At 35.4% G+C, this 72,089-nt stretch overlaps 1 protein-coding gene across 1 annotated transcript; it reads right to left on the minus strand.

Moving 5' to 3' along the window:
* Window positions 1-5,573: 5,573 nt before the first annotated feature.
* LOC149535068 (uncharacterized) lies at window positions 5,574-54,566 on the minus strand. The gene is made up of 8 exons (XM_089803833.1): window positions 53,851-54,566; window positions 9,808-9,925; window positions 9,326-9,675; window positions 9,109-9,207; window positions 8,807-8,926; window positions 8,521-8,640; window positions 8,204-8,323; window positions 5,574-8,013 (listed from the first exon to the last, which is right to left on the minus strand). The coding sequence occupies exons 1-8, from the start codon at window positions 54,372-54,374 to the stop codon at window positions 6,657-6,659; spliced, it is 2,808 nt and encodes a 935-aa protein (XP_089659959.1). The 5' UTR covers window positions 54,375-54,566; the 3' UTR covers window positions 5,574-6,656.
* Between the last annotated feature and the right edge of the window lie 17,523 nt (window positions 54,567-72,089).

Genomic DNA, 72,089 nt, shown 5'->3' on the forward strand with positions numbered 1-72,089 from the left:
TGTTACCTATTTGAACTTGAACTAAATGAAAGAATCATAATCCTTTCTGATGTTGATTAAACGACAAGATCAATTTGTTCTCCTGTATGGAGTAAACACACTTGCATAATTGGAACTATCAATGCTTGTTTACAGATGTAAACTTTGATGAGATGGGCATGGAAGCTTGAATCACAGAAATGGAAAAGATGAATTTCCAAGTATTTACAAAAGAATGATGGGAATCTTATAAATTGTTTCAGATGCTTATGATCTTGATTTGATGATCTTGCATAGTATATCATGTTTTTACCCTTGACTCACTGCTATACATGTATAATACACATGCAATGTTGACTCTACATATTGAGTTGTTGTATATTGTTTTGGAGATATCCTATCATGAAATGATTATTCTAATGAAATATTGGGCTTGAAGGCCAAGGTTACAATGGAAAAACATGGATTCACTAACTTATTACAGGTAATCTAAAAGTTTGCAAGGATGATTTATCCATTAATGAGGACCATATGCCAGATGGTATGTATGAGTGATTTAAATTATGATCAAGTTATGATCTAGAACTTGCTAGTTGAAGAATTTCAATTTTTGAATACTTATCTTACTTTCAGTAACTGAACTTCAAAAATACTCTTAAACGAAACATATCAATATGGAATTGAACTAATGATATGATGAGTGTCTACATGAGTATGACAGGAACATGAAATAGAATCAACTCAAATGATGCTAAGAAAACCCCAAGTAAGGTAAAGAGAACTCAGGTGGGTACGTGTTTAATTTCATGCTACCATGCAAGTATTTTTCTGGAAACTTTAAAGTAAAAATGGACCTTGAGATTCGATTATGATTTTCATTCTGACCCAATTGAGAAAAGAAATGATATCACAATGTTTTATATATATATATAGTATTTGGAATATTCTTTTAGTATCTAATTTGCAAAGATCATCAAGGATGATGAACCACAAGGGGAATGGTACGTTACATTCCAATTTTAAAAATACTCCTTTATAATGTTCGTTACAATTTCAAGTTCATCGAGGATGATGAATCAAAGGGGAATGGTATGTTACATCCCAATTTTTGACCTAGCTTGAAATATAGCTGTTGAGGTTCGCATGAAGTCAGTTGGCAGTTTAATTTGATATAATTTTGTGAAATGGTAAGATAGTTAGTCATTATGATTTCTAGTGAATATGACATGTTAGTTGATCGTTAATCGCGAATTCATGGAATTAAGATGAAAGGTTAACTGTTATGATTATTTATGATTTAATTACGTAGAAATTCTTTGCAAGGAGCTTGTCGAAGGGGTGGAAGCACTGTCAGAAAAGAATTAGGCAAGGCATCGCCATCATTGGGCAGACGGGTAAAGGATCTAGCGATTTGAAATAGAATATATCTGCAAGACTTGCATGAGTTATTTAATAATTTAATTAAATAAATTAAGTTTAAATATAAAACGTATTTTAAAAGATTTTAATTTATCTTTCATCATATTATTTTAATAATAATTTATATGTGTGCATTTAATAAATAACATGATTTTTTGGCACCATATAATTTAATAATTAATAAGTAATGTTACAAATAAGATAAATATGAATAATATGAATTATTTAAAAACTCTTCATCTTCTTTCCTTTTTAATTTATCCCTCCTCTTTATTTTCTTTTTAGCCAATTGATTAAAGAATCCGAATATGATCTTGTAACCGATGGAAGCTGTAAGGACTAGCTCACATCTATAATATGAGAACTTCAAACGTAACTTGGCACCTTCTTCCTGGATTTTGGCATCCATTTTGGTCTCGATTTCCAAGCCATTTAATATTCGAGACATTTCAACTAGCGTAAAACAAATGAAGAAGCAACAGCAAGTAATAACTATGCATACGGTTGAGAGTCTTGCCGCAGGTTGGGAACTCATTCAATACTGAGCTACATATTCACAGAGCAGAGTCACGTAAGGGCATGTAATTCATTTCATAGAAACATTTTTCATTCCTTCCAATTTTGGTATTAATATGCAAATGTCTCTGTAGCAAACGTGTATGATTTCCTCATCATTCTTGACAAGTATTTAGTTTCCTTTTGTGTCATCGATCTAAGATAGAGTCAAACGATATTTATTTTCAGTCTACCTTTTCTTATAGGGATATGAATGTAGTTGTCTATAACATTTATCAAATCATTATAATCTGCTAGAGATTGGTCGATTGTCATATCAATGATTTTACTCAAGTCTGTTATTGTTATAATATGCAACTTTCTAAATTTCATCTTAAAACTTTGTCTTCTCGAAAAAAAAAATTATCATGCAGTTTAGATATAAGTTTAATAACTGAGATGAGATCATTTGAAGGCACCAAGAAATTCACCAGGCTAAAAGCCAAAACAGGGTGAAGAAGGTGCGGAGTATACTTGTAAAGCTAATTTGAAGGCACCAAGGAATCACCAGCTTGATGACCTAATAATGGTGAGGAGGTGTAGATGAACCTATAAAAGAAAATACAAGAATTTGTTATCATGCTACTTGTTTACTATCAATAATTTTGTGAATGTCTTTGTTATACAGAGGATGTAAAATAGTATTAAGATCCATGAATCAAAGAACCTGTCTATCATACTATATTTCTTTCCATGCATTTAATAAAAGTGTAAAAGATGTCATAATGTTCAAACACCAAGGAACTCACCGGCAAGGATGCCATTAAAGGTGAAGAGGAATAAATTAAGGGAAAATAGTGTATGCATTACATAGGCTTTATGAGACTTTGGCCTGATGAAACATATATGCAGATAAGTATCTTTGAACTAGTGATAAATTTGAGTAGAGAAATGAATAGAAATGATATCTGAGGTGTTTTATGAATCCAATCATTGAAATGATCCTGATCCTACACCAATTATACAGTCCATTGAAACTGAGATAATCTTGAACGAATCCATATGATTGCAAAGCTTTAACATATTACCAGGCAAAAAATTAGAATATATTGACACCGAGGAATTTCACCTCACAAATAGGCCAAAGAATGGTGAAGAGATGAAGATTTAACCTGTAAACAAAATCAAGAAATTAGATTTGTTAATAATATTAGCACATGTTTGATCCTAATATTGTATTCTCCTACTGCCAAGTCATATGGTGAGTTAAATACTAGGATGCCTAGTGGATGGCAAGATGACCCCTGTCTATTTCGGGTAGGGAGGGCCTTTCTCGTTAGAGATCATGTGGGGATAAGATTTGGTCCGAGGTTAGGTGGTAAAGCCCTTGACAATATTTCACCTCTCTCAAGATGTTGGATTTGCATCAAACAGATATAAGCTATGCATTCAATTGTTTATCGAAAACAGGTATTATCATTTTTAGTTATGTCGAGGCAAGATTAAATTGAGTTAATTTATTGTTATCGTTATAGAATCGTGGATTGTTTTTCATATCAAATATAAGTATTTTTCTAACCTTGAGTTATTGTCACAGTTAAGCAATCAAAAGGAAAGGAATCTACAACCCTATGTGATTCGTTGTCGCGGAAGCCCTAAATTGAATCTGTGGTCACGAAAGCCCTAAATTGAATTCGTGGTCGCAGAAGCCCAAATTTGAATCCATGGCCGTGAAAGTCCTAAATTGAATTCGTGGTAGCGAAAGCCCTAAGTGAGATAGCAGTATTAGAAGCCCTAAATGAACCAAAGGTAAAAGTTTCCCTAATTGACATAGTGGTATGCGATGCCCTAATTTAAAATATAGTGGTATTTAATTGTAATTATTATTTGATTTTAAGATAGCAATTTGTAGATGATAGTCATCATCTGAAATTTTTATAGTGTATTTGTGGACTAACACGAGTGGTTGCAAAAGCATCCCTAATTTGAATTCGATCTTAGTTTTTCTAAGATATGTAGTTTTCAATTTCTGTAATAAATTCATTTGATGATATTTCAAGTTTTTAAGTTAAGAAATTTTGTCTTATTGATTTTAGCAATAAATCTTATTTACATGAACCTGAATGATATAACTATCTTCCTATGAAATGAAGTAATAACTATATTCTTTAATTATGATAGATGTTAATTAAGACCCAGAAAAACTAGATGTTACATAACTCCAAAGCAAACAATAAATAATCTCACCATGTCTCTGAGCCAAAGCAAATTTGTAAAATTCAGAGGGCAACTTGGTGTAGTTGATAGATTAACCATTAAGGGATGGTATTAGATAAATATCTTCACAATTTCTTTATTATTCCTTATTTAATGGTCAATATTCAGATTATGTATCTTCTACAATTGTTTCATAGTAGAAACATTGTACAACTATAAATGAACACTCATTTATTCCATTAATGCATTCATTTTTTTACCAACTTCTTTTTTAATTTTCATGTTCAAGGCAATTCATGAGAAAGTCATTCTATATGATTTGGGTTGAATGTTTTGCAAAATATCCATTTTTTGTTTGTCACTATATTAACTTGATCAAAGGTTTGATATGATTATTGTTGAGTTCTACAAAAAAAAAAACAAAAAAAATCTTATTAGTCCCTACCTTATATAAGGCAAGGAACTAATATTCCCGCTGGCCCCAATGAGCATTAGTTAGATTTTAAAAACGAATGCTGTATTCTAATGTTCCTAAAGTTAGATTTAAAATATCTATTATGCTATGTTAATTCTGATTTTTTAATTGGTCCTGTGGGAATTTCTTGGGGGTTATTTATATTTTTGCAATTGAAAAATTAAGGAAAAACAAAGGCAGCATTGCTTGTAAGGCCGTGTTGCTGTTGCTGTCATTTCTCTCCAACCATTTGACAAATAATTTACCAATTGCTATCTTGTCTTCGAATTTAATCTGTCGAGGTTGTTGCTTTTATATGGGAGAACTATTTTTAAATAAATTAATAATATCTATGATTTGAAATATTTTTATTATCCTAGTTCATTTCTATTATTAATTTTTGTTATTATTAATTGATTAAAAGTTATTATTGATTTTTATTAATTAACATGAATAGTTTTTATAGTTTATTAATATTTATATAAACAAATTTAATTTTTTAATCAAATAATTGACATTCAAATTTATATATTAAAAAGAAAATTAGAAAGAACAAAATACAAATATACTAAGTCATATATATATATATATATATATATATATATATATATATATATATATATATATATATATATATAGTGTATATCTTGATGATAGTCATTATAATATTTTTCTCATAAACATGATTTAACATAAATAAGATCCATAAAAAAATTAACTCACATATTATTAACAAACCAACATGACTTTTCAACTCCAAGGAAGAGAGATAACTACAATTTTGTGATCTTTGAGACTCATTTAACTAACTTCATATAAGATTGTGAGTTCTATCATTATTTCTCATAGAAAACACTAATAACCATAACAAAGGTATGAAGATTGTGAGTTCTATCATTATTTCTCATAGAAAACACTAATAACCATAACAAAGGTATGAACAACCAATGAGAAAAAATGGAAAAATGATATAGAAATGATTCACATGCACCCTCCTCTTAGATGAGGCTTGATTAAATAACCTTTGTTTTGATAGCATTTAGTCTAACATAGATATTTGACACTTAGAATTATTTTATTCTTTTTTATACTTTTCCCTATTCATAAGTAGGGTTTAACCATCCAACCAAAAGGCAGGGACTTGTTATTAAAATTTACCCCGATCATCAAACAAGCTGCAGCTACAATTACTTGCCACCATCTACAGCTCAAACCATTATACATCACTTTTGAGTCGTGAATTGTCTTGTTGGAAGGAAAGGGCAAAAAGATGCTTAAACTACACATCCTCATATTCTTTTTCTTCCTAAATTTAAAGCCCTAAAGAGTTTCTTGTCTCTGTATCCAGCTTTCCGTTAATAGGTGTAATTGTGAAACCCACTTGCAATTTACTCCTCCAATTGCCAAAAGCACACAACAGAAGTCAGTGCCATTATGTTGGAATCACTGGCTATTCTGGTTTTTCCTAAATTTATGTCAATTAAGGCACAAAATTAGGTGGCCTAGAACTTTATAGCTTTCAGCTTCTTAGAATTCCAAAATCATGGACACTTGAAGCAATATGCACTCCACTTGAAATTGCTCACTAACAGAACTGATATAATGCCTCCAATATGCTCAGAATATCAAGAATGGCACAAAATTGCCGATCACACCAAAGCTTAAGTAGCTAGTTCCCACTAGGATGCACATCCATTAGTGGGCAAAATGTTCTTTAGGCATTTCTGTGATTCAAGGATACTTAACAAAAATGCTACTTTATTCAATGTAAATAACAACTTTGGAATGGAACCGTTCTGATTTGCAGAAGACAGACCTGAGACAGATACCCGTCTTATTATTTATAACATTACTAATTTCGTGACTAGCTCAAAGGCATTTCCAAATCTTATCCAGGAACATTATTGTTAAAATAATCTGATTATATTATTAGCAATCCTGTCCCTGTTTGCTTCCACTTTACCTGCTTCGGACATTCTATAGTTTTCACCCCTCATCACTGTCAGCAAGATTGAGATCATCTAAGCCATAATCATTATCAACCCTACATCTTTCTCAAAAGTGGATGGCTGCCTTCCTTTTCTGTCATCTATTACCCTCCAAAGAATTTTCTGTTTCCTTTCTGCTTAGTTCTTGACACTAGAGGTTGTTCATCCTCAGATTCACTAAGATCGTCATCATCATCAAAATCACCAAAATTATAAGAACTCTTTTCCACAAATTTTGACTTTAAAGATAAGGATCTTTTGTCTCCTTTCTGCGTAATTCTTGACACTTGAGGTTGTTCATCCTCAGATTCACAAAGGTCGTCATCATCATCCTCGTCAAAATCCCCAAAATTTTCAAAACTCTTTTTCACTGATTTTGACTTTGAGGATAAGGATCTCTCTGGTGGCCCTAATCTCTTTCCTTGATCACTGTCAACCAAGCCATCTTCAAAACTCTTTTTCACTGATTTTGACTTTGAGGATAAGGATCTCTCTGGTGGCCCTAGTCTCTTTCCTTGATCACTGTCAACCAAGGCGCCTTCATCATCAGTATCATCATAACCCATTCCTTTTCCTTTTAAACTGGTAGACAATCTACCATATCTAACAGATCCACTCCCAGATGACCTTCTACCATCTGCCCCCTTCCATTTATAGTTGTCGTCATTGCCCTCTGAATCCAGGTCAGAAAAGTCATTTGGATCGTGCCCAAACACTGATGAATTATCCCCTCTGTGATTCTGTTCACTAAAAGTTTTGTTCCCATTCCTTTCTAACTTTCTTAAGCCAGCAGTTCTACTACTTCCACGCACAGGAAAGTCATCAAAAGCTAAATTCTTACCAGCATGACCACCTGCTCTAGCACTTGTAGGAGGTTTTCTACTGTCGGTCCTCTTCTGTTTATCATTCTCAGTGTCATCATCATCCTCGTCAAATAAATCCAAGTCTGACAAGTCATTTGAATTACCCCCAACTGATGATGACCTGTTGATTCCGGAACCAAACTGACTGATATTTTTATTTCCATGTTCTCCTGTCATACTTCTAGAACTTCTAGAGTATGATCTTCCACTGTTAGTCCTCTTCTGTTTAAAATCAACATCACTGTCATTGTCACTGTCATCGTCATCCTCATCTAATAAATCAAATTCTAAAACGTCATTTGAATTACCCACAACTGATGACGACCTGTTGATTCCTGAACCAAACTCACTGATATTTTTATTTCCATGTTCTCGTGACAGCCTGCCATGTGCAATTTCACTTTTCCCTCCACGCACAGGAAAGTCATCAAAATTATAATGATCACCACCAAGGCCTGCACTATTTCTTCTCCTGGGACTGTTTAACATGTCATCATTAGTTTTAGCACGAAAATTATATTCTTTATCTTCATCCTTCAGATGCCTAAAGTCGCACTTAAGACATCTCATATTTCTTCCAAAATTCATGAAGTTGCACCTGTACAAGAATTTTCATTTGTTTCTTGTCAGGTGAAGCTCCTTAACCTAAAAAATAATTCAACTGCTATCCATCATGAATCCAAGTGAAATAGATAATTGAAGGAACAAGAACATATATTTTACAGCAATATAGCCTTTTAAAAATATAATTCTCATATACCAGCATCATCCTGAAGGAGAGTACTTACTCAGGGCATTTCCAGTCCCCTGGATTTAGCTCCCTTGCATTCTCTGTATGGTAATCCCCTGGATGCTTGCAATCACACTTAATGCATGTCATATTTCTTTTAAAATTCAAGAAGTTGCACCTGCAGATCAAAGTTCAGTTTGTTCTCATCAGAGGAAGCTTTCCAACATAAACATCAAATTCAATGACTAATAGATCTCATTAGGAAAAAGATTGGGAAAAAAAAAAGGAAAAAGGAAAAATGCATTTTCCCAAGCAGTATGCCCTAATGAAATACAATCTAAGCTATAGACATTGACCCTGAATAAAAGAACCTACTTTGGGCATTTCCAGTCCGCTGGATTTAACTGCTTCGCAATTTCTGTCTGGTCATTCTTTGGATGCTTATAATCACACTCAAGGCATGTCATATTTCTTCTAAAATTCAGGAAGTTGCATCTGCAAATTGATATTCAGTCTGTTCCTCATCAAAATAAGCTTTAAAATTCTATTCATAGTGGATCCCATTACAGGAAAAAAAAATTATCGACCAATATGAACTAATGAAATATATATATATATATATATATATATATATATAGCGCCCATGAATGAAACAACCTACTTTGGGCATTTCCAATCTCCTGGATTTAGCTCCTTTGCGTCTTCTGTTTGACCATCCTTTGGACGATTGCAATCACACTTGAAACATTTCATATTTCTTTGAAAATTGAAGAAGCTACAACTGCACAGAAATTTCAATTACATTCTTGTCACTACAGCATTTTAACTTGCACCATTAAGCCAATTGCTATTGCATAATGGAAACCAGATAGAGAATATGTTGAGGAATTTATTTTCACAAACAATATGACATAATGAAAAATAATCCAAGGCATTGTGTCATCCCTGATTGATAGAACTTACTCCGGGCATTCCCAATCGCCTGATTGTAGGGTACTTTTTGGGCGCCTCTCATTACACTGTATGCATATTGCATTCCTAGCAAAGTTTACAAGATTGCACCTGTCAAGCATACCAAAAACGTTAGGACACTTTTCTAAATATCCAAGTAAATTTATTGTAAAGCTTCAATGGCAAATTCAAACACTAGCGAGCAGGAACATGTATAAGGTGAACTTACCCTGGACAACGCCAATCCCCTGCCTTCATTTCAATATCAACGAAACCTATCCGCTTTCTTGGTGGAGGTGGTGCTTCTCTTACCATTTGTCCAGTTTTCGTGGGTATTGGCCGTGGTAGGGTTGGATCAAGTGGAGTTGCAGCCAACTCAACCACATCTTTCAGCAGCTTACGTATAGATGCTTTAACTGTTTTCTTCATTTGTAATTTAGTTTCAGTTGAACTTATTACTGGATCTATGCCATAAGTCAGTAAAATCCTCATCAAATCCACTGTGCGCGCACATTCCTCATTGGAGATATTTATGTATGCTCTATCGCAGGAACCCCTTAAATTGCATTTGCTGCACACCTGTAAAAATTTTAACTCAATATATTATTCTGTCACTATAGAGGAAACAAATATATTTCACAAAGGTAATGAAGAACTGTTCAAGGTCTAATAGAGGGACAAAGCCATCTATTCTTCTGAAAATTGACTTACTTCTCCTTCCTCTATATTCACATATGATCTCAAACGCTTCCCTGAGTTTACCACCTTTCTATCTAAACTCGGACAACCATGTTCCACAATTGCCTGGATATCTTCCTTGGACAAGGATCTGCACAAAACAATCTTCAGTGACAATAATGAAACTAGCTATGCAATTAAGGAACTCCTGACGCAATTATAAACTACGTATCAAAAATAAAATAAGAATTGAATAAGAAACCCGTTATAAGTTAATTCTTGGAACTGAGGCGACAAGGAAAGAGGATGTGAACTTTATATCCCAAACTAAGAATTCTTTTAAATTGTTTGTCAAGTTCAATATATTGGATTGCAAGCCTGCCTGGACTCTCTCAATGAACTGTGAAGCTTTCTCCTGAATGTATCTAATAAGCCAAGCCAGACCTGATACTCCATTTGCAATTAATTTAATTTCCATGTATATATAAGAATCTAAGGATACTCATTGGCAAGCATAAAGGTGGGTTCCCAAATATATCATACAGAGGAATCACATGAGATTCAGACTAGCCAGACCTGATATTCCATTTGCAATCAGTTTAGTTTCCATGTTTATGCAAGAATCTAAATTATGGTTATTGGCAGGCAGAAAGGTGGGTTCCCAGATATATCAAATGGATTCCATTTGCAGTGATAGCAAGTTGGTGAGAAAGCTTCTGACTGGACAAGAGAAATTGATACTTGGAGATCTACATCAGGATATACTTTTCATTTGGGACCTGGACCAGTTAAGCACCTTGAAAAATGCAGTAAGTGATTCTCTTATACCATATGAGCAGAGTCTCAAGACTGCTTCAATTCGCCAGCTTCTAAATGAGGTTGTTAGATGATGATATCTTCCATGTGTTATATGCAACCTCCGAGACAAGAATTAGCAGGGTTGTTACAACATGAAATCCTGCTTGCCAAGCCTAATTTTAATGACATGTCACATCAGGATAAGCAATATAATCTTTTAAAATTTCAAACTTTGCATATACAGGTTGGCCCTAGGAGAAGTAGACGATTTCTTACTTCCTAAGATCCCTATTAAGCAAGGCATCTTTGCCTTCTAACTTATACAACCAAATGAGGTTCTTTGATTCTAGAACTTCATGTAGACAGGTTGGCCCTAGGAAAAGTAAGATGATTATTTCCTTCCCAAGGACCCTATTTAAGCAAGGCATCTTTTCCTTCTTACTTATACATTCAAATGAGGTTCTTTAATTCTAGTTTTATTTGCTGTCTTCAAATACCGTCCAAGTATTTATTTGTTGCTCTTTGGATGGTGCCTCGCTTCCTTGCAAATGTTGAGTGATTTGAATAAACAACATTCAGATCCCTAGCATCCTGAACATTTCTTCTGTAGGAAGGTGAATTAAAAATACTACCATTGGTATGGCACTGCATTGCTGTTTGTAATCTTCTGGGGCTGGGATTAGGGTTTTGGCTCCTGGTAACAAGGTGAAGTTTGGTCTTCCTTTGTGTGGCGGTCATCCCAACTCATGCACATTGAATCAAGGGTTTGGTAACACGGGCCTTATGATTTCGAATTGTGACATTGACAGTCTGGAGGGGCAGATGCGGCACATGAAAAGATTTTCAAGGGTTTGTGGAAGGTTGATAGTCCCTCTGCACAGGTAAGTTTCCAGGACAGTGAAGCCAATTTAAGCATGCAACTGCAGAAGAAAGGCCCAACAGTGGAGGACTCAATGCAGGCTAGCATAGGGTTTATCAACAAACAGTAATAAAACACAGAATGGTGAGGGCTGCTGCTTCAGAATGCTGCCCATGTTGGTGGAGCTTGACGAGGTAGGAGGGTTTAAAACTATGTTCAAGGTCGTGGATACTGCCCCCTGCATATAACCAAGCAACCACAAGGGTTACAGCACAAGCAGGATGGTGTATTAGGGATTTCATTACTCCCATCATCCAAGACCATTTTGTGTACTTAAATGTGGAGGATGAAGAGGAAGTTACAATGTTTCAGTATTTTTTGAGCTGGACATGGATGTTTCAGGGGCCTTCGGCCAAGTTCACATGATTTGCATTCTTGGATATCTGATAATTGGGAGCCCATTCTTGACAGTCCTGTACAGATTTACCCTGCAGCAAGGGGGTTTTTAATTGTTGTTTTTTTAAAACACTTCAGACATAAACAAGGTTTTGTGTGAGCATTTTAATTTTTTGGAGTTGGAAGGAGAGGTTTACTCACATGTTGAGGTCTTGACATCTTGATTTTTCTCCAATTACTGATGGTGCATGATGATAAAGCTTGAAAAGAGAATCATGAACCAAAACACTGATGATAAAAATTGTTGACACAGTTAAATCCAGAAGATCAGGACACATTATCATGGACTTAAGATGTAATTATTTAACACTGAATATTATGATCGTAGAATGCATTTGGACCCATTTGACAGTTATTCCCTGTAAAGTTTCTGCAAATTCTGCTATAAATCAGACTGAGATAATACCTCATATTGCTTGCTAAAGATGATCTTCTATGATTCAGACTTGAATGAAGCGTTACCAATAGTATTAAATGCTATTCTGAAAATTGTTTAATCTCTGCAATAATTCGTATAGGGCAGAATTGCTAAAGGAGCAGACCCTTTGTTATTTGTGTGTCCTTTATCCACAAACATACCCTATATAAATATGCAACCAAAGGGCATGTCCCTCCCTAGGTCGCCTCTAATTAACTCCTTGAATCAGCGGCTATTGGAGAGGACTTTAGTTAGTGAACAACTAACTAAAATGATAAAGATCAACCTCTAACAATAATGCCTCTAGGAGATGCCAATCACCACTAGGATAATTACAATTATATATAAGCCTCCATTTCATGCAAGAACAGGTCCATACGATCTGTAATCAGATCAGTATTATCTATCAGAGTTACGAAATTAGCACTCACTCTTAACTTGATAATCATACTAAGAGATAGCATATCTAGCATCATCAATTAAGATGAATAAGCAGACATTGATACTTTATGTCTATCTGAATCTTCTAAGCATGTGGTATCATTGAACACATGATACAATGTCATATTACCACACCTGTGATATCACTCATACTAGTGATAATGATATTGCATGGAATGCAATGTACAGGATAAAATCTGGAAAATTCTTCCTTTTATCCAAGTTGTGACTCATAGGTACTGGCAAGCCTATATCACAATATGATCCTGAGTTAAGATCTACCAATTCACAAGATGAAATCCGAAGAATGATTAAATTCTTTTTTTTATCGAAGTTGTGACTTATAGGCATAGAAATGTCTATATCACAATGTGATCTTGAACTCATCCAGATCTAACAGTAGTTCTCTACTGTTCAACACATTATCTAAGAGATTGTCATCTCTCATTATGTCTTTTATACAAGTGTTCATTATCTCAAAGATCGTCACCTCTTAGATAATGAATACAAATGGTGAAGCCCATAACAGTCAATAGCCTGACAATAATAATTTTAATTCAAAATTATTAATAATTAAAGAATACAAATGTATTACAATTCAACCATACCAAGTATTTTCTTGAAGTGATCTATCTTCACTGAAAAGAGAGGTTTGGTAAGAATATATGTTGTCTGATCTGCAATGCAAATGTATTCTAATTTTACAGTATTCCTGTCTACCATATCTCTTACATAATAGTAAGGAATTTCAATATGCTTGAATCTTTCATGAATAATTGGATTCACAAAAAGCTTGACAGAACTATGATTATCACAATGAATAATAGTAGGAGTCATGGGTTGACCAAATAATCCCACAAGTTACTTTCTGAGCCAAATTGCCTCCTGAGAGGTCATTGCTATGGTAATGCATTCAACTTCTATGGAATTATGTGCTACTGATGCTTGCTTTTTGCATATCCAAGAGATCATCGCTGAGCCTAAACTGAAATAGCATCCTAAAGTGCTTTTCCTATCAGCAACACTTCCAACCCAATCTAAGTTTGTGTACCTGTGTAGATCCAAGTCAACTTTCTCATACTTGAGCCCAAGGTTGAGTGTCTTGTAAGTATCTCATGATGTGTTTGACTGCAACTAGGTGAATCTACTTTGGCTCACACATAAACTGACTTAAAACATTAACAGCATAGCAAATATCAGTTCTTGTATTTACCAAGTACATTAGAAACCCAATCATCTGTCTATAAAGAGTAGAATCTATGGAGGGTGATTTTGTTGCTGCTTCCTTAAGTTTATGTAGATTAGTCTCCATTGGAGAAGACATAGGCTTGCAGTTCCACATTCCAAATCTCTTCAAGATGTCTAATGTATACTTTCCTTGATTAAGTATGATGCTGTTAGAATTTTGCCATACTTCTAGTCCTAGGAAGTAATGAAGGAGTCCTAAATCTTTCGTCTCAAATTCTCTTATTAGATCTTTCTTGCATTGATCTATGACACGATCATCACCTGTTATTAGTAAATCATCAACATACAATATCAAAATTACCATATCATCTTTATCCCATTTATAATATAGATTTGGATCAGCTTCATTCTTGGAGAATCCTAAGCCGGTGAGATTCTTATCAATTCTTTCATGCCAAGCCCTTGGAGCCTATTTAAGCCCATAGAGAGCTTTCTTGAGCCTGCAAACAAAAACTTTAGGGTTATGAGTTTCAAATCCTTCAGGTTGCTCCAAATATACCTCTTCTGTAATCTTTCCATTTAGAAATGTTGTTTTTACATCCATCTGATGTACTTTCCATCCCTTCAATGCTACAATAGATAAGACTACTCTTACAAAGTTGTATCAGGCAATAGGAGCAAATGTTTCTTCATAATCAATTCCCTCTTTCTGAGAGAATCCCCTGGCTACGAATCTGGTTTTATATTTTTCAATGCTACCATCAACAACATGTTTGATTTTAAATATCCACTTAGAAGAAACAACGGATTTTCCTTCAAGTCTTGGAACACTTTCCCAAACATCATTCTTCATAATGGATTGGTATTCTTCCGTCGTGTCATCCTTCCAAGCTATATGTTTAATAACATTTGAAACATTGGTTGGTTCTAATTTAGACAAATCACTCATGTTTGTTGCATAACTAAAAAATGTTTTAGGTCTTCAATTTCTTCAATGTTCTCCCTCTGAAGCTCAAATTCAATATTTTCTTCAAAACTAGGTAAGGGAGAGGGATCTCCAGAACTTAGGGCTCTTTTGAATGCTAAATCTTCTTCAACTATTACATCCCTAATAAGTTCGATGTTTTTTGACCAGGTATGAAAATCCTATATGCTTTAGATGTTTCACTATACCCAACAAAAATACCTTTCCTCTGGGAGGGTTCTAACTTAGTTCTCTTTTCTTTTGGAACATGTATATGTACTAGGCACCCAAAAATCCTAAGATGACTTATATTAGGTTTAACCTTAGTAAATACTTCTTCAGGAGTTTTATCTCTAAAGTAAGATTGAGGACTTTTGTTTTGAATATAGACAACAGTACAAGAGGCTTCTATCCAAAGATAATATTCTAAATTTTGATCAAATATCATAACTCTTGTTGCCTCTATAATTGTTCTATTCTTCCTTTCTGCTACCCCATTTTGTTGTGGGTTATAAGGAACGGTATACTCCCTCTTAATTCCTGCTTCTTTTAGAAAACTCTTTAACCAAATCTAAAGTATATTCTCCTCCATAATCAATCCTAAGAGTTTTAATTTTGTGTCGTAATAAGTTTTTAGTTAAGGTTTTGAGTTCTTTAAATCTCCAAGGATTTCTTTTGATTCTTTAAATTTTAAGAAATAAATCCAAATTTTCCTAGATAAGTCATCTATAAAAAGTATATAGTACCAGAATCCTCCAAGAGAAGGAACAGACATAAGTCCACATAAATTTGAGTGGATTAAATTCCAAAACATTGTTAGTTTTTCTAGTGCTATCATGAAATGGACTTTTGGTGTTCTTACCCAAAGCGCATCCTTTGCATATGCTTGAGTGATCTTTATTCAACTTAGGTAAACCAGTTACCATCTTCTCCATAGTCGATAAGGTTTTGAAATTTAGATGTCCTAACCTTTTGTGTCATATTTTGTTTATATCAGCAGCTTCATGAATTAAGGCTTGAATAGGTTGACAAGGTTTTTTATTTAATTCATACAAGTATCCCTTTCTTTGACCAATCAACTTTGATTTCTTAAATAAAGAGTTCTTAAACCAGGTCATTATTTTACCATCCATGAATGCAACATTATATCCAACATCTTCAAGTGTTGTAACAAAGATTAGATTTCTTTTTATTCCTAGTACATAGAGTACTCCTTTGAGACGTACAGAACTACCAGACTTCAATTTCAAGGTGTAATTCCCAATTCCTTTGACTGAATGAACGGAATTATCACCGATGGTAACTTCGCCATCAACTTCTTCAGATATAGACTCCAGTGCTTCTTTGTATCATGTAATGTGTCGAGATGATCCACTATCAATTACTAATGCTTCGCATGATACTTCATTTGATAGTGCAGAATACAATACACGATTCTCAGAATCATAGTTATCTTCTTTCCTAGTAATGTTTGTACAGTTACTTGCTACTTTGTATTCTCAGGGCGATTAGATCTATAGTGTCCAAATTTTTCACATTTGAAGCATTTTATTTTGGATAGATCTTTCTTAGGTTTGTCATTTCTTTGATTACCCTTCTTCTTCTTGAAGTGTTTCTTCTTACCTTTATAGGAATTTGTATTGAGAACATGAAGTTCTTCATCTTCAATTTTCAATCTTCCTCCTTTCTTAAGTTTCCTAGATTCTTCTTGCAGGCAATATCCTTTAAATCTATTAAAGTCTGGAAGATTGTCTCTAGCACTTACTCCTTGTGATAATGTTTCCCATGAATCTGGTAACACATCTATAGCAATAAGTGTTAGTTCATTGTTGGTCCCTATACTAGCAAGTTTGTCTCTTAGACTAGCCACCCTTAGGAAGTAAGAGTTCATTGATTCTCCCCTCTTTATCTGTATATAATTGAGTTGCCTTTTTAGTGCAAGGGTTCTAGTCGCATTGCTAACCTCATATGCATTTAATAATGCATTCATCATATGAAATGACGTTTGATGTTTCATTAGCATAGGTGCTATTTCATTTTTCACTCCATCTAATATGATCTGCATGGCTTTCCTATTTCCTTTACTCCAGATGGTTTTATTAGGTTCAACATCTAGTTGCTTGGATGCTGAATCAACAAACTGTTTCACATCATTGTCTTCAAGAATCATCATAATTCTAAGTTTCCAAGCAACAAAGTGTTCTTTTCCATAAAACCTATCCTCGGATCTGATTGTGCTTTCCATTGAAGATCGAAGGATGTTGCTAGATATATAAAGTCTAATTGTCAATATGCAGAGCCTAGGTTTGACTACCAAAGCTCTGATACCATGTAAAGTTTCTGCAAATTCTGCTATAAATCAGACTGAGATAATACCTTGTATTGCTTGCTGAAGATGATCTTATATAATTCAAACTTGAATGAAGTGTTACCAATAGCATTAAATGCTATTCTGAAAATTGTTTCAACTCTGCAATAATTCGTATAGGGCAGAATTGCTAAAGGAGCAGACCTTATGTTATTTGTGTATCCTTTATCCACAAACATACCCTATATAAATATGCAACCAAAGGGCATGTCCCTAGCTCCCTAGGTCGGCCTCTAATTGACTCCTTCAAATCGGCAGCTATTGGAGAGGACTTTAGTTAGTGAACAAACTAACCAAATTGATAAAGATTAACCTTTAACAATAATGCCTCTAGGAGACGCCGATCACCACTAGGATAATTACAATTATACATAGGCCTCCATTTCATGCAAGAACAGGTCCATACGATCTGCAATCAGACCAATATGATCTATCACAGTTACAAAATTAACATTCCCAACAGCTGACCATATTATGAAATTCGATTGGAAAGCATGATATGGCATCAACAAAAGACAGATCATGTAGTTTGATCCAAAATGTTGATGGTAAAAATATTTACAAAATCAAAACCCAGAAACTTTCATGAACAGCCTGTCCTCAATCACCCCCAAGGGCATAGAATGAGACTCCGAATCATTTGACCCCTTGGCCCCACGTATTGGCGCATCCATCTAGGAATTGGCATACTTGATGACAGAACCAATACTGATGTGTCTCCCTATCATACATTTCATATAATTTCCAAAATGAAATTGCTTGTTGGAAATCAAATAGCTAAATTGCTAATGTATATCTTGAAGAAATTGCAATTTAATTCAATAAATGAATTAAAGCTTTTAACAGTTCTATAAATAAATAAAAAATAACTAAACTCATATGGCATACGGATACCAATCACTTAATAAATCTTTTTTCTCTTCTATATCTCACTGTATTATAATCAGAATCAGATTGTCTTGTTCTATATCTCTACAAATGGGGCCTCTTCCCTTTTCATACCCTCCATAATGGAGAGGGTCATAACCCTTTTGTTTTGAAAGAATATACCTGGTTATCACTTGCTGCAATAACCTTCCAGTCACAACTGTCCAAGATATTCACTTGCTTCATAATTGTTAACCCTTGCCTAACATGAAGGAGTTTTAATATCATTCACTTCAAGTACATCATCCACTAAAAGGGTTTATAATCCTTGATCATAGGAGATGCATTCTTTAATATTAATTATTGGTTATGGCAGTTCTTTATAATTAATTTTATTGATCATTGTATATGGTGGGAGGGGGCATCAAAAATTAGAATAAATTATACTTTTATGGACTGCAAACATGATTGAATATAAATGGTGATTTTTTATCAAAACTGTGATCTGGTAGCCTTCTTGGCGAGGCATGGCAATTTGATATCAAAATGACCTACTGGAAACTCATCTTTGAAACATAATATACCAAATTTGGTTCCTTTTGCCAAATTGCCCCTCTTAATATATCTTTTTTTCAGGACACTGTGTGATCTAAAGTTAATAATGGAGTGAGTTCTTCTAACATGGTGGGTTCAAAACAAGTTTTTGACAGGTTTTCAGCATTTTCCCAGCAAGGTTTTAGAACTGCCCAACCTGAGTCACTCCTCGCGACCTAAAAATCACAAGTACGCGCCAATTTTCCAATCTATGCTTTAAACTATACACAAATGCATTTAATTAAAAGGCTAAAGCCTAAGAGCTTTAAGAAAGAGAAAATGGTAAAACTAAAGACAATTTCTCAAAAGATCCTAATTACAGACCTTAAGTCTATTTAGTATTTATACAATTTACAAGTACAGTTTGTGCACAAGTTAAGCCTCATATCACAGATAAGCTTACAAATTGTTACAAGTGGCATTCAAAATTGCAATTGTCAAGGCCTTTTTCAACAAGCCCTTACCAGTTTGGTTTAGTCTTAATCTCAGTTGCCAAATGTGAACTTTTAATCCAATATTATTGTTGTCATGGACTGCTTCAGCAAGTATGCAATATTCTTTTCACGTAAGCAACCTTGCCCTACCAAGCTTGCAGTGCTACTTCAAGAATGTGGTCGAAGTTGTTAACTAGGATCGCTTTTGCAAACGTAGTAACATTGTCATCATATTGATGCATTCCAAATGCAGATTTGAATGACTTATAAATATGAGAGGAGACATGTCTCTATGGTTAATCATCATTAAATAATATATTAACAATAATATATATATATATATATATGATATAATATTATATATTATAATATATATAAGTAGATATATTTGTTTAAATGATGATTTCCCAATAACCACGAAAGAATTATCTTCAGGTCAATTCAATCTAACTGAAGCTACAATCTTAACACTCCCTCTTAGCTAGGGAGGATTGTTATAGAACACATGCATATGGAGAGATATCTCTCAATATGATATTCCTAGAATGGCATATCAACATATATCCATCAACTTAGATGGTCTCATTCAATATAATATGAAGTAGGAATCAACAAGTATTATCAATCATATGATATAATCATACTTATATTCTTTTGGTATGTGCACTGGCATCAATTCTAAATCAAATACGTCTTTGGATCTAGTGTCATATGATTGAGTCTACATAATATTTGGTAGCATGTGTAAAGAACCAATCTTCTTTTCCTACAAGAACATCCCCAAACACAAAGGAAAAGATCAAGGCAAATAACTCTTATAGTATGTGTAGAATTACAAATGAGAGAGAGAGAGAGAGAGGATAAGCAAGTAAACATAATACTCAAAGATAATAAATACTTATCTGCACATTAATGTTCTTGATATAAGTTGCTCCAATGAAGGTTCACATGCATCAAAAACAGAAAATGCCTTCAACAGGATTGAAAAATTGGTTAAGGTAATTGTTCACACCCCCCACCCCCCAAAATGTAAAATTCCCATATACTTCATTTTATACGAGTTTTTGTTTCAGTCACTATCATGGCACACATCTAGAACGCATCTGCAGATGGTACATTCATTGTGTTAAAGTTTGTAGCTGCGATAAAGATCTTTATCTCTCAAAATCTGGACATTATTACCGTTATTGTCATCTTCAGCTGAAAAGGAAACTTAAATTTGTAATATTAAATGTAAATGACATGTGTCATTCACATGCATTGAGGCATGAATATTCGAAGAGTTGTAATTAATTATAGGAGTTATGAGAATCTCAAGAGACCTTTGGTTATAATGTTAAGTGTCTCTCCTATTGTTATATATTCGCATCAAGCAAAGGATATTGTACACTTGAATATTTCATTATCAATAAAGATATATTTGTGTTGTGTGGCTGGGTTTTCCCCTTCATTCTTGAATGGTTTTCCCAAGATAATTCTGGTGTTCTTTGTTTCAGTTTTCTCTCTTTCTTATTGCTGGTTATCTTCATGGATTCTCTGGACTTTAGTTTCAACATGGTATTCAAAGCCTAGGTAGATATCAGTAATATAGAAGTGTTAAAAGATATATAGTTGCTTAAGAGAGCTATGACTTGGATATATGCGGATGTTGTGTTTATCTTCCATTCTTTTCTAATGCTTCTAGGTCCTCCCAATAGAGAAAATGGAGGATGCGTGCAATGCAGTGAGAAGGGATTATTGGCATACGAGGCAGGCAGCAGCCTAGTGATAATAGAGACAAGATCCATGCAACTGGTGAGCGTATTGCCCATGCCTCCACCTTCTTCTTCCCCCTTACTCCCTGCACCCTTCGTCACCTCCCTCCAATAGACTCCCTAGTCAATTCAGAAGAACATCGCACAGGAATTATCAACCGCACATCTTTGGCTGGCCTTGAGGGATCGCCAAGGTCGGATTGTCATTTGGAATGCAGGATCCAGATAATTCACCCACTGGATGAATTTCGAGTCGAAGAAGGGGAAGTTGGGCATCTAGGATGTGTTGGGGGAGGTGCACGGGAAGTTGTTTTTTTATGGCAATTCACAAGCTATTGCTCTTGGCCATTTGGAACACAGAGCGCTTGCTGCATCTGGAAATATGATGTGGCTCTTCATATTCTTGTTTCCATCCACCTTGATCCTTTTGATTTTAGGCACCTTTGTGTCCTTGGACTCAAAGGCCTTCTCTCTATCAAGATTACAAGTAACAAACTTTCTTGCCAACCACTTCTTTAGATTCTTGACTGTTGAGAATCGCAAACAATTATAAGCTTTCCTCATGATGTCGATGGTAATGAACTTGTCATTATGGCACATCAATGGACCAATCGATTTCTTTAATTGAGTGACCTGATTCAATTAAATCGCATGGTACAAATGGACCAAAAAGTTTGTTCCTCAATCAAAGAATGATTGGGTCTATGGAGAAAGAAAAAGTTATTTGTCTGGCATTTGCATAGGAGTTGTAGGATAGCAAAGCCATTAAAGTTTTTCATCTCTAGCTCGTCAAAATGATGTTGTGTTGTAACGGCAATAGGAATGTCTAAAGTTTTTTTTTTAAAACACACATAGGCTTAGTAAGCGAAGGAGTGTCTGGGAGTTCTCAACACGATAGAGGAAGCACTTGTTCAACTCGTCTAATCATGGCACCTGCTCTCATAACAACAAAGGAAGTTTTATTCTAATTTTTTTTATCTGCCTTGTCAATTACGAGTATAAAAGAAAGGATCTCCATTTTGTTTGAGAATAGTGGTGGAGTTTATCTTTTCATAGGCTCCATCTCTACCAAGAATAAGAGCATTATGCAGAGTCATAAAGGATGGAAGCTACAATCACTAGCATTAATGTTGGAGGAGAAATAGCAGTTCAAGGTTGAACCCTCTTCTCAATGCATCTTTGAATGAGGGGCAAGTCACTGTGACATAAATTGTTGCTCTCTCTTGCTCGAACTCCATTTGCAGTCAGTCCTATAGTAGTACTTGTGATTCATATGATTGATTGAATTTGTTTTATGATTGCTTAAAACATTGATGAATCTGCATATGAAAAGAGATAAGTATCCTACAATTTTTGTTATAATCGAAAATAGTGGTTACCTTCCAGTATTAATAAATGTTGACAGATCTCATCGTTACAGGATGCAACAAGAAAGGCAATAGGTTTCTTTAATTAAGAGGGAGATGTTGAGTCTTAGAGGGAATTTTTAGCTTTAGAGGGAGGCTTCATAATTAAAAGGGAGTGCTTTTAGAATTTCCTTCATTCTCATGTATGCTTGTGATGCTTATGGTATTTGTGAAATTTGAGACTTAAATGGAACTAAGTCTTATTCTGTTATGTTTTTTTCCTATTCTTGTTTGAATAAACAAGATTGTAAGATCAGCTATGATAACTCTTTCACTGTGCGATAGTGAATGTCATGTTGAGAGAGTCCATGATGTCATCACGTTGAGAGAGTCCATGAACATCATTTGAGAGAGTCCATGATGTCATCATGTTGGGAGATTCCATGATGGGAGTTGGATGTCATGTTGAGAGATTCCATGACAGTTCACGTTGAGAGAGATCGTGATTAAAGGTTTAGCTGTGAGTCTTACAAATGTGTCATTGAGCAATTCCATGAGTATGAGTAATTGTCATAGGTTTTCATGTTCAATGATTCCATGAATATGAGTAATTGTTATAGGTTTTCATGTTGAGTGATTCCATGAATATGAATCATTGTTACAAGTTTTCATATTGAGTAACTCCATGAATTATGTTTTGAATTCATATGATTAGAATTTATCATTGACATTTTTGGTTGCAGCTTTGTGTGACTGTTCAACTAAAGATCTCTCTCTTGCTAAGAGGGAGTGTTAAAGTTTATAGTTGCGATAGATATCTTTATCTCTCGAAATCTAGACATTATTACCATTATTGTCATCTTCAACTGAAAAGGAAACTTAAAATTAAATTTGTAATATTAAATGTAAATGACATGTGTCATTCACACGCATTAAGGCATGAATATTCGAAGAGTCATAATTAATTAAAGGAGTTATGAGAATCTCAAGAGACCTTCAATTATAATGTGAAGAGTCTCTCCTATTGTTATATATTCGAATCAAGGAAAGGATATTGTACACTTGAATATTTCATTATCAATAAAGATATATTTGTGTTGTGTGGTTAGGTTTTTCCCTTCATTTTCGAAAGGTTTTCCTAGGATAATTATGGTGTTCTTTGTTTCAGTTTTCTCTCTTTCTTATTGCTGGTTATCTTCATGGATTTTGTGGACTTTAGTTTCAACACATTGCACTCTTGAACTTGCACCATATGTATCCACAATGTCAAGTGTATTGGCAAACTGTTGCCAAACCAAATTCATCGATGATAATACCAATTTCATCGATGATCTACATCTGGATCAATATGAACCAATATTTTGGCCTTCTTCCTAGCAATCCGCCTCTACAATATTCTTCAAAGCAAATTCACGCCTTGGCTATTCTAGGAACCCACATCTTAAAGAAATGCAAGACACGCATTTTGGCAAAGGGATGAAATGATAATATAGAACTCAAAACAACCTCCTCTCATAAACAAGCACCCGTAATGTTTAGATACATCTCACATAAATATTGATACATTTGTCTGACTATGTCGTAAGTAGACTTCAAGAGATGTTTGGAGTCCTATGGACTAGTAGTCTCAAAATTGACTTTCAAGATAGAGTCCAACACATAGGATACTTTGTGATGACATCTCAGTTTGACAAACTATTTGATAATTAATACATGCAATTATAATATATGATAGAGAAATTTCAACATTTCGATGGATACCCAAGACTGTTCCAAAACTCTCTTTGTTGCATTATTGCGAGTTCTATTGGTAATCATCCACACTAATGGCCTTATACTTTATTATATTTTCTATAGATTTTCCAGTCAAAGTTATATTTGCAGTTAGTTATTGGTAGAACCACAGCCCTTACTTTCCTGTCTAAATTAATGCATTGAATCCATATCCTCTGTGTATGCTCAACATGTTTATCATTACCAGATTGGTGTGAGATATTATATAAGATACTAGGTTAGCATTATCAAATTATTCTATCTTCGGTAAGTATTATATCCGTGTGCGTTCTCTAGAATATCTATTTTCTTCTCTCCAAAGAAAGGAATCAATCCTCTGCAAGTATCAATGTTTGTTTATCAATATCTCCATTTCATTTGTTTCTCCTTTTGTAGTTCAAAGATTATTATCATCACCCATGGTGGTGAATTGTACTTTTGAGGGTCTTTGTGCCCAAACATGCAGAAATTGCAAAGACTCCATCAGCACAAGTCACAAGTGTGATGGAAAGTATGAAAATTGCAGTGATAAATATCTGAGTATCCTTTCAAGTAGTCACTATTCTTTTCTTGGTCTACAAACCAAGGAAAATGAGATCTCTCTAGCTTTGTTTTGTTTTTCAGGTCAAGTAGATATCCTCACAATAGCTGTAATATCCCCAAAGGATATTGGTTGAATTTGCACTTCTCCACTCTCATTGTTTTATCAAACAGTTGATTTATGCTTGTGTTCTGAAATGTTTGGAGATACCAAATATTACTACAAGTGTCACTCGACAATATATGTCCTAGTAATCTTTTGATTTATTTGCAATATTAATCTTATGTGATAAGCAACGTGCTTTTAATATTTTGTTTGTGTATTTTAAACATTAGTATTGGTGGCCCCCACACATTATTCAAATGACTAAAGTATAATGACCAAATATTATTAATAATGAAGTCTCCTGGCGTAAATAAATCACTTAGGATTGAATGTGTTGGAAATAATTTTCACCTTCAACCTATATCATTCACGAAAACTATAAATGGTAGGTCTGAATTATCATTTACGTGCAAATATTTCACACGGCCCATTTGAGATCAATTTAAACGAAACTCCCACTCCTTTATATGCTCGTGTATACTTGTGTCTTCATAAATCCATTGCCCCAAATGAAATATATATATGGCCTGTAATACATGAATTTGAAGTGAATATTATAATGTATCGACCCTTTTTCTGTGACAGGCATCCTTATCAACACACTGAATGATTAACATAATAGCTTGCAATACACATGACTCTTATGTGTTTTGAAGATTGGGTCAAGCATTTTTTCCCCTTCCTCTTAAAACGATGCTATGCCACACAGTACTGCTTAGATTTTCTCTCCCAAAAGTTGCAAGAAGATTAGATTGGACGCCATTAAAGAAATTATTTATTTTACCGTTGATAATGATTACGAAATGATAATATATAGTTTTGATGAAGACTAGCAATACTCCAAAGAAGAGTTTTATGTTCCTTTGAATTATGCTTAATGTAGTAATATCACACTATGATGACGCTTAGATAGAAAAATGAAGGAAGGGGAGTTGGCATGTATCATCAAACCTTCTAGCTATTCATAATTTGGATACAACATTTTTTATTTTGAATCAGTTTGCTTTACTCCCCTCCCCAGTTCCTCCGATTTGATTAGCCACTTCCCTTTGCTGAGTACTATGTAACTTCAACATATTATATGGGCGTTCATATTATCACATAATTTTATATTTCCATACAATACGTGGTAATACCCCTTAAAAGAATACCCATGTCATTGTGGATTGATGGTTCATCATTAGTAAATCACCATAACTCTATATTGATTGCCATTCATCATAAGTCCGACTTAATCCTTTGTGCTTACTTTCTGAAGAGATGTCCAAAATTCCTTATCTTTGCTACTAGGCAATATATATTATTCAGAATAATTTACTTTTCTTATTCCATGCGTCACATAGTCACTTTGTCATTTTACCTCCTCCATTCTTTGTTGGGTGAGTATCACGATGATATAATACTAGATTTATCATTTACTCTACAACCTCCTTGTGATATAGATTGTTGCCGTTTGTGATCACCTGCCAATCATGATTGGATTATTTTCTCTTAATTTTGCTGTACCTTCCATCGATGCCTTATATTTCCTTATCTTTGTTCAGTCCCTATTCCTATGACATTAATCCTTTCTTACATTTGCACCCTTGCTCTTATACCATGTTGAGTAACAAGGATCACTTTTGCAAATGTAATAACATTGCCATCGTATTGATGTGTTCCAAATGCAGATCTGAATGACTTATAAATATGAGAGGAGAAGACATGTCTCTATGGTTAATCATCATTAAATAATTTATTAACAATAACATATATATAAGTAGATATATTTGTCTAAATGATGATTTCCCAATAACCACAAAAGAATTATCTTCAAGTCAATTCAATCCGACTGAAGCTACAATCTTAATAGAAGTTTGGGAAGTTTCATTTAGTATCATATCGGCTCAGAACCCATGGCTTACATCCAAGTTCTAGGCAGAATTGTTCAAGCTAATTCACACGAAGTTGTTGATGAGCACCAACTACCAAACAGATGGGTAGACCAAGCACATCAATGCAATCTTGGAGTATTTACGACATTTTGTGTTGGCAAAATAGAGTAACTGGCCAAAGTTACTCGACGCAACTTAATTCAGTTACAACTTGCAAAAGGTGGCTTGTCTCAATACTCACCCTTTGAGGCCTTGCTACCGAGCAACAGTCGCTCACCCTGCATACTATATTGTGAGGTTATCATATTCCCAATTTGGATGCAATGGATTTGGTGAAAAGTTGGACAAAGAGAGTGGACCTGGCAAGGTACCACCTCACAAAAGCCACATACCAAATGAAAAAGTATTTGGATGAGAAGCACAAACAATTGGAATTCAAGGTTGGCGATAAAGTCACGCTGTGCATGTGGTATTGATCTTAAGAGCTATCTACAACCATAAATGGCTATGGGGCAATTGGGAGAATCTAATCAAGATCATGTTGTAGTAATGGCACCGCCCAAGCAAGTCAACAAAAGTAGACAAGTCATTAGAGGCATTTGAGAGCATTAATGCTCCAACTTTTTGTTTGTTCTTCGTTGGTGAGAGCTTCCCTGAGAAGCCCTTTGTTCTCCTTGGCATTCAGATTAATTGCCTTGATCATTGGAAAAAGTCCCCCCGATAACCAACCTCTTAAATTGAGTATGAAGATGTGGTTGAAAGCTATTGATCATCGGGGAAGTCAAAAGAAAATCCAACCAATGAGATCCTGCACTTATTGCCATTCAAACTAATTTCGGTGAGACTGCTAAAATGTCCCCCCTACATGATTCATTGGTTTAGCATCACCCATCATATGAGCCTAAAATCTCCTAGCGATCACCTGAGTTTCCCCGATGAGCCGCTCACTATATAGATATCAACAAGACTCTTGCTGGTGCAAACCCCAAGCTCCATTAAAAATATCATCAATGAGACACTAGGAAGTTATATCAATAACAACCCAAACCGTTGGACTCGAAACTTCATGAAAACAACACATCGAACAAACAAGGCAGAAGCTGTTACATCCCAATTTTTGACCTAGCTTGAAATATAGACGTTATGAAGTCACTTGGCAGTTTAATTTGATATAATCTGGTGAAATGGTAAGATAGTTGGTCGTTATGATTTCAAGTGAAGATGACATGTTAGTTTATCGTTAATTTAGAATTCATGGAATTAAGATGAAAGGTTAATTGATACAATTATTTATAATTTATAATTTAATTACAGAGAGATTCCTTGCAGCGAGCATGTTGAAGGGGTGGAAGCATTGTCAGAAAAGAATTGGCAGGGCATTGCCATCACTGGCAGACAGATAGAGAACCTAGCGATTTGAAAACAAGACACACCCGTGGAATTGCATGAGTTATTTAAACAAATAATTTAAATAAAATAATTAAGTTAAAATATAAAACATCCCTCAAAGGATTGTAAATTATCTTTCATCATTATTATTTTGATAAAATTTATACTCATGCATTTAAACATAAAAATGATATAATAACACTATAATTTAATAATCGATTTAAATAATATTCAAAACTATAATAATGATTGGGATTATAATGTTCAAATTTTAACAACATTTGAATTATTATTTTGAGTTATAATCTTTCAACCCTCTTTCATTTCTTTTTCCTTAAGTAATTGGAATTTGTATGGTTGCTTGTAACCGGTGGAAGCCAAATTAAACTCTTGTTTCTTGTGAAATGTCTTTAAGCGAACCAAAATTAGGCGTAAGTGGGGGGAATACGAATATAATCAAGCACAAGTTGTGATAGGGAACGGATAGCGCATTCTTGGTGTGTAACAGTTTTAACCCAGCTTTCCTTTATTTAATCTGCTACGGTGCCATAGCCTGAGGACAATACGTCTTTGCTTCGGTTCATATTAGCAATCAGAAATTCATATGCCATTTTTCATTTGTCTCCATACATAATAGGGTTCATATATCATTGCATCCAGAACACATGGGAGGGGGGATACACAGAGTTATTCATTTGAAAGATTAGAGTGATACGTCTTTGTTTCTTCAAGCAATTGTTTCCATGGAACCTGTGGGAGGTGTTAGAGCCTAGTGTTAGGCAATCAACCGTGAGGCAATCAGCCACGTAAGGAAGTCTTGCTCAAATCAAATTGTAGTTTTTTTTTTTCCTTCTTTCTTAATTCAATATGACTGAGTCGGAAATTCTTTTCTTAAGTTCAAATTCATGATAACCGATCAATATGAAATAGGTTATCTCTCCCTTGCTATAACATCATAAGATTTCCCACTCTCTCAAAAATTTTGTAACAAGAATGAAGTCGAATAACAATGTGGATTCGGTAATATTTTCCTAACAGTTTTGTGTCAGGAGAGAGAGCAGAATAAAAACATAATCTTTTGAATAGACATCTGAAGTCTTTCTTTTGTAACTTTACTTTATCCTTCTTGAAAATATGTCACACCATCTGATAACAGGAAGGGAGCACCAAGGATATCACCAAGTTAAAGTCAGAATGAGGTGATGAAGGTGCGATAAAGATAAATGTTAATAGAGTTAATACTGTCATGGGATTAGAATTTCTGGGCGAAATGGATTAAGACATAGATCCTTAACCATAGCTCTACAAGAATTCGTTATCATACTACTTGTATATTTTCCAAAAAAAATCTTATGAATGTCTTCGTTATTCAGAGAATGTAAAACTGTATTTAAATTCGAAAAACCACAGATCCTATCCATCATAATATATTGCTTCCCTTATTCTGATGAAGAATGCTGTAGTTTCTTTTTATAGAAAAGTTAAATATAATTTGTTGGCATCAGAGAATCGCCGGCTCAAAGGCCTGATATAGGTGAAGAGGTGCAAAAATATCTACAATGATAAAAATGTTATAATAACAAGACAATTAAATAAAGCATTATCTCAAGCATGAATAATGTTGTCAAGAATAATAACATTATGAGATCTCTTAATAACAAAATCATAGAATATGTAATGATGGTTGTATGTAATCTTCTTGAATAAAAGGAGCCGTTTGCTCTGAGAATTCTGAATACCTGGGACTCACCCAATTATGAAAGATGGGTGATGTGGTGTGAGAAAGGATTCATCAATAATATAAAGCAATATCATTTGTGACATTTCAATACTTACCATTTAAAATTAATTAATAGCTCATGCATATTCTTGTTACTGTGATCTATTGTTGCCAAGACATATGGCGTGTTTATACCTTGAAGCCCAGTGATTGGTAGGATGTTCCCTGACAATTCCGAGTAGGGAGGACCTTGCTCGTTAGAGATTGTGTGGGGATATATATTGTGGTCCGAGGTTGGGTGGTAAAGCCCCTGGCAATGTTTCACCTCTCTCAAGATGTCGGATATGCGTCAGAAAGAGATAAGCCATGCACTCAATTGTTTATCAGAAACAGGTATTATCATTTTTGTTTATGAGAAGGTAAGATTTAATTGAAGTATTTCATTGTTATCCTCATTTTACTTCATATAAATGAATATTGAATATAAGTATTTATCTAATCTTGAGAATTTGTCACAGATAAGCAATCGAAGGAAAAGAAATCCGAGGCCCTAATTGATTGTGTGACAGCTAGAACCTTAATTGATATGGTGGTATTGGAAGCCCTAACTGAATCCGTGGTATCGAAAAACCCCAGTTGAATCCATGGTTGCAGAAGCCCTAAATTGAATCCGTCGTCGTGAAAACCCTAGATAAAATCCGTTGTCGCGAAAGCCCTAAATTGAATCCGTGGTTGCGGAAGCCCTAAGTGGTAAAGCATTACCAGAAGCCCTAAATAAACCGATGGTAATTGATGCCCTAATTGGTAAGATGATATGTGATGCCCTAATTTAAGTTATATTGGTATTTAGTGGTATTCATCAATTGATTTTTGAGATAGCAGTCGATTTGAGAAATTGTTAGAGTATTGGTGGACTAACTCAGGTGGTTGCAGAAGCATACTTAGATGATTTTTCAGTCTCAGTTTTCCAAGGTCTGTGATTTCAATTCCTTAAGTTATTTCATTTAATGGTATTTCAAGTAATTGGATAAGAAATTTTTGTTTTACTGATTTTAACGATAAATCTTCTTCACATGAACATGAATGATGTAACTGTCTTCCTATGAAATCGAAGTTATAACTGTATTCTTTGAATATGTTGAATGTTAAATTAGACTCTGAAAAACTGGATGTTACAGAAGCCACATAGAAAAATTGCCTTAGCGATGGAGGTGGGCACTTTGATGAAACACAAAGTTGCTTGATAGATCTCCAACTCCAATCAAAAGGCATCCAATCGATGGAAGAAACATTTCGATGTAACACACCAAGATTATCTAGAATGTTGTAATTGCATCGAAAACAATCCTTTTTGGCCAAACAAAGTAGAAGCTTCATCAATAACCACTACAGCGCTTGGAACATGACAAAACTTCTGCCGATGCAAACCCTGTTAGGTACCGATGCAAACAATATCAGGGTGATTTTCACTATCAGACGACCAATCTTTGTACCCTCCAATGACTACAACTTCCTTGAAGAAAAACCCATTGAGTGACTTACACCCACAAGCTCCGTCAAGGTAGCCCTTATTTTGTTTTGTAGAATCTTGCTTCTTTCTCTTGACATTGTACCACACATGCTTTAGAAAGACCCTTGTTGCTAACCCCAAGAACAGCCATTTGACAAGACACAAAGAGAGTACTCGACAAGCCCAAAACTTTCAACTCAGCATGAACTCCCAAAAAAACTTAACAAAAAATCGGCAAAACTCGGCAACTTAGAAAGAACTTAAACTAAAAATCTCTCAAAGAAACATTTGATTCATAAAATTCAATTACATAATGTATTAAATTAAAAATCAACATTTTGAAAGAGAAAATGCATGGTTTTATAGCAAAAAACAGCATGTGAAAAACACATTTGAACCAGCATTTCACTTGCGTCTACATTTTTACCCATGATTTTTTGTGTCTATAAAAACACGAAAGTTAAACTTGCAAGTACTCGCCCATAAAAAAATAGATAGTACTCGACAATTCAGGGAGTACTCAAGGAGTTTGCAAAATATTCAACTTTATAAACTATCTTTATTAATGCATAAATAAATCATGTCACTCGTTACAAAGTTCTTTTGTTAATATTAGTCATTCACCATCAACATGACACTATCATTGAAAATCCCGACCATGCCCAAAATGAGTACTTGTCGAAACAATAACTATGCCCAAAGTTGCACCCAAACACATCGAATCAACCTGTAATTGAAATTGCTCAGGCCAAATGGTCTCAAGACCCCTTTGATTCCCTAGTTAGCCAACTAAATTGTGAAGAAATAGGCTAACGACAATGTCTTGCTACTAATGCTAGAAAGGGGGCATTACACCTTTGAAGCTATCAAGATCTTATTTTTTCAACTTTATGCTTTCTTAAAGTATGTAAGTGGCTAAGCCATTAGAGACATGACAGCTAGCATCCCGTATTGTTTTGGGCCAAAAGAATGTTTCACAATTTTCAAGAACATTGGGTGGGTGTAAGTTGCAGATGTTTCCTAACCATCCCTCAAATGTCCCCTATAGAATATAGAATCAAGGGGTGCATTGCTAGGGAGCATTACTTCTTTCCATGTCTCCAAAAAGGCTCATTAGGATTGCGAGTTCTCCTATTTGCAATTGTAAATGCCATATTCTGTTTTGAAAAACAAAAATAAAGCCTAGTAAAAGGGAAGAAAAAAACATAGCTTCAACTTGGTATAGTCAATGAAAACAAATGTAAATAAATATGAATCCTTTGAATAGTCAACTCTAACAAAATATTTATTTTGGAATAATATAGAAATGTGGAAAGTGAAGAAAATAAGTTTTCTTCATTTTTCCTCTTTCTTTTCTCAGTCCATGAATCTAAAATGAAAAAAATATACAAGACATATTAATTGAAAAAGAAAACAAAAGAGAATCCAAAAGACCCATTCAAATTAGATATAATTTACAATGAGTTGCTCCAAATCAATAGCAAGCTCTTCCAAATGCAAAATAGGCTCCACCAAATACATCATATATAAATGCACAATAGAAGGCTGCAACCAACTTAAGTTCAATTCAATCAACATTTGTTGCCAATATATTTGCTACTTTTTCCTAAATGGATTGTATTTAATTTTTTACTTACAAAGCTGGTTTGTCCTTGCTTATCCTTGCAAATGAAATGAAACGCATACTGAAGTATTTATTGTAAGTGCTTTTTTAAATGTTTCAGGTTTTACTTTTCTAGTGGTTTTTTGCCTTTTTTCCTACTTATCCACTGAGTTGTGTCAACTAAATATTACAATAGGGGCTCAAAGAATCTTGCAAGTTTTACTTACTAGACAAATTTGAATAGATTTGGCAATACTTGTCTTTATTTCCCTAGGCATCTTTTGACCAACACCACCATGGGAATTAATAAGTAAACCAAGTTTCTTGATGTTAGTAATATCCACACAATGCCCTACACTAGAAACGATGCTACTAGAAAGACTTAATACCATAGGGAAAGTTTTCTCCAGCTTGGATAAATGTTCATCCACTACTAAAGCTTCTACATTTCCTGCAAATTGCTTTTATTGCATCAAAAAGCCCTTCTATTTATTCTCATGTCACTAAGAAGCATGACAACTGCTCTTTCGGCATTTGAAACACTTGATACACCTCAAAAATAGAAACTTTCTTGGTGAGAACAGCTAGAATCATACTTCCTTGGTCCTCCTTTCCTACCACATTTCCTCATCTTCCTCATGAGGACTAAAATATGATTTTCCTTCACTCTAGCAAAAGTAGTTTTCAAATTAGTGATCAAGGCACCATACATCTCCTATGGTGTGTTCTTGTTTTTAATATGAGCCCTTCACAAAATCTAGGACGACTTGCTTTGTCTCAACATTTTGTTATGGAAACATCTAAAACGTAAATCTTATCTAGGGGAGAGTTTTTTTTTTTTTTTCTAACTTCCACGTGTCCCCCTTGGTAAGATTTACATTTTAGCCAATACCTTTTGTAGTTTGACCAACTATACAAGGTCAATACAAGGTTCAACCTTCAACTCCACAAAATGCCAAAGAGCAACCTCCTCAAATACCATCTATAATTTACACTTCCAAGAAACAAAATGTGAAGGACGCTCTACATACTCACAACTGAGACCATGACTAGTAAAATATGTTGTATCTTCTTGAACATGTCAACTCAATGGATAACACAGGTATAACTTAGACCAAAATCTTGTCACAAATGTTGATCAGCACTATAATCATTGGAGCATTAAGGGCATCCAGTCCTACAACCTCTCACATGTCCAAATTGCCTCATTAACTAAAGCAAAGGCATCACACCCACTAAAATCCTCTAAAAATTCCCTCCAATGAGTAACAACACACTCCGCACAAAAATGTAGAAGAATTTTTATGCTCGAGTATCATGTTGAAATTTTAGACCATGGTAAACAAATTATGCACTAAGAAAATGAACCCTAACCTAAAAGTAGCTTAAAATGAAAACACCAATCAAAACAACAAATTTCCGTAGGCCAATCTACAAACACAATTCTAAAAAATTTGAATAAGCACTCCAAAACAAAACTGAATAGGCCAATCTACAATCACAAGTCTAAAAATCTGAATAAGAAGCACTCAAAAAATCTAAATTCTCGTAACCATGTCTCTGTTTTTACTAAGAGTGAACAATTACAGTGCATTGAACCAATACTAGAATATGCACTTTTTGTCTACTCTCTCTCTCATTCTAGTGGTGTGCCCTAGGTTTCTTTTGTAGAACTCTAAGATTTACAATGAAAAAACTACATCTAAGTGGAGTACCTAGGCTAGAGAAAGAAATAAAGTGCCTTAGGTATGAGTAAATAAACGGGTACGGTTTCATGAACTTGATATGTGGATACGGGCAAATTTTTTAAAGTTTGGATACATGGGTTTGGGTATGTATGTGTGTACACAAAAAATTTAAAGAAATAAAAGAATTGTACAGCTAAATCATTTAAAAATATAATACTTCATTATTGATCAATGCCAAATGCTAATTGGTCTTTCAGAATTTTAATATTAAGTCATATGCCATAGCATATATATCTAGATTCATAAGTCAAATGAAAATCATTATAATTACAAATTGACAATCAACAATAGTCATTGTCTTCTATCTCCAATGTAGTTCAGCACTCATTGAAAGGAATACCAAAAAATTGAAATCATCATCCATTGTATTTTCAGCTGCTGCAAGTTCAAGATCATTTGAACCCAAAACAGTGTCACTTGCACTAGCTACATATCAATACGTCGTCATCACCACCAATTGTGACTCTAGCAAGATCTTAAATTGTTGCATCTAAGTTGGTACACTCAAGGACTACATCCCATAGCTCCACTGCCCCATCCTTGTATTGGCACTCAATATGTGATTACAGACACAAATTTGAATAAATATAGACCAAGTCTTCTACTCTTTTTGCAGCCAACTGATTACATTTCGCTAAGTAGATAAAGAAGTATCTACTGCAATTCCATTCAGCGGATGAAGGATTTGCAACTTGCTGAAATTGGAGAAAACCAACAAAGCTTAAAAAGAAAAGGAAAACAGAAAAATTGAAAATAAATTAAAGAATGTAAACACTAAATTCTACAATACAAATGGTTAAGAAAAATAGGATGAAAACTTACTTGTGAAAGTACTACCATGCAAAGTACTGCCGTGCAGCAACATTCATCTTGAATTGGTCACTAACAACACAAAGTATGAGCTCTTCCCAAGACAAACAAGACAAGTTTTTTCCTAACATTTTCCTCAATTTCCTCCACTTCAAGGTCTAAGAAGGATCTAGTGAATGTCCGCTTGTATCCAGAAGCAACTTCAAAATCACTACACGGTGGTAGTCTCACTAGCAGAAACAATACTCCATAGCCATACTACCATGGAGTTTGCATATGCAAGGAGGTGTAATGGTGTCATCATCTTGTTTGAATCATGAAGAATGATTGATTCCACCCTTTGGGAAAAGGTTTCTTCAACATCATTCTCTTTCTTTTTTCTATTACGACCATTATTTTATCTATAATTGTGTCCAAGAAATCATAGACATCCCTCAAACATGAAGTATTTGTATGAGCAAATCAAAGCATAGTCATGAAAGGCTCGGTGAAATCCAATACAAAGTCCACATGAGCCCATGAACTGTCATCCAAGATCAATGACTTGACCTTTTGGGGCCTCTCTAAATTTGACTACTTCCAAAAACCCCATTGGTTGCTATTGCTAATAACTATTGCACCCAATGCCTCCCACACCTTAAAAAGCCATCTCAAAACAATTGCAAACCAAAGCATAGTCATGATAGGCTTAGTGAAATCTAGTACATATTCCACATGAGCCCATGAATTGACATCCAAGATAAATGGCTTGACCTCTTGGGACTTGTCTAAATTTGATTACTACCAAAAAACCCATTGGTTGTTATTGCTAATAACTAGTGCACGCAATGCCTCTCACACCTTAAAAAGCCATCTCATAACAATTGCACAAATCGGATCTCAACAACCTAGGATCATGCTAAAAACACATTAAAAATATAAGTTTATATACATAATGGACCTGCCATAAATTAAATTAATTTACCTTCAAATTTCCAATCTCAAGAAAGTCTTGAAATTGCTTGAGATATTAGGTGGTTTGTCACACACAATGGAATCTCCTCACCCTCTTGGTATATTTCTTTCACCCACTCTATTTGAGTGTCAAATGAATACGCCACCAAGTTAATGAAGTGTATAGTGCATGGTGTTGGGTAGATATTTTGCAACTAACAATTTTGAGTAAAATTCAGTCACAAAATAGGATGACTAACTAATCATGTGAGACAAAGTCTCTCCTACCTTAAAAAAAAGGCTCCCCCTTCTCACCGTTCCTTGGATCAACTAAAGGTAAGCAAGAAGTCAAGAGATTTGAAAGGGTATTATAAATATTCTTTCCTCTTAACTTTTATAAAAGAATCCACTTACCCATAGAGCGAGTAATGGGCAAGACGAAACCTTGAACTACACTTCTATCTAGAGTTGTAAATGGTGATACCGATAAACTAACACTAACTCAAAGGCTAGCTGAAAACATACCAGTTTGGCTCTAGGTTATGCTTGCACAATTTCTCCAAAGCTCTCTTGTATACAATAAAAGATGACTTTTACAATGAGGGGGCACTCCTTTATATAGGCAAAGAAGTTGAGAAAAAAATGGGGAAAAAAGTGGGAGCAACTCAATCAACTTTGACCTTTTCAAATTAAACGAGAGAAATTATTGAATTACATGTCATCACACATGTAAATTGTATTACATGTAATTACACAATTCATGCAATACATCCTCTCTAATCTACAAACATGAAAACTAAAGAAGGAAGAAGACGAAAGAGAATTAAATCTATTGATTCTAAATGAATCAATCCTATAAATTGTTGGCAAAGGCCTCGTACTTGATGATGCAATTTTGGATGATAACAGGATCGGGAGTTCCTACATTTGTGCCACTGCATTCACCTTGATAACCATGGTGTTGCATCTTTTGATAGCCTCTAAATCTCTTTGATGAATTGTCCATTGTCATTTGAAACTTTTCTCGCTCAAGTTGTTGTGAATTCTCCTTTGTAGATTGGCACATATTGGAATCTCTAACAATTTGAAAACCTTCTTAATGGCATCCGGATGTAAACTCAGAATAACTTTCCACCAGCACCTTTAACTTTTTCTTTTCTTTTTTTTAAGCAAAGTGCTTGGTGCGTTCCAAGTTCCCACACGAAGTTCTTAGACAACCATTTGGAAAATGGAGACCAAATGAATTACCACTTCTTTGATTCGAAGCACGCCTTCTTCACTAGATATCTTCATTCTTTCTAGAAGTTCTAGCATATCTTGACTTGCTGCAATATGAAAGTTTCAATGGGATTGAATCCAACATTGGAAGATATGGATTCTAACTCCATGAGAGTATTGGCCAAATGGATCTTTGAGGAACAATATATTCGGAGTATTGATTAGATACTCATGGAACATATGTAATGAATTGGATGTGATATAGAAAGTACATGCGGAGGGCTAAAATGGGACTGAGGAAGATGGATGGCATGTAAATGCGTATGGGAAAAGGATGAGTTCTTATAAAGATGCCTTGAGAATGAAGGTTGAGTGCATGAGAATGCGTGCAAATGATAACTTTTCACTTCAAAAGTGTGACCTTTAGTCGAAAACGAGTTCTCTAGATGTCATTACACATAAAGTGAATTATATGTAAAATGAACATACATTTAGGTTCAGAAGATGGAAATGCGTATAATTAGGAATGAAGGATGAGTGTAATGTCCCCATTTTTAGCAGGTTCCTACAATTGGCCAAGTTAGTTGACCATAGCGACCCTCATGAGTTGACAGGGTGATTTGGGGGTCTCAGTTATGGATTTACTATTTTTAGTAAGTCTACTTTTAGTAGTTGTTTTTCTTGGCAGTGCAGTGGGTGGCTTGGCAGTTGGTCGTCACTTGCGGTTAATCAGGTTAATAATTGCATGAGCTTTTATTTATTTATTATTCATTGAGTTGCATTATTATAGCAATGTTTATATTATTATAATAGTGACTTTAAGAGATATTTCTAAAAAGCAAGTTGGAAAGTTTATAGTGTTGAGTGCTTTGGGAAACTTCCACAATTTCTGAAGTGGAGTTTTATGGAAATTTTTGCCAACGAAAGCTTATAAATGAGAGCTCATTTCATTGGGAGAGACATGCTTGAATATATATTTGATTTTGTGCCTTTGTGGTTTTTCCTAGGTTCTGAACTATGTGCCCTTGCTGATGTATCAGAGTTGTAAATTCTGAGAATTGTATTTGCAATTTAGTTGCTAAGGTCAACTAAGATTGCCTAACTTCTCTATTGTTCATCACTGTAGCTGAGAAGTGTTTTCATTCCACTGTATAGTGGATTTGTTATTTGCTAGATATTTTCCTTACTGTACAATATTGTGGCTAAGGAGAATACCACTGAAAAGATTATTGGTTTGGCGATTCTGAAGGTGATTATTTACTGAATTATGGAGGCTTACATTTCCTTGCTGAGAATTTATATTGTTCTTTGCTGATTGAAAATACTGGAGGGTCTGCGTTTTCCTTTCAAAAAATACAGCAGTTGTGGTTGGAAACAAGGTCGGATTCTATCAAGGGTCTGGACGGCAGCATTTTTGAGTTCTTGTGATGACTCCCAACTCTGCGTTGGAAATGAAAGATGACTCAAGAGCCATGTATGCCAAAGCTAGGACTGTGTTCATTCTACCTACTCATGATTGGGTGTTTAGGAGCAACACCCTTGCATCATTTGCCTAGCATGTGACTTCCACACAGCATATAGCAGATTTTATGGTCGAATAAGGGGCAGTAAATTACTGGTAGCTAGGTGTGGCTATTGACGAGTTGTCGTGAGCAGTAGGAGACTGAATTGGGCATGTCTTAGTGATTTAATGCATTCCAGGTACCAAATTAACAAACTGTATTTCTGATTTCCAAATAAATGCAAGAAACATCTATTCAGTTTTAATCTAGTTTTATTTCATGTAATGGTTTATTCATTTTTACTTGTGCAAAATACAAACAAATTAGAACTTTTAGAAATTGCAAAAAAAATTATTTGTTCTCCGATACTTGAATGGGGAGCCAGTTTGTTTCCTTACAATGGTATCAAAGCCTAGTTTCCTACCATCTTGTGAGGTAGGAAAGTTATTTCATTTTCAGATCTATTTGTGGAGTGACCAACACTTTATTTTCTCCAGTTATGGACAGACATAGGACTAGCAGTTCTAGAAGTCGATCAAGTAATGAGGAAGTTAGCGTAAAAATGAATGCTTTGCAAGAGAATATGGAGAAACTTAAGCATCATCAACAGAGGTTGGCAGGGAGCTTGTCAGATCTAGCGACAGTGGAGAGGGCAGCAAAATATATGGTTTCTGCCTTTAGAAGGCCGACATCAAGGTTGCTGGGAAGGAAGCTTGAGTTTTCCCCAACAAGTGTCCATGATGTTCATGCACCTATATTTAGTACAACAGCTGCTAGTCCTATCCGCAGTGTTGATGATGGACTCGTTCACAAGGACATGTAACAACCACTTTTCCTGGGTCTTAACAAACAACTAACATATCAAAGAAAAACAATTATTACTTCATTTTCATAGGAAGATAGTTATATCAGTTACGTTCATGTGAATGAGATTAACAATCACAATCAATTAATCGAAAATTTCATAACTAACAATTGAAAACACCATCAATGAATTTATTGTGGAAATTAAAATTTACATGCCATGGAATTCGAAACTAAAATCAATCTAGGGACAGCTGCAACTTGATGCTTGAATGTTTTGTCTACCATATTTTGATTGTGGTTTAGACTCTGAGTCCACAAAAACTCTTACATTTCCATGGAACTCTACCTATCATGCTGAATTTTATTAGCTCAACCCATCCTTGGGTCATGGATTGATCATAAGCCTCTAAAACAAATTTACATAAGGTTCATATCGAGTAGCTCATCTGAGCATGCTCATCATTCACCTGTAAATGTTTAGAAGTTTATCTTTTCCATCGGTGTAACCTAGGCTTTCATGCCCATCTTGTCGGTGTAATGTTTCAAGGAAAAACTTAAGCCAAACAAAAGTTACATCTATAAATAGGCATTTATAGTTTCAGTTATGCAAGTGTGTTTACTCCATACTGAAGCACAAAATGGCCTTCTTGTCATTTAATCAACATCAAAAAGGGTTATCATTGTTAAATTAAAAGAGTCCTCAAATTCATGGTTCACAATTTCTATTTTTATTTTTCCTTCAGTTTGTGTACAAAATAGATAACAAAATATTACTACCATTTCTCATGAACAGGAATATAATTGCATGAAGTATATTGCTGGAAATATGTAACACAAAAGAAATATCTAGCGATGATTAGGGTTTAGATAACATCGCATCAAGGTTATAGCAGCTGATTTGTATTGTGCAAGCCTCGACATTTGGAACTAGTTTAATCTTCTCATTCTTTACTGAATATGGCCCTCCCTCATGGGATAAGGCACATGTACCATTCCGAACCTGCCACCCAAGCATACTGGTGTTTAGAATGTCTGCTCAGTAATAGGCAGGCATGCCTGATTAATTGGCACTACCGACATCTTATGATTAAATTAGGCAAGCATGCCTCTAGACGACCTTGGCCAAGGATTTAGATGGGCAAATGAACAGCCCGATCGCCACTGCTCGACTTGCCAATCATGTCATTTTCTGTAGTTCTGATTCATCTTTATGATTTTGCAATTTATACATTTGTCTATTTCATATGGACCACACCGTCATCTCAGCCTTTCTCGGCTATTTTGAATGATTCCCCCGTGTGATTTTTTTTTCCAACTTGATTGTAAAATATCCAGATACGTAAAATAAATATTTTTCAACATTACATTCTCAATTTCTCTAAAACAGTTTTGGGTCCAAGGTTCAGTGTCGAACCTAGCACTTTAATACCATATGTAACAACCACTTTTCTCGAGTCTTAACTAACAACTAACATATCAAAGAAAAACAGTTGTTACTTCATTTTCATAGGAAGACAATTATATTAGTTACGTTCATGTGAATGAGATTAACGATTACAATCAATTAAACGGAAATTTCATAACTAACAATTGAAAACACCATCAATGAATTGGAAATTAAAATTTACATACCATGGAATTCGAAACCGAAATCAATCTAGGGATGCTTTTGCAAACACCCAAGTTAGTCCACAAATACCACTTGGGATCAAATGACGATTACCATCAAATGCCATTATATCAATTAGAGCATCAATTACCATTGAATCATTTAGGGCATCACATACCACTGTATCAATTATGGCATCAATTACCATTGGATCATTTAGGGCATCACATACCATTGTATCAATTTAAGGCATCAATTATCATTGGATCATCTCAGGCATCACATACCACTGTATCCATTAGGGCATCAACTATCATTGGATCATTTAGGGCATCACATACCACTATATCCATTAGGGCAATAACATTCAGTTAGGAAAATACGCTCCAATTCATTATTCAAATAAATGAAGACAAAGATAACAATCCATTAGATAAACCTATCTCATGCATATAGTTATATTTCATGTTCAGTTGGAAGATCAACCGATCTAACTAGTTACCAATTATATTGACGAGAAAAGTTGCTTTCAATAAAGGAAAATAACTGAAACAATGATAACTCAAACCATCTTATCTTCTACTTGAATAAGCATCATAAAAGTAAAATACATGTTATCAATAAATGTTTAAATGCTTATTTTATCTTTGTCTAATGCACGTCCTGACATCTTGTGGAGAAAGGAAACATTGTCAGGGGCTTAACCTCCCAACCACGGCCTTAGACTTATCCCCACACTTTCTCTAACTAGAAAGGCCCTCCTTACACAAAATAGACATGAAACACCTTGTTAGCCACTGAGCATTTTGGTACTTAATCACACCACTTAACTTGACAACAAAGAATGAATTGGACATGCAGGAGCTTTTAAATAATTTTCTTTTTAAAATAATATATATTTGTTGTGTCACATTTGATTTTGTTTCCATGTTATTGTAGATTTCTTTCTCACCTCTTCCTTGGCCATGTAGTCGAGTGAGTCCCAGATGTTTAAATCTTAGAGTAAACAATCATTCTGCTGATCCTCATCTGGTGTAAGAATAATTACATATTTCAGTATATCACAGATTTATGACTTGAGAATTAATCTTAAGGCTTGCAAGTATACAATTCAATTCTAATATACTGCAGTAAAATAAGATGTATGAACTTATGATGAAGAGTCGGTCTTGACTCCCGATGACAAGATCTAACTCTTTGAGAAACCTATTCAGTGAGGTCAAACAAGGATGAAGTACAACATTTCATGCAAATATTCCTTACTGTTGTAAATACAAATGCAGTAGTAATTAGATTTAAAAAAATGTATCAATCAGATATGGGAAGCCAACCACATAACCTGGTCCGATTTGAAGAAAAGTGAGCCTTGGCTTGACACTAACAACCAATTCCTTCACAGGAGCAATTAGAATGCAAATCCCAAAGTGATTATCAATTTTGACTTTCAGCTGAGGTGGTACTTGAAAGAAAATAACGTAACATGAATTTCAAAGGTAAATCGTGTGGAGGGAGAAATCAAATCATGTTTTTCTAGCTTCTCTCAGCTTTCATGAATTAGAGGCATTCGAAGATAGTAAGCCGTAACATATGAACGATTAAAAGATTTTGTCTTCTTGAATCATCGATATCAAATGCCAAATGTTCATTTTGGCCTCTTAAAAGGAAATAAATAGATACAGAAAAGAATTTGAAAGTTACAAATCAAAAGAATATTATAAACATATTTATTTACTTGCACGTAAATATATTTTATTAGGATAGCACATAGTAAATGTTTAACCAAGGTCATACCTTTTAAATATGTATATCTAAATACATGTTTCATCTTGGAAGATTATTTTATCTTCTTGTACATGCCTTTAGATGTACGTATTAAACAGATAAAATCTTGTATAAAAATAATACTATGGTGATACCTTTAATTTTATATCTATGTGCACATACATAAATATGTATAATAATAAAGTGATGGAAAAGTCAACCAAAAGCCATTAAAGGTATGTACTTTAATTAAAATCATTAACGTTTTTAATGTTTATCTAATAGCTCATGCATGTCTAATGTGTGTATCCTGTTATGCAGTTGCTAGGTCCTCAACCATGGTGATTCACGATTCATACCCATTTGCCCAATGATGGTGATGCTCCTGTGCCCAATTATTTTCTGACAATGCTTCCACCCCTTTGACGTGCTCCTTACAAGAAAATTCTCCGCAATTAAATCATATTACCATAACAAGTGATTAATCATAACGGCTAACCGTCTTTTCAATTCCATGAATTCATAATAAATAATCAACTAGCATGTTATCTTCATATGAAATTATAACGATTAACCATCTTACCGTTTCGCAAAATTATAACAAATCTAACTGTCAACTAACTTCATGTGAACCTCAATGGCTATATGAATATTTTAAATTGGGTCGAAAATTGGGATGTAACAACACGTGGATGTGCCCGTGATGGATAGCAGCATTAAGCTTCAACAGGTTGAGGCTCCCAAAGTAGTCACTATGGTTAGTTCAGAGGCAGTTGATGATGTAGTTGTCACTAACTTTTCAGACTCACCAAAGGAGGGAGTTGTTATTGGCGACTTATATGCCAACTATTGTAGTGTTGCTCTAGTACAGGAGGCAATTGCCTCCTAAGGTGGGACCGAGGCACGTATGGAGTCACCCAACTATAATGTTAGAACTAAGTCGAGAGATGTGGATGCAAATGGTATGGACACATCTGATGATGCTAGGAGTTGCACCAAGTATGATATCCCTTATCAGATATTGGGTGATGACTCCGAGGAGGTTTTGGATGAGTCTCAAGCTCGATGCTTACATGATCTTGCGATTGAGGTGGAAGTTGAGACATGAGAGGAGATTGATATTGCGAGGGTTTCCATTGAGGAGTTGGTTGAGATACCTAGTAGTTGTATCTCGGATGTGGAGTTGTGCGAGGATGATGGCACACATATGAGAGATCTTGTGGTGGGTAGTTCTGATTCAGTTTCCTATCACAATACAGTTAGTGAGACAAAGAGATTGCATAGGAGTCAGGGGTTACAAAGGCATCATGTGACCAATCAGCTGAAGGTGGGTGATAGTGACATTTCTTCAACTCTTGGGCATTATGATGATGTCCGTCAGATGCTAGCTAAATCTGGTTGGGGTGCTCCTATGTCTGATGAGCGCAGTGATAGTACTCTTTCTCTAGCAGAGGTTCATGCACTTCAAGAGGCTATCATGATCTTGAAGCATAATTTCTCGCAGCTAGTTGCTGACCGAGATTACCTTCTGGAGTGGGGTAGCACCTGTCATGAGACATTGTTAGAGAAAGAGGAGAAGGTGGTGGAGCTCACCCAAGAGCTTGAGATGACTGTGGACTCTCTTTAGTGTACTCAATGGGCTCTTCAAGAGTCACTGTCATAATTGGATGAAGTGACCGTGGAGATGGAGCATGTTCGGACCACACCAGCCCCAGATCTAAATCAATTGCATATTGTGGTTGGTGGTGTTTGCTTCTACGGTTGGGGATGATGGACGTAATGATGTGGCCAACACATCCGTCCAAGATATGGGTGCAGTAATACAAACGAGATGAGAGTATCAGGGGAGTTGGGCTCTCAAGATGATTTGCTTCCTTCTGCTAGAAGCGAATCTATTTCTTCATCTCATACAGCTGATAGCATTGGACAGTTGGCGGTGCCACATTTTCAAAGAGATCAACTGTGGGTTGCGAGGGGAGCAGGTTGATGCTTTCGCATATAAATTCTACTATACTGAGTCATTCATGGAATATTTGCTTGAGAGCTCAGATTTGCGAGAGGATTCATATAGCGTTTCTTAGGGTACTCTCATTCGGAGCTCTGATGCTATACGACGTTTGGTGGGGAAGATTGTAGAGACCTTGGCTATAATGCTTCCCAATAGGGTTTTTGAAGTTGGGCTTGCGAAGAGGATTGCCCACGATCTTGGCCGACCACCAGTTCAATGTCAGAGATTGGAGCCATCTTTCGATTCCCAAATTGATACTGATGAGCCCTTGAAAGAGATTGGGAGTTTTTATTGACATTATACTGAGGAGTGCTCATCACTTTTATTTTGGCCCACAAGTGGAGGATTTGATTTCACGTCGGTGTGGGTTGGCTCTAGTTTCATACCATCCATTATGGGATGGGTTAGCACCATCCTTTGCAGATAGGATTGATAGCTGTAAATTTGACCCCTTGCAGTCTCTACACACTCAAGGCAGTTTGGCAAAGGTTGGAGTTGGTGGTAGCGTTTCAGGTACCTATGGTCGTTGCCATCTCCACAGTATGGTTGGGTGTGAGTATCAATTTGATGGGGACTCGGGTGTTGACAGAGTTGGTATTTCAGTTGAGTCCGATGGGTTGTTGCCTTCATCAGCACCTCGGGTCAGTTTTCAAATGATTCTGGTGTTGATGCCTGTTATTTGGGTGTTGGTGCTATAAGAGTTGCTTGTACACAGTAGGGATGGTACATAATTCTACCTTTGGGATCCAAGTGGATTGTGCGTTCATTTTGCTCTAGGATTGCTTGGGGACAAGCAATCTTAGAGAGGGAGAACTGTAATGTCCCCATTTTTAGTAGGTTCCTGCAGTTGGCCAAGTCAATTCACCATAGCGACCCTTGTGAGCTGACAAGGCGATTTAGGGGTCTCAGGTATGGATTTACTATTTTTAGTAAGTCTACTTTTAGTAGTTGTTTTCCTTTGCAGTACAGTGGGTGGCTTGGCAATTGGTCGTCACTTACAATTAATCAGGTTAATAATTGCATGAGCTCTTATTTATTTATTATTCATTGAATTGCATTATTATAATAATGTTTATATTATTATAATAGTGACTTTAAAAGATATTTCTAAAAAGCAAGTTGGAAAGTTTCTAGTGTTGAGTTCTTTGGGAAACTTCCACAATTTCTAAAGTGAAGTTTTATGGAAACTTTTGCCAACGAAAGCTTATAAATGAGAGCTCATTTCATTGGGAGAGACACGCTTGAATATATATTTGATTTTGTGCCTTTATGGTTTTATTTCAATTGAGTTGAGTCTGATGGGTTGTTGCCTTCATCAGCACCACGGATCAGTTTTCAAATGATTCTGGTGTTGATGTTTGTTATTTGGTTGTTGGTGCTACAGCAGTTGCTTGTACACAGCAAGGATGGTAAATAGTTCTACCTTTGGGATCCTAGTGGATTGTGTATCATTTTGCTCCGAGATTGCTTGGGGACAAGCAATCTTAGGGAGGGAGGACTGTAATGTCCCCATTTTTAAAAGATTCCTGCAGTTGGCCAAGTCAGTTCACCATAGCGACCCTCGCGAGCTGACAGGGCAATTTGGGGGTCTCAGTTATGGATTTACTATTTTTAGTAAGTCTATTTTTAGTAGTTGCTTTTCTTTGCAGTACAGTGGGTGGCTTGGCACTTGGTCGTCACCTACGGTTAATCAAGTTAATAATTGCATGAGCTCTTATTATTTATTATTCATTGAGTTGATTATTATAATAGTGACTTTAAGAGATATTTCTAAAAAGCAAGTTGGAAAGTTTCTAGTGTTGAGTTCTTTGAGAAACTTCCACGATTTATAAAGTGGAGTTTTGTGAAAACTTTTGCTAATGAAAACTTATAAATGAGAGCTTATTTCATTCAGAGAGACACGCTTGAATATATATTTGATTTTGTGCCTTTGTGGTTTTTCATGGGTTCTGAACTGTGTGCCCTTGCTGATGTATAAGGGTTGTAAATTCTGAGAATTGTGTTTGCATTTTAGCTGCTGAGGTCAGCGAAGTTTGCCTAACTTCTCTACTGTTCATCACTGTAGCTGAGAAGTGATTTCATTCCACTGTTGAAGTATAGTGGATTTGTTATTTGTTAGATATTTTCCTTACTGTACAATACTATGGCTAAGGAGAATACTATTGAAAATGAGTTCTTTGGGAAACTTCCACGATTTATAAAGTGGAGTTTTGTGAAAACTTATAAATGAGAGCTTATTTCATTCAGAGAGACACGCTTGAATATATATTTGATTTTGTGCCTTTGTGGTTTTTCATGGGTTCTGAACTGTGTGCCCTTGCTGATGTATAAGGGTTGTAAATTCTGAGAATTGTGTTTGCATTTTAGCTGCTGAGGTCAGCGAAGTTTGCCTAACTTCTCTACTGTTCATCACTGTAGCTGAGAAGTGATTTCATTCCACTGTTGAAGTATAGTGGATTTGTTATTTGTTAGATATTTTCCTTACTGTACAATACTATGGCTAAGGAGAATACTATTGAAAAGATTATTGGTTTGGAGATTCTAAAGGTGATTATTTGCTAAATTGAGGAGGCTTACATTTTCTTGCTGAGAATTTATATTGTTCTTTGCTGATTGAATTAATACTGGAGGATCTGCGTTTTCCTTTCAAAAAATACGACAGTTGTGGTTGGAAACAAGGTCGGATTCTATCAAGGGTCTAGACAGCAGCATTTTTTAGTCCTTTTGATGACTCCCAATTCTGCATTGGAAATGAACGGCCACTAAGGAGCTGTGTATTTCCAAAGCTGGGACTGTGTTCATTCTGACTACTCATGATTAGGTGTTTAGGAGCAACGCCCTTGCATCATTTGCCTAGCACATGACTTCCACATAGCATACAGCAAATTTTATGGTCAAATAAGGGGCAGTAAATTACTTGTAGATGGGTGTGGCTATTAAGGAGTTGTCGTGAGCAGTAAGAGACTGAATTGGTGGCACGTCTTGGTGATTTAATGCATTCCAGGTGCCAAATTAACAAACTGTATTTCTGATTTCCAAATAAATGCAAGGAACATCTATTCAATTTTAATCTAGTTTTATTTCATGAAATGGTTGATTCATTTTCACTTGTGCAAAATACAAACAAATTAGAAAAACTTTTAGAAATTGCAAAAAGAGTTATTTGTACTCCAATACTTGAATGGGGAGCCAGTTCGGTTCCTTACAATGAGATTGCATGTAAATGCGGATGGAGGGTGAGATTACATATAAACATGTGGAGAATGAGATGCAATGTGCTATGGCATGTAATGATGGAGGTGGAATGGAACGATGCACTTGCACAAAGAGGTGGAAGGTGGAGTGAAGTGATACATGCTCAAGATCTTGGGAAAGAACTTGCAATTTCTTCCAAAAGAAGAAAAACGAGAAAGCAAGCAAACAAAACAAGCACAAAACAAACAAATGCCTTTGGTTTTAGACTCAAACATGTCAAGACGAAAGTTGCTTTAAGTGCAATTTTGAATTTGAAATTTGGGAAAAATCAAGTATGAAAATGAGAATTTTCATCATATTTAAAGGAAAAATGCACTATTCATGGCATCTCTATAGGCAAGTGTGCAACATCAAGCTAAAACATGCAATAGAATAGCAAGATAAGCACAAATTAATGAAGAAGATGGAATGTGCCCACTTGCTAAAAGATTAATGAGCCAAAAATGGAGGAGAAAGAAGCTCCAACTTTGAAAAATTCTCAAAACAAGCTTTGATCTCTTCAACCTTGCAATAATGAATTTGAAACGAGCATTCAATGAGCTGTTTTTTATGGATATGCCCAAAAATGTGGTCTTTAATCACCAATGCATGGGTTGGTTTCAATAAAATGCTCAAAAAGAACCCGTTTTTATTAGAAATGTGATCTTAGAAAGCCACTGCATGAGTCATTTTTGTCACGGTAATACAAAATGTGATCTCCAAAGGAACATGCATTAGAACTCAAAAACAACCCCTATTGATCCAAACGTATGGGCCGGGAATGCCATTTTTGTTTTTAACAACAATGTGTCATTATCATGCAAAAATATGGGTCGTTTTTGCAAAAACATGGCCAAAAAATGCATATATATTGGTCGTTTTTGACATATGAATGCAAAAATGACTTCCCCAAATGATAAAATATGGATTTAGAAGCAAAAATGTGGCTCCAAAATGCAAAAAGTGAATGAAAAACCCAATTTTCTGAGCTTTGTAGCAAAAAAGTGCCCTGAAAATGCATGTATTAGTCATTTTAGGCTTCAAGATGCAAAATCGTGGTCTCCAAATGCATGTGTGTTGAAATGTCAAATCGGGGTCTACGGATGCATTTACATGTAAAAAAATGTATCCATATGATGGCTCGAAGTGCAAATGTAAATGCATCCATATGATGGCTGGAAGTGCAAATCGCATTCTCAAGACCTCATTACATATTTAAAATATGTAATACATGTCATGTGTTTGGACGTTTTTGGCTTGGGAGTACAAAAACAGAGTCTTGGACGGTGATAACATGAGTTTTGAATGCAAAATCGGATTCTCCAAGACACTATACATATAAAATCCATCGGTTGGAAGTGCAAATCGCACTCTTGGAGTGCATTTACATGTTTTAAAATTGCAAAACAATGCAATTAGTGCAAAAACGCACTCTACAAGCCTCATTACATATTTTAAAAACAAAAATATGCATTTCTCACTCTAGAGGGCGATTGCATATTTTTAATGCATGTATTTACATGTATAAGTGTTTTAAATATGCCTTTAGTGCAAAATCACACTCTCTAGGGGTCATTGCATATTTTAAAAACACTTGAATATGCAAGTCTCACTCTTGGAGAGTCTTTGCACATTTTAAAACACATGTATTACATGTTTTATGTGCTCTAAAATTGCCTTTTAACTCAAAATCGTGGTCTCTAGAGGCAAATACATATTTTCATGTAAATGGGTTTACAGACATGCTATGCACAACTTAAGTGATGAATCAAGCAAGTGTCAATTTAATTCTTCAAGAAATATTACTTAAATGGGGTGTAAATAAGATTTACACTATATATATATATTAATATATAATGTGCAAATATCATTCAAAAAGTAATATTTACTAAGATGTTCTGAATTAAAACACCGAAATTAAATCAAATGATATAGATAATATAGTCACTTAAGCGAAAATTAAAAAGCAACTCAACTTAAAAAGATAACATAAAGTGCTCTATAGTTACTTTAAGTGAAAAAATAAAATGATAAAGTAACTTAAAAACATAACAAAAAGTGAATTTATGTTATATTTTTCAAAAAGTGAATGTCAACTTTAAAATATAACATGGTATTTTAATTCGTGCAATTGCACCTCGAGAGTCCACTTTTTGGGTACTAAAATGGTCATATCTTTTGATTGCCAACTCCGATTAAACCCTAGGATAGACTGAATTGAAAGGAAAATTGAAAGCAATGAAAGCAAAACCAAAAGACCAAAAATCAACAAACACACGCTCAAAAACGAGAAAAAGGACGTTGAAGGATTCAAAAATAAGCATAGACTCAACAAACAAAAAAATAAAAAGACTTGACACAAGCCTTCAGTAAAAGGACTCATTATATCAATTGGAGTCGATTGGTTGATCAATACTAACCAACTAAATGATGAATGCAAAAACTAAGTTGAAATATTTTGTACTGTTACCTACATTTTGTGGTGACAAAATGCAAGACAACACATGGAAACCAAAAAATGTGCTCAAAATTTTGCTGAACCAAGGCACCGCAATCCTACATTTTTTTCGCATTGTCTATAATGACTTGAACTAAAATCTCACTACCCACCCCCTCTATGGACTCAATGAGAATCTTGAAAATTTCATCTTTGACTTCCCCTCACAATCAACCGCCCTCAAAAGCATTGCCCATTTAAGGGACACACCAATAACATTTATAAATGGACGGTTTTTGCAATCTTTCCATCCATCAGAAACTATACAAACTCCAAATTCAATCCAATAATCTCTAATTGGTGTCAATCTCTACAAAACTATTCTCTCTTCCCAATAAGGTTGTGTGTAACTTTTCATACCCAGGACTTGTGAAACCAACCATTTTCCACCAATATGGTGATTTCACTGAGTTGAAAGGAAGACCATTAACATAAATACAATGTGCAATTTTTTTATCTACAATATCTCTTTCTTCCATTTTAAATGCCTTATCCAATAGACCTTTTTTTAGGATTTCAGTTTCTACTTCATCTCCTGAAGAGAGTATGTGCAACAAGGGGATATTAGGAGGCCATTATCGAATCAATGGGTAAATTCATCACATAGAAATGACACTCAAACTCGGCAATACTCAACAGAACTACGCAAAAAGACCACTTTTTAGTGAGTCTTGCTTAGAGCAAATTCTTTAGAGTTCTAAGTCCCTAGGACTTGGCAAAGGTCACTTGATTAAGACTTGCCATGGCTTAGAGAATTTTGGAGAGCTTGGAATAATGATTCATTATTTTTTTCTTACAATGGGATAAGCTTTTAGTTTTGCTCTTGCAACCATTTTATCAGCTTCTTGTTCTCTTATGTATCTTGTTATTTGTTCCACATATAACCTTCCTAGCTCTAGGCCTTCACATATTCTAGTCCATTTCCCAAAAGGGCCCATAAAGTAAAATTTCACTCGACAATACAAAATTTTAAAACTGATTGTACACTCGTTACAATTCTAAACATATCGCCCACCCCCTACCAATCAATCATTTTGGTTGCCTCCATAAAGGAGATGCTTTATCATTTTTGACTCTTCAATCTCCTTGCATTGTACTTGAACTAATGACCATTCTTGCAATCTGTTTTTTTGCTATTATAAGAAATTATGTAATTTAAAATTAGAGGAAAAAAATACAAGCATACAAATGCAAACAAAAATAAAAAATTATTATTACAAATGTCAAATTTGTTTCTTAATTTCTTTTAACAAAACTTGAAAAATTCATCGCAAATTTGTAAGAATTTGTCAAAAAAAAAATCATTAAAAGATTAAAGAATGGGATTAAATGCTTAAATTAGACACTTAATCTCCTTTATGGAAGCTATCTGGGACTCCACAATCAATCCCCCTCGAAAATGCCCAAATGTTGATAAGGTGAGTCGAGAGCAAATAGAAAATAAAATGTATATGTTTTAGGTTGGAACTACCCCATAAGAGTAGTTTTGGGGGTTTCACAAAAAAAAACAAAGTATCATAAAAAAATTTAAAAATATTGTTTTACTTTATTCCTTTTCCTCCAACCCACCCTCTACGGTACCTTGTGCATATCCACAATGCACCGAGCATGCGTACCGAGACCCAGTTTACAACCATCTGACGCATACATTTACTGTAGTAAAATACAAACAAAAGCTTCTCTCAGAATTTATAATCCAATCCAAATATATGAAATACAAACATGTTTTTATAAAAAACACATAAAAGATGTGTGCCTAGGTGAAGACAGGAAAAAACTAAAAAATAACTGCTGTGTTGTATTTGGAGAATATATCTAGCTAAAAGTGAACAGCTGCCAAGCAATAGCTACAGAAAAACTACCATTATACACATCGCAAGGGATCAAAATTAATCCTCATTTTTATTCGTTAACTTTCGCAACTCAAATCCACAAGTGCGTACCCAACTTTTAAAGTCACCCTAAGCTGATACCTTCCAATCAGTCATTACTGGTTGACTGGGGAATGAAAGATTTCAAAATAAATTAGGATGTTACATAAAAGGACAGACTCTAATTCACTTATCCATTAATCCAGATGCTCTAATATGCATTATCACTTGAGAAGCACCATAGCACATCATTGCATCATCAGCTTACATCAACATCTGCATTTAGCTACAAATTAGGCATCTTGCATGCTTGTTTATTTTCCTTGGTCCTTGCATCGAAATTGTTAAATCAGACCCAAAAGGTTTTGAATAAAGGAGAAGATTCTTGTCTGGCAAACTCCTTTTGACAACACCACCTGTATTAAATTCAGTCTCCAGGAGGCCAGGTGAATAAGGTATTAGACTACTAGAACCTGACGAGGCATACATGTGCACAAATGTCGATTCCGTGAGTAAGATTCACTTCCACCGGCATGGAGATCATTTCTACATGTACTTAATCGACCAAAGGTAGAAGAAAGGTCACTAAGTTATCTGTCAGAGCGCCACAGAACCACATTGTATATCAGAATACTGTTTGGATCAATGAGCAACACAACAAAAGCTAAGTTCTTATCCATTCGTGTCATTTGAAAAGTATGTTTTTATTGTTCAGTAAATGTTCCATCTCATTGATCCATGGTCGATTGTCTCCTTGTGTTGAGTTTACTGCTTTCCTCTAGGTGAGCGTGGAATCCATCATAAAGAGAGACTTTGACGAGCTGAACTACCATACCCTCGGATGACAAAAATTGAACATATGGTATTGAATTTCGACCATATGAACTTCAAAATTAATTTAGCAAAGCCTACCAGACATTCAGAGGCGGATATTAAAAAGCTGGATTTTATAGTGGCCAAACCAAAAAACGGTGAATCTTCTATACAGACATCAAGTGACCAGATACTTTTTAAACATGGTCAAAGATTTTCAGTAAAATGAAAGATAAAAAAGTGAAGGATGTCAAAGATAATACCTTAGTATATCAAAACGATCCCGACCAAAGTTAAGACAGGCGTTTCTGACATGATTGTAATCCTTCAAAATGTCGGAATCATTCAAAAAATCCTTCCTGTCATCGTCTGCAAAGCCTTTAAAGTAATCCTTTGACACCAAATATCCCATCAAAGCAGTCCATTCTGACCATGAATACTGAGATTCTGCTGTATTCTTCTCCAGACTGACTGCAGCAATCACCTCCTCCACTGCCTGTCGTTGTTTTGTTTTGTGGGTGTCGACATTTTGCTGCTCTATGTCCTCGGTCTCGAATTGTCCGACCTGCTCTGCAACAAACTCCAACCTAGGATCAACGGGTGATTCATTTAATAGCAGGGCACGATTATGAGCAATACCCCTATATGCCCCGAATATTGGTACTCTGTTAGAAAGAAACGCTGAAAGTATGGTTTTGCTTCTGCACGGCCACTGTAACTGCGATGGTGACGGCGATAGCAGACGATTCCTCCTTAGGAGAATCAACAATAGCCTGCTGAAACCCATCTCTTCAGCGGCAACACGAACTGCGCTTACTGGGAGCTACTAACTGTTGTGTCTGGGGTTTAAAGGTTTAACGATGTTTACTCCAATCCAAGCAGAGGAGAAGAGGTGGGAAATAAACTTTACATTTTAGATTATCTAGGGTTTCCCTATAGTTCCCATGGTTGGAAATGAATCAAAGACTAAATTTAAAAATATTTGGAGTTATGTTTGTTGCCAATATTTATATTATTAAAGTTGGATTCTTTGTTAGTGTTTCAACTTCATCAATAAACCAAGGTCATTTGACAAAATATTTATTTTTCATTTTCTATGCAATTGTATTTTTTTTTGACATTGACTTAATTTATTTATTTAAATTTTTAAAATATTATTATTATTATTTTATATTAAAAGCAGCCAAAACAAGGGGGTTAGCCCTCAGTACATCACCATGGCTAAACCATTCAACAACATATTAAGAGCAAGTCACTACCAGCACTTTAACCATCCTTCTCTTAATATCAAAAAATAGAGTACCCAACCCAGCAAACCAAAACTAGATGCTAACATATAGATTATCATATCTACTAGTAACAAACACAAAATTAGCAGCAACCTGGACTATAAATAGCAGAGTATCTACCACACTGCATAATGTTCTTCCAAAATATATAAACTATTCTATTTAAGCATCTACTTGGATGTCTACTAAAAAGTTTAAACCAATATATATAAACAGTCTTCAAGGCCCAACAGCCAAATCAAAGAAGTAAAAGTTGGACAAAACTAGCAACAAAGGTTTGTCAAAAACAAGTAAAAAAACACAAGGCCTAAACTTTGACCTTTTCTTTTCCTTTCTTGGCCAACAAGATTTTGGCCCAATCGTCCGCCAGAAACCCATAGAGCTTTACAGAGTCCTTTGCACCAAGATTGTCCTCTTCACTCTCTTGTTGTAATAATTGGAGTGTAGTGGCAGCAGCATGAATGACCTTCAAAGAAAATTTGGATAGAGTCGTGGACTCTCATCTAAAGCATTGAATGGATCATTGAGGGCCACCATCTCTTATTTTATGCCCTTGACCAGCCCACAAAATTCTTGGCAACTAGCACAATTCTCTTTCACAACCTTTGTTGCTTGTACCTACATCACCATGGGGTTAGTAGAAACCATACTCTTATCATTTTTCTCCACTCGCATAGGGGAAGTAGTCGCCATCAGTGAGTTATCTTTTTGTTTCCTTGGAGAAGGGGCAACTTTAGGGGTGAAATCCATCATATTCATGGTGAAACTTGTAGACAAGTGGGTTGTATCGTCGCTAGCTTTCTTCTTATTAATCTTACTAGTTTTGATTTCCTCCAACACTGAGCAAGTATCCTCACACCTTGTCCCCTCCTCTTCTTCCTCCTTTCCTCTTCTTTTCTTCTCCTTGTTCCATTTACTCTCACTAGCTTCTAAATCTATCTCCTCATTCAACTTCTAATCCCTACAAGTTTTATGCTTCATCCTAGCCCTAATCTTAGCCAATCTCTAGGATATCCTTCTACCCCCATCATTTTCATCCCCATAATTAATGATGTCAATTTATTCCATTTTTTCCATTTTTGGCTTATGTATTATTTGGGTCCCATCTTTTTAAAGGTTTGTCGAGGGTGTGGAAGAGGGGAGAGGTTGAGGAGTGGGGGTTGCAAAAAAACCCCACCATTACCAAGCAAATAAAGCATGTCTTGATTATTAACAATGAACGGGGTGGGGCTTGAGCTAGGTGAAAAATATAAAGCCAAAGAATGAGACCTTGGTGTAAAATAGTATAACTTTTCCCCTTTTTCTTATATCCCTAACATCTACCACAGTGGCTTCCAAGTCATGCAACAGAAAAAATGGAATAGAAAGTTCATCATGGTGCCTAAAGTAATTTGACAGTGGGAAATGGTAGTAATAGAAAACACCAAACCTACCCTTTAAGGTTAAATATTTTATGAGCACAAAACATATCCTATTCCATGGGGATAGGAAACTTTCATGGCTAAACCCACCTCTAAATTTCATCAATTGTCCATTCTTCTTAAAAAACCTATGCATATCAGTCTCATCAATGACCTTTGTGACCTTTTACCATTTATGCCCGTCCATAGAAAGACTAGTAGCCTCGTTCACATGGAAGGAAATACCATTAATGGAACCAGACCACCTTCACTCAAAGACATCCAAGTATCCACAAATTTAGATGAAATCTTATCATCGTACCCCATGGTGACTTCTATGAACAAAACCAGACCACCTTCACTCAAAGGCATCCATGTGGATGACATCCTTGCATAATCCTCGATCCTTGAATGCTCAATACATACCATATCACCTCCATATCCAAGTCTTGCTTAGAATTCCCTAAAAATTCTTGTTTGTTAAATTTGGAAATACCCTTAATCTCTCGTAATTACCTTGGAAATAAACTAATCACAATTTGCTTCAAAATGAATTTAGATGCAATGATCTTATTAGGATCTAGGATGATTACAAAGGAGTGCTTAACATAATTACATAAAGTTGATTCAAATATGTAATTCAATGAATTAACTTACTTTAAATGATTAAATGAGCAAAACAATAAGGTAATGTGTTGGAAGAAAGAGAGTAGAGAGGTAGAAGACGAAACACAATTGATAACAGAGTTTGTCTAAGGGTCAGACTATGTCTTCGGGTCCCTCTCCAATAAGGCAACCAATCCGATTAGCTCCAAAATATCAAACACAAGTGTTTACAAGATCTTCCCTTCAAGCACGATAAAAGAATAATTTTCTAATGTACAAGAATAATCAACAAGGCTTCAAGTTCATAATCTCCTTCTCATCACCTAGATATGTTTTTGATAAGATAAACAGGCTTTGAAGGGACCCTGAAACCCTTTACAAATCAAGATTTTTCAATGAAGCCCAACCAAAAAAACTACAGTCCTTAGGAAGAATGGGTCACAAAACAAAGGTGACCAAAGTGGCATCGCAAATAAAACAGTACACATTAGCCATACAACCAGGTTTTGAAGGGTGCCTTAAACCCTTTAAGAGTCAACAAAGGAGAAACAAGTCACCAAAAAAAAGGTGACCTAAGTGGAAAAACAAAAACAAGACAATAACAACCACAAAAATAGGTTTTTATTGGGCTCCCAAAACCCAAAATGAAACACACTGCCAAGAGCAAGAGGCCAAAAGAGCCAAGGAACAACTGGCCAAAACTAGGTGAGTCAGACTTTCCCTTTTGAGCCTTTCTTGGTAGACCTTAGTACCATGTCAAAAGAGGGATTGGGTGGCTTATCCTTTTTTCCTTTTACTGTAGTCCATCCATCCTCCACCAAACCAGTAGCCTCTTGCCATCGAAAATTAGCACCGTCACAGCCAGAACCTAAAACCCCAGATACCAGGGAAAAGGACGAAGAAGAGGGAGTGATAGCAAAAACCTGAGACAGAACAGTGCCACCTAGCAAAGGTAACACAGGAGGAACTACCTTGGAAACACCAGAAGAAAGACCAGCTACCACAACTGAGGGAGCCAAATGTGGATCCAACGACAAGAATTCATGAGAGGGCAGATCAATAGAGACAGGAGCAGAGTCCAATCTAGAAACTAGGTCTAGAGACGGATCTGCTGTCACCACTAAAGGAGCCAAAGGAGAGGACATAAAAGAAACAGTTGCAAAATCCACCCCACAAACAGGGACAGCAGCAGGAAAACCAAGAGTAGGAACAGAAACCAGAGATTGGCCAACAGACACCACGGAAGGGGTAGAAGGAGGAACCTTCTTCAAGATGTCAAGAGAAGAAGGAATCTGAGAAGAGTTCTCAGCAGCCTTCTCATACGTGTAGTGGGCATCCGAGACCCCATTCCACCAAGAAGGGGACAATTTATGTCTAGATTTACCTGAAGAGCACTTGGCAGCTAGGTGACCAGTCAAGTGGCAATTCCTGTAGCGAAAGGGGATACCCTCATAGTCTAGAAGAATATTCCAAGAACCAAGAGGAGAATCCACCAAAATCATATCCGAGAGTCCCTTAGAAATGTCGATCTCAACAAGAATGCGAGAAAAAGTTGATCGATACAAGACGACAGAATCTAAATCAGATTTCACGAAGTCTCCAAGCACATTCCCCACCTCCTCCCGAAAAGGATCCAACCAAAGAGGAAGGGGAAGGTTCAGCAACCTTACCCACATAGGGATCTTATTAAAAGTTTCAGTCGAAGGGTTGAAATCCTTGTGCCAAATTTTTGCCATCAAGGAAACTTCCCATCCCAAGAGAAATTATTGCTGAGGATGGCATTTCTATCATCTGCAGAATCAAATTTCACAACAAAAAAATCCCTTACCATAGGGTAAATCTGGGCACTCTTTGAAATGAATGGTTCCCAAACACGAGATATCCATGCATGCAAATCCGAAAGAGAGGGCCAAAAACCCTTAAAGCGAAAGATAGCAGCAGAAGCCATGAAATCCTTCAAATTAATAGAAATCTTATCAAGTATAGAAGAATTTAGATGAAGCCTTTTTGGGTTACATACCACAACCGGCATAGCAGCACGAAACCCTGAGCGCACGATATCACGAAACCCAGGCTGCACCGTCTGACCACTAATACCAACCTCAAAAGTAGCTACATCAGCATATGAAATGGTTAAACCACCCACAACTCTAGGTGCAACCCTTGCCCGATCAACAGAAGCAAAAGCGACTTTCGCAAAGCCAGACATAGGAGAAGAAACTGAAGCAGCCATCAGAAAGAAAGGAGATGGAACAGGATGGACTGAGTGAAAAGCCAGATGGGAAGCCGAAGCCAAACACAGGAGCAGAACTCAGGCCCAACCTGAGCCCAAGAGTAGAGGCTGAGTCAGAAGTCGAAACCAGTTCAAGGAGCCAGGCGCAGTAGATGAAAAGAAGCCAGGGGCCGAAGCCGAAGCCGAAGCCTGATGTAGGGAGCCAGGCAGGAGCCAAGTACAGGAGCTTAGTTGAAGCTAGGGGCTGAAGTCGAAGCCGAAGCTAGGCACAGGGAGCTAGGTAGGAAGAGAAATTCAAAAAGAAAAGTTGTTACAAAGGCCTATTATCCCCATTTTATACATGAAATCAATCATAATTAGGCTAAAACAAATAATATTAACACGTTACAACACGAACCAACATGAAGTCTGCCGAATTGCACGGGTTCGAACCATTTCCTAATTTTTTTGTATTAAATAAAAAATATTCTTTTATTCATTTACGTGTTAAGTCACAAACAAAATATTGAATTAATATACAAAAATGATAATGAATCATTCGGGAGGGGAGAGAAGCGATTAATAAATGGACAATACAACAAATAAAAGAATTTGATTTATTTAAACAAAACAGGAATCATCTATTTATGTTTTTATTTTCTGAATATGATACTTTTTGGATATATTTATCCATATCCAGTCTTATTCCGATTCTGGCATTCTCAATTTCAAGAAGTTTGCCTCCAATAAATAAAGGGCCGGAGAAAGCCACAAGTTACGAATCAGTTATAGAACCAATGGGGGATACTTGGATCCAATTTAGAATTCGCTATTATATGTTTGCTTTAGTTTTCGTTGTTTTTGATGTGGAAACAGTCTTTCTCTATCCGTGGGCTATGAGTTTTGATATTTTGGGTCTATTTACATTTATAGAAGCTTTTATTTTCGTGATCATCTTAATTGTTGGTTTAGTTTATGCATGGAGAAAAGGAGCATTGGAATGGTCTTAACCCCCAAATTTTGGAATGATAAAAGACGAGTAGAAAATTATCTAAATCTAAAGCCAACTTCATCTTCAAATTTACCCCTTTATCATTTTTTATTACAATCTCACACCAAAATTGGGGGTGGTATTAACAAATGACCTTATCTAAATAAGGTTGGGTAGAATAGATAAGTTTAAATAACCCCACCCATGGAATGCACTTTCGACCACTCGCGGTCTCCCTTTTCTAAGTTGGGACTATTTGAAATATAAGAACCGTCATCTATTAATAATGACATACATTGTGGTGAAGTGACAAGGGTGGACAATTTGCATAATGTAGGGCTTTGAGTTCAATTCTCATGATGTGATTTTTCTAATCGAATTCAAATAACCATTTTTTAAGGTGCCACATCATCCTTATCTACCATGTTAGCATGACGATGTCATCAAAACCACCATTTTTTCCCCAGACTTCAAACTGTCATAACTAAGGCACGTCATTGGAAAGCTCTCAACGAGATCTTTAATTTGAAACCCATTGTTGACCACTTTTGAGATGGATAAATTTTACCCTTTTGATGGCCTTTGTACCTAGTTTTGACCAAAGTTTGACTAGTCATAACTTTGGTATTTCAACTCTAATTTCACTCGTTCAAGTTATGTTGGAGTTAGAATTTTGAACACTGTAATGGTGTTGATTCTTGGAGCATTGTAAACATTTTGCTTTTCACTTATTTTTATCCCTTGGATCAAGCCTCCCCACTAGAGAGCTTTTGGACCTCTGAAAGTTTGATTACTTAGAAAGTAGGTGAGGATAAAGTTCCCTAACTTTACCAATCTCCGTCCATGTTGCTTTTTTTGGATGCAACTCCTTCAATCCCACTCAAAGGTACTCTATTGGTCCTCTTTGCGAAGTCCAAGGATAACTTTAATAAACCCCTCCCAAAAAAAGCCAAAAATGCTGGCGAATCCAACATCTTGGGGGCAGGAAAATTTTAATATCGAGGGCGATTTTTTTGTTCCATATAGGAAAATAAAATATTATATGTTGGCGATTTGTTTCTTGCCCTAGCAAAAGTCATTTTAAATGTGGCGAATTAATATTTTTTTCACTGATGGATATATAAATGATAGCTATTTTTTCCCTTGTCAAAAATGAATTAATAATGTCAGAGGCGAATTACTTGTTTTGTAGGAAAATGAATAATAATGGTCTTGGCTAATCTTCAGTGGTAAATTGAAAAATTGTTTAATCTAAAAGCAAAATTTGCACATGTATTGGTTAGTGACTGTACTGATTGCTGAGTAGTCACTTTCAAGTTTCAACTTATGTACTGTGTTAGGTGTGTTATTAATAATGTCGTAACATCGTTACGTTAGTGTCACAATTACCAAGTCGATTATAGTCACTTTTGTTACGTTAATAATAAATACAATAGTTTTATTGGCCGTTAATTAGTTAGAGATCAACGATAGTAGATGCATCTCAGGGCCACTCGCTTGAAAAGACTTGGAGTCGCACATAATTTTTCGAAATGGAGACATGTGGAAAAGTTTACATGGAAATCATTAATCATGTCAGACACTATTGACTATCTGACATTAATGTCAGCACATTTTGGCATTTTAGACACTTGAAAATTAATAGGAATACGAAAAGATAAGATATGGAAGATCGCGAAGGCCAAAGAATTAGATGCAACTACAGTCTGCCATTAAATAGGCTCTTCAATTCCTCTTTCAATATCATTTCTCATATTCTAATTTCTTCAATCTGAATTTGGTTTGTAGTTGCACTTTGCAGAGTTTTCAATTTCTTGAATCGTAGTCATGGATACGCCAATTCGCCTGAAATGCACTAATATGGCTCTGCAAAAGCCCTTTCTGGGCAAAATTCCTGATGATGTCCTTACCATGGTTTGCAAGGTAGATGGCCGAAGTCCTTTTATCTGCCATGCTATATGCATGGTACTTGGCCATGAATTCTTGAGAAATGATAAGAGGTATCGTGTGTCCATAGATATTACCTCCCGCTTCCTCACGTCTCTTCTCGACCTTGGAGGCAGGCAAATAGACATGTTGATGCTTTTGCGTAACGTTTTTAAGGAAACATTTTTAGAAGATGATGTCAAAATTATTGTATTGGTCGAGCAGGTATCGGGGCCAAGTATTGGCATCCCTTTTGCAAATGTAGCAAACAAGTGCTGGGAGGAAGGCATAGGGTGCATTATACATAAGCATCCTTTCTTGCTCGGCATGAACGAACGACAATTGACTCGCCATCGGAAGTGGGCGTGGCTCGGAAGGGATTTTCTACGAAAATGGTTGTTGTTGGACGATGACATCAGCGAGATGAACTTCACATGGCTGGATGAGTTCAGTGACATCATATTCTCCAATAAATTCCTCGCAAATGGAATTGAAGACCTTTCTGATTAAAGGCTTCAATCCCTCGGCCTCTTAGCCCACTCATGCTTCCAGCCTCCCTAGTTCCCTGTTTCCCTGTTCAGTGTTCCCTGTTCCCTCGGCCCTTTAGGGCAAAAAAATGCTTTGATTAGGGCAAAAGTTTGCCAAAAAAAATGATTTCAAGATATCTGTATTTTTCTTTGGATTGGGCCCTGCCTTTTTTTGTAAATTATGAAATAGTAAAACCAGGCCGATTAGTGATTTAATCAGCTATTTTGAATATGTAAGCTATGAATCAGTATTATGTACATTGTACAGTCTAAAATATTATCAATGAAAACAATAGTTTTTGGCTTCTCAAATCGTTGTTCTTCTTAGTCTACGACTTTGTAAGTTTGTTTCAGATTTATGTGTCAAATTTTTATAATTTATGTGTCAAATTTTTATTTCATACCTATCTTGTCACCTATTCCTAACTTTTTTTTTCATTATGAAATCTTTTAAATGATGAAGAATAGTTTATAAACAATTATCACAATTTTCAATATATGTTAAATTTTAATAATTTATAGATATTATAACTATATTATATTTTAATTTTGAAACTAAATAATAAATATGAATAAAAATAGAGCATTTGCAATTATATTTTTAAATTGTAATTATAACCATATTATAATGATTCCGGATGAATCTGGGCAGATGGGAAAAGATTCCTCAAATCGGCCCGAAATTCCTCCTAGGCTATCGATGACTCAAGTCAATAATTATTATATAAATAATAATAAATTAATAATAATAATAATTTCGTCGATGACTCGAGTCATTATTATTATTATTATTATTATATTATTATATTATATAGTATAATATTATTATTATTATTATTATAATTCTAGAGTAATCGATAGCTCGGGATGAATCTCGATCAATCAGATTGAGATGGTCATTATTATTATCATAATATTATATTATTTAATATAATATAAATAATATTATATTATTTAATATAATATAAATAATATTATATTAAATAATATAATATAATAAAAATAATAAATTTAATAACCATTTGATAGTCTATAGATCGACGGCCTGAGATGAATTTCAGGCCGATTTGGGGAATGCTTTCCCATCTGCCAAGATGCATCCGAAATCGTGACACGTGTAACTTATGTACATCACTACATTATTTAATATTGATTTTGAGTCTTGACAATTTATTATGGTTAGATGTACATTGTACATAAAAGTTAAAACCATTAATTTCTTATTACTTTCATTTTAACTAATAAACTTCGAGTATTACCTTTTTAAAGTATGAAGTTGAGAGTTCTGGAATGTAAGACGAGAGTCCGATTATCGATAGAATAGCCATAAGGTTTTTAAATTTTAAATTTTCAAAGACTGGCAATTGTGTTCTAGTTTCTGAAGACTGAAAGTGTGAAACTTGGGTATTAGACAACAACACCAATTATCCAATCTCAATTCCAGGTATTTAATTTTTTTTTTTTTAAATCCATTGCGATTTACAGCAATAGAAATATTGATTTTAATTGTCTTAGGTTTACACTTTACAATTATTTTGAATAGGGTCTGAAGTCTAATAACCAGTAGTAGCCAGGCATGGGCAAAACAAAGTCAAAAACCTCCCAAATGAGTGCACCCATAAAGGAAAAGAACACCATTATACAACTGAGACAAGTGCTACAAACCCCAGGTTTCACCGATGAATGTCATGATATTTTTGATCCTGTTATCCATGGAGATTTTGGAATCATGGCAATTAGACATTCATTGTTTAGTAAGTGGAAAGATCCCCAGAAGGGGAGAATTTATTACAAATATAACAGCAGTATTGGTGCATATAGAAATAAACTAGCTACTCTAGTTACTGGATTAGCAAACCTCGCTATACCTAAAGTATTCCCTTGCCCTGAAATTGTAATGCTACGCGCTCAGAATTATGATGAAAATAGAAAGACAATTGTAAACCAAAACACTCAGGAGGAAATTTTATCAATAAATGAGAGTGAATTGTTCACTCTGTTAGACCTAGGGTTAGGGTTTAGAACAGAAAGCTCTAATGAGTGCATTGACTTGGATAAACTAGCTCATGCTTATGACAAGCTGGAAAGAAGTTTTCAAGATTCACATATTAAGGGTTTAATACCCTCAGTGTCCACTAGTAGTGTTACTGTTACACTGTACAAAGACCATAAGCCTCCTTATCAGTATGATATTTTTGTGCCACGGGTTCAGAATACTATTTCTTTGTTATCATTTTGCTTGGGATTGGACAGTAACAAGGAAGTGGGGGCCAGTGTTCTTGAAATGATTTATAATATCCATTATTGAGGTCAGTCAGTTGACAATGTAGCAGTAAGATATGATTTTGTTCAGTATATTGTTGAATCTATGCAACAACAATTAGTAATGATTAAACAAAGTACAACTACAGGCAAGACGAAGACATTTAGGTTCACAAGTTACTTGTGCTACCTTCTTTTAGCAAAGCATCGCCCAATATTTGAGACAAAGAACAACAAGCTTGATATTGAGTTCTATAAGTTTGATGAGAAAACCCAGAAGAAATCACAAACACCAAGTCCAGCATATGAGTGGACACATAAGATGAGGATGACTGCTAATAATAAAAACTACAACCATTTTGTAGACTTCTTTTTGGCACCTATTTACCAAAAAATCCCAGGCACTACAATGCCTAGATTGCCTGTGTCTTGTAAAGATTGCATCCAATTGGGAAGTCAGATTCAATTGGTTGACTGGTTCTTCATGGAAGAGTACACTGTCTTAAGGTTTTACGATTTAGCGGTTGAACCCTGCAAACTTCCAATGCATGTTACAGAAAGGGCTTTTGGACTGGAATATGTAAGGCAGATGGAGAGTGCAGATGAACTTTTCAGTGGATAACAAAAGAAAACGATATTTCCTTCCTTGCCTTCCGCAATTGGAGGCCTCACATTTGAGAGAAAGGCTTTCAAAGTGGCAAATGAATTGTTAACTTTTTTTGGCTTTAATTTTGTTAGTCACTGGAATTATGATCCACTGAACATAATAAAAAAAAGACTTATTGCCAATGGGAACTCTGTGAGAAAATATCAACATCGGGAGATGCCATTGATAGAAAATTTTAAAAACAACAATTCGTGGGATGAGGTTAAGAAAGAGATGGAGACACATGCAGTAGAGAATAATGTTTCAATGCAACAACTATCATCCCAAATTATGACATTGCACATATCAGAGTCACACAAATCAGGGCCTCTGACATACTTAAATTTCTATGAGAAAGCACCTGAACCTTCTAAGAAGTCTATGCCGAAAGCAATTAAAGAGGCATGCATATCTGAAATGTGGTGTCAAACCAAGATAACTGAGTTTTGGAAAATGAGGCAAAATTTGGGTGAACCAAAGACATCAGCAAATTTTGAGGAAATTGATGAGGATGACCTTTTCAGCACTTATTGGGATAAAGAGCATCCAACTGTACTATATCAACTTGAGAGTTGCAGTGACAGTGATATTCAAAGACAGGAGGACCTCCAGTCTGATGCTGATATTCAAGGTATTGAGGATTCTGGGTCAACTAGGGGCAGAGATATTATTAAACTTCAAATGAGTGATTCTACTAAACAAACGTATGGTAAAGGAGCAACTATGATACAAAAAATGAGTTATGCAGGTATAGGACCCATTGGTGCAAGTGGTGATGGGATTTGGAATCCAGTTCTAGTACCAGACCCACCCAAAAGAGGAAGTAAACCAATCATTGGAAGCTCCGAGATTGAAGATGATTCATCTAAAAAGGGAAAACAACATTATAGTTCTGCTTTTGAAGGTCATCCCAAAACATTATTTGTTAAATCTTCAAATTCAGTTGTAGTTGATCCCAGTGGCAGTGGCACTGGCACTGACAATGGCACTAGCATGGATGAACCTTGTGCAAAAAAGCAAAAACTTATGACAATTACACCGCAAGAAATGTCAGTGGTTACTTCAGCAATGTATGCACCAATGGCTTCTATACAAAACCCTGAAAATAGTCCTTAAACGCTAGGATTTGGAATGGGCCATCTTCAGTATGTTGGCAATCCTCAAAATATAGTTGCAGGTGGAGTAAGTTTAGCTGGAGATGGAGGAGCATCAGCATTGAACGATACAGTTGATAATTCACGTTTCAAACACTCAATTGTGTCAGAAAACCCGAATTTTAGTTTGAACGAGTTTGCATCAAAGTTTGAACAGACAAGCAAAAGAAATAGGCAAATTATGAAGACTTTGAAAAGTGATGTAGTTGCCGAATGTCAGGGATCTACTAACAGAATATTTCCAACATATGATCCAAACAATGAAATGATGAACTTCATGGCTGTTATGCCCCTGGGTAGAGATAATAATCCACCACAAAATGTAATAAATCGTAACGATATACAAGTTACCAGTCTTCAAATGGATTTGTCAAAAGTGAAAAATATTGACAAAATCAATATATCAAAAGAGAGCAACAAAATGGTCTACTCTACACTTCTAAAAGCGAAGAGGGAAAATAAAAGACTTACAAAGAAAATAGAAAAGTTACAGGCAGGCCTTGATAATGTGAAGGTGAAGGAGAAAGCAGTAGACAATAGGTTCAAAGAATTGCAAAACAGGATAAAGAAATCTTCTCCTACAGAGGCAATTGTCCAGCAAGAAAAGATGAATGAACAAGTGCAACGTTTGACTAAAGAATTGGATGAGTGCCAAAAAAGACTTAAGAATGAACAAGCGTCTACTGCACAGTTGTTCAAGTCTGTAGAGAGTAGTGCACAGGTCATGAATCAATTGAAAACTAAGCTGGAATCTACTACCAAGGAAAATAAAATTTTGAAGTATGAATGGGAGAAGGAAAAGAAAAAAATGGAGTCTAGGGAAAGTATGATTTTTAATTTGCAAAAGGAATTGGGGAATGAGAAGAAAAAAGAGGAGTCTACTGCAAAAATAATCCACAATTTGAATAACCAATTGGAGAATATGAAACAAAAAGAGTTGTCAACTGCAAAAACTATCAGTGATTTGAAGGAGGAATTGGAGAATGCAAAGAAAACAGAGTTTAGTGTTATTGCAAGCACTAACACAATCCACAAATTGAGGAGGGAATTGGAGAATGCAAAGAAAAAAGAGGAGTAAGCTGCAAAGCAAAACCTCGATTTGAGAAAGGAATTGGAGAACATGAAGAAAGAGGAGTCTACTCAAACTCTCCATGATTTGAATAAGGAATTGGATAGTGCAAAGAAAAAGGAGTCCACTTCAAAGACAATCCATGATTTGAAAAGGGAACTCGAGGAAAACAAGAAAAAAGAGGTAACTACTGCAAATAAAATCCAAGATTTGAAGAAGAAATTGGAGGATGAGAGGAAGAGAGGAACTGATTGGCAAAGGCAACTAGAGGAAATGCAGAAAAAGAGTGAAAAAGAGATGTCTGAAATGAAGAAAAAGGTGGAGAATGTAATGGCAGAAAATAGAACGACCTCTTCCAAAGACCATCATGTGAAGGATAGTATAATAAACACAGTTAAGCTTATGAAACAAGAAATTTGGGACAAAATAATAACGATCAGTGATGGTTTGGTTGAATGGCTTGATTTAAATAGCAATCTTAGAGTTGTCTTTGAAAATGCAAAAATTGATTTTCAAGGTAAAAGACAAATCTTCACTAGTTCCTTAAAAGATCTTTCTGACCAAGTTCTCAATAAACTAAAGAGATCCAGTGGCAGGGATTTGGCAAACCATGGAATAAACAACCGCTTGGATGCCTATGTAATGGCCATTAATGTCTCTCAACATTGTGAAGAAGTAACGCGAATTGGTGAATTGCTCAATTTTGCTTCCAAAGAGTTGATGAAGATGAATAACACCATAGCGAACTTGCTGAATGTTGGATTACCAAATCCTGCTAACTCAAAAAGTACATTCATTGGAAACAAAAATTACATGAAAAAGTTGCAGGGCAGGATGAATTCTCATTTAGGGGAATTGCCTGAGGAATTCACTCCGGAGGGAATTGCAAGTTGCATCAAACCACTGTCAGCAATGAGTGATGCTATAGATAGATTCCTCCTATCATATGATTTTATCTTTCCAAGACTACAACTAATTAGCTACAACCTCAAAAAAATGGGGCTTCCAAATGATGTAGAATGGAGCGCCCTAAAGAAATTCAGTGAAGCCGAGTCATCTTCTCAAACTATTAATGTTGCTATCAGTGGCAGTCATAGCTGATAGCACTAAGTAGTAACACTGTAACAACTTAGTAAGTGATAGAACTATAATTGTTTTGTTACTTGTTGCTCTTTAATTTCAAATTTTGGATTTAATTTCAACTTTGTTTAATGTTAATTGTTACAGGAATCAAGAGCCAGCATATCAAGATAGTTGGGCAGCCAAGCACCAGCATAGTAGCATACTATGGCATATCAGGAATCAAGAGCCAACATATCTAATCATATATACAATTACAAACCGACTTACAACTATTGTTGCTCCCTTGTATCTGCAAAAGGGAATTCATGGTCATTGCAATTTGACATTGAGTCATTTGCAAAGTGTTGTAATTGTTTGTAATTGACAATCGTTAAATGTATTATGTTACAAGCTGATTTGTAATTATAAATTATAATATAATTTTTTTAAAATGGAGCTTATTCTATTAAATGCATTATGTTACAATTTCTTAAAGAAAAAACTAGAATCAATGAAAATCTCAACATTTTAAAAAAATGCAATCAATGAAAATCTCCACATGTAAGTACTAAGTTTGTAACATCAACATGTTCAAAAATAAATAAATAAAATTAAGCATCTATAAAGGGACAGTGAATGAAGGCTATAAATTAACTTCTACAAACATGTTACATAATTAATTAGTAGGTAGAGTCTTAGATCAGAGCTACTAGCCTACTACTTGACTCACGCAGAAGGTTGAGAAGCTGATATAGTTGCCATTCTGCGTGGACCAGCTCAACATCACTATCATCAGAATCCTCCTCATTTATTGCATATAACATTTTATTGTTTTTTGTGTTTTCTTCAGATTCACTGTCAGCGTCAGACTCACTATGCATGCCAAATTCAACATCATCTTCATTGCTTTGACTTTCAATATCACGATATGAACCACTGCCACTGCCACTACCACTGCCACTTGTATTTGAAATGTTGGCAATCCCTCTTCTTTGACATCGCTTTCTCCAAATGCTGACAGCCCTGTCATAAGGGAAACTTTCTACCTCATACCTAGAATTATAGAGCCTCAGACAATTATCCAATTTTTTGTCTAATTTGTTTCTAACCTTTGACTTAAGGAAGCCCAAAGTACTGAAAACTCTCTCATCCTCCACTAAACCCAATATCATTGTCAAACATATATTGGTAAGCTTGAAATATTTTGGTATTGCCTCTCTCAACTGATTGCTCTCACTAAGGTTTTTCCAAAGCTTTGTTACCGCTCCCTCTTCATTTGGGTTCTCCATAATAGCATATTGTTCCCTCATTATGTTTGCAAAAGAGTATGATTGATCTCTTAGTCGAGTTTCATCTAAAATTTTATTTATGGTGACTCCATTGATTACTTTAGGTGTGCAAAAATGCTGAATCAGAGTCGTCATCCTTCTTCAAAAATTAGTTGACTGTTTAGAGACCAATATTGTGGAAAAATAATTGACATTGCTTCCAGCAGTTCCTCTGGAGGGAATCTGAATCTGATTTCTGATGACAGATTGTAGCAAACTCACTTGACAAAGTCAAGCACAGAATCTTTGATCTTCTTGAAGGCTTCACTTGTAACACATGAAAGTACCTTCTCTGGTTTTGATTCAACTTCACTTCCTACTTCGTTGGGGTTGACACGGGCATAGTATTGCATTGGTATGTCAACTCCACGTACCCTGGCATATACCTCATCATTTGCACCAATATGTAAAAAGTTCCCAGGATTGTTCAAATCTGAGATTTCTAACCACTTTGCAAACTTTGTTTCATCTAATGGTAATAATCGGTACAGAGTATCCAACCTACTACATGTCATTTTATGTAGCTTATTATATTATGCAATGTACATAGCTCTTTGTTGAACCTTTTTTATAATATTTCTCATGTCCTGTAGCATGGGGAGAATAGCTGCTAAAGTTAAGAGTACCTTAACATTAGTTAGGCTTGAATATAGCCGAGGGAATCTGTCTCGCACAAAGTGGATTAGTCCAAGCAATGACGAGTATTTAGACATTACTCGATGCGCTGGTCCATCCAAAGAGATCCATCTGGTATCATTGTCTTTAAGAAGCTTCCTCCCATCAGTAAGTCCTGCAGCAAAGTGTTGAAATTTTCGGACTCGTTTTGGACTTCAACAGAAGTATTGGTAAATCTCTTTGATCAGAGATTCCACTTTACTTACACAACCAAAATTGCTAACAATTCCAAAAGCTAGATTCATTCGATGGGCCATGCAATGAATGGGAATAACATAGGGTGCCAAATCATTCTTGATCTTTTTGCAAAGACTGCCTTTATGACCTTGCATAACCGAAGCACCATCTGCTCCAACACACACCAACTTTTTGGCAATCTCCATGCTATCCAAACCTCCAGATTCAATTACAATAGTCTTTAATAATTCATATAAGTTTCCAGCTGTCGCACTACGATTCAATTTGGCAACAGATAGTAGAAATGGTTGATGAAAAAGATTGTTTACAGTATAAACATGCATGCACACCCAAGAAGTATTATCAATTGTTGTAACTTCATCTAGAGACAATGCAATGAAATTTGAGTTTTTTATAGATTCCTTCATATCTTCTATTTCAACCTGTGCAAGACATTTAGCCCATTCCCACCCGCTGTTTACTGACTAGTGACTGTTAGGATAGTTTCAAGTTTTCAAAAGATGCAATAATGCAGTCATTGTAGGGTAGTCTGTCATAGGGTGTCCTCTACGCAATATATAAAAGACCACACCTAATTGAACTAATTTTCCCATATTTTGCACTTTCGTTGCTTTCCCAATGAAATCTTCAACGGAACCTTTTACTGCAGAATGCTTCTCCCGCATTTGCTGGTGTAACTCGTATATTTCAGCATTCTTGATATGCATATAGTTCTCCTTTGTTTTCCAAGTTAGCATGGATTTTTCGACTCCATCTATAATTTCCTTCTTGTAAACTTTACCGACATGCTTTTCTATGGTATCAATTTTAAGCTGCAGCCTCTTCTCCTTCTTTGTTATCTCTGTGCAAATCTTACATCTGCATTTTGCAGGAGGCTCACCATCATTTGGATTGGGCACTGGTTCAATGAACCAGTACTTTTCCACCCATTCTAACTGAAAATTCCTTTTGGACAAATCCCAGCGAGATCGATCTTTCTTCAATTCCAGTTTTCTTTTTTTCCCCTTTTGTGCATGAACCTAATTTATGGAATAATTTTTGGTTTTCTCAACCGACTGGTTCGGGACTAACTCCAACTCTATAATCTCAGTTTGTGACTCCCTACTTGGGGGAAGTTCTTCCAGATCTTGTTCAAATTCTTCCTCGACTGAGATATC

The sequence above is a fragment of the Cupressus sempervirens genome, chromosome 10 (assembly GCF_028749045.1).
Source record: "Cupressus sempervirens isolate cs-2001-9-10 chromosome 10, ASM2874904v1, whole genome shotgun sequence".
NCBI lineage: Eukaryota > Viridiplantae > Streptophyta > Pinopsida > Cupressales > Cupressaceae > Cupressus > Cupressus sempervirens.

Coding starts and splice junctions, on each gene's coding strand:
- LOC149535068 (XM_089803833.1), bottom strand. CDS start 54,374: ATGGGTTTCAGCAGGCTATTGTTGATTCTCCTAAGGAGGAATCGTCTG. Junction 9,926..53,850: donor GATCGTTTTGATATACTAAG/GTATTATCTTTG, acceptor TGTTTTGTGCAG/ATCCTTGTCCAAGGAAGATA. Junction 8,014..8,203: donor GGGGACTGGAAATGCCCTGA/GTAAGTACTCTC, acceptor ATTCTTGTACAG/GTGCAACTTCATGAATTTTG.